The sequence below is a fragment of the Elgaria multicarinata genome, chromosome 5, assembly GCF_023053635.1.
Source record: "Elgaria multicarinata webbii isolate HBS135686 ecotype San Diego chromosome 5, rElgMul1.1.pri, whole genome shotgun sequence".
In the NCBI taxonomy this organism is placed as follows: domain Eukaryota; kingdom Metazoa; phylum Chordata; class Lepidosauria; order Squamata; family Anguidae; genus Elgaria; species Elgaria multicarinata.
Genome location: NC_086175.1, coordinates 137,353,436 through 137,424,583, shown reverse-complemented (window position 1 = coordinate 137,424,583; position 71,148 = coordinate 137,353,436). Strand labels below are relative to the sequence as shown.

The following is a 71,148-nucleotide window of genomic DNA, read 5'->3' as shown; positions in this document are numbered from 1 at the left end:
CTATGAATCATGGTGACTCCCCCTCCAATCTATGTTGGTGCTGCACTGTGTACCCAGGTGGGCAGAGCTGATTCAGATCAGCCCCACCCAGCTCACCCACCTTAGTTTCCGTAATGCACGCCAGGTTGGCCTTCTCATCCATGATTAAATCATGAATAAGTGTGGTCTTATTGTGGAATATAATTGCAATGGAGAGATTGATAAATACATTTGGCATGAGAGAGGAACAATGCTTTGTATTAGAATCATAGAATAGCAGTGTAAAGGAAGCCTGAGTTAATCAGTCTTCCCTAGGGGTTCGCTCCGGGGTTCCCCACTCCCTGGGCTCCCCATACCCCACGTTGTGGAACCGGTAGTTTCTGGAACAAAACACACAGACACACCAAACTGACCAAGGCAACAGTTTAATACAAAAACATTACTACTAAATAAGGCCTTAGACTACAGCAGCTACAGACACCGTACCAAGACGGTAAGGGATAGAAAGGGGGAAGGGGAAGGAAAGGATGAGGTAGGTTTGTATCAGGTAAGACTACCCACAAATCCATCTAAAAACATGCAACCACGCCACTGAGCCTCCCTCCTTCCCGGCCAAATCGTGGCGAGCTTTGTCCTAGAAAACCAGAGACTAAAACATAACAAAAGACTAACTTCCCTCAAGCACCCCGACCAGGTTACTTCAGACGTCCATCGCCCCAGGCCGAAGACCTACAGAAGCCTAATCCAATTAGCTCTTTTATCCCTCTTCCCCCCCCCGCCCCGGCTGTAACCGCCCCTCCTCCCTAATGAGGGTACTTGCTCTTCTTCACACACTGGGTCCAATTAGCTCAACTAGGAGATAGCATACAGGTGCGAGGCCTCTAACTGACCTCAGGACTTCGGAGAAACTCCGGCCCCGGGAAGCCTTACTCCCACTCTTTCCCACATACCAGGCTGGGTCCTGGCGCCAGCCCGGTTATAAACATCTCCACCAGATCCCAGCCATAAAACATATCAAACTAATCCTTATCTACCCATCACCACTATGGTTTACTACTTAACAGGAAAACTGGTACAATTCAAACATAATGCAAAACTCAGCAACACCTCCCAGCCCCCCTGGTCCTTCACAAGCAGAGTTGGAAGGGGCCTACAAGGCCATCGAGTCCAACCCCCTGCACAATGCAGGAATCCACCCTAAAGCATCCCTGACAGATGGTTGTCCAGCTGCCTCTTGAAGGCCTCTAGTGTGGGAGAGCCCACAACCTCCCTAAGTCACTGGTTCCATTGTTGTACTGCTCTAACAGTCAGGAAGTTTTTCCTGATGTCCAGCTGGAATCTGGCTTTCTTTAACTTGAGCCCGTTATGCCGTGTCCTGCACTCTGGGAGGATTGAGAAGAGATCCTGGCCCTCCTCTGAGTGACAACCTTTCAAGTATTTGAAGATTGCTATCATGTCTCCCCTCAATCTTCTCTTCTCCAGGCTAAACATGCCCAGTTCTTTCAGTCTCTCTTCATAGGGCTTTGTTTCCAGACCCTTGATCATCCTGGTTGCCCTCCTCTGAACAAGGGCATTGCTGTAGTCATGGCCCCAGACCAAGAGCCCTCAGGAACTCAGTTCTCCAGCAGTTCCAAGGAGGAGCCAGAACCAGTCCCTGGTCTCTGTCAAGTAGGTCCCTTCACCTGGGATCCTGCATTCCATACATGGACTGTACAGAGTGGACCTCATGCGCCTCCAGTAAGCCGGAAGGCCAACTAGATCCTCACTCCTCACACCCTCCAGTGGCAGCGGAAAAGGGTGCTAGTTCTTTAAAATCCAGATGCAGCAGTCAAGGAGGCGGAACTCTCAGAAGGACTCTCCTGGCTAGACTATAAAATCCTGCCAGTTGCTCCAGGCCAGCGCTGGGGATTGGCTGCTTGTCTCTTATGTGAGGGGCAGGATTGCTAGCCATGGTCCTGAAACCAAGTTAAGACTGTGTCCAGCCTGGTGCCTGCAGTACTGTCCAGGGTCCTGGCCCTGCTCTGCTCCATGCTCTGCGCTATGGCCTGAGTTAGCCTTGCTGGGATGATGGAATCTCTGCTGGAGCAGGAGAGCCTTCTGATGGATATAATCTTATCTGGGAGGTGTTCAGTTGTGATTACATGGAAGGGCAAGGTTGATAAGTGTCTTCTGTCCTGAACCACATGGTGGGGATGAGTCTCCCCCCTCCCCACCCACACACTTACCCCTCTTTGTACAAGAGGTTACCAATAGATGCCATTGCCTACTTAGTTAAAGGGCAGTAGGGGTCTTATGCATTGCGGGGTGGGAGGGAGATCTAACTGGGGTACCGCCCGTTCCCAATCTCCAACCACCCCTCTTCCCTGGAGCGTTTGTTGAGGAGACAATGGCATTAATAAGATTAGATAGAATTGTCCCAGATCAGCACACACAGGTTTACATAACCAACAAGTTATGTTTACTAGCAAACCCTTCAGATCTAGAATTGCAGCCAAGTAAATGAACAGAGCAAAGTGTGGGCTCTTTGCCTTTGCTGGCATCATAGGCAGGTGGGTTATAATCTTCCTGGGCTAGAGAAGGTCCAGAGCCAGAAGTGGTAGCTTTGAGCCAGAAATGGAAGTTGTCCTTGTGTCTCCGTGGAATCCAAGGAACACAGCTCCTGCGAATTCTGGACTTTAGAGCTTTAGTGAAAGACTTGGCACTGGATTTATAGGTCACATGGCTGCAAAACGGGTGCAGTGGCACGCTGCCTGCGTGCTAAAGGTCAACTGATGCTGTCTGGTTGCCCCCTGGCCTTGCCCTTTAGAAATGGAAGCAGGATGGGTCATCCCGATCAGCCCAAGAGAGGCCTGGCCTGCAAGTGACTCTTAGAGCTTCGGCTATTGGGCGGTATAAAAATGTAATAAATAAATAAATAAATAAAATATCACTGAACCTGTCAGCAGGCCTTCTCGGTGGTAGCCCCTCAGTGGTGTGGAACGCGCTCCCCAGGAGGTCTGCCTGGCACCCGCCCTCTGGTCCTTTTGGCACCAGGCAGGGACATTCTGTTGGCAATTGTAGTTCAACACATCTGGAAGGCAGCACCTGGGGAAGGCTGACGGAGACTGACTAACAAGTGGAATAAAGTCAATAAACCAACTCCTAACTCTCTGTGACAGATGTGAACAGCTGTTCAAAGCACCCAAATATTATGATTGATCCCCCCAATTCAGCATTAGAATCTTTGCTCCACGTGTTTTTGAAAATATTGACACACCAGTGTTGTTAATATTCACCTAGAAGCAAGAAGAGGACGTGGCAGCAGCTTGGCTGGCTTGGAACAAACGTCCACCTGACCCAGCTGTCTGCTCCCAACAGTGGCTAGCCAGCCATATCCCTCTGGGCATAAAGTGACGTCCTTCCTTCCTTGTTTGTATACAACATTTTGCATACTGCCTCTGAGTATTTGCCATGTGCTGTAGTATTTCCCCCCATTTGCTTTTGAAGAATGCAGAAAGGCATGATATCAATGAGCAAGCAAGAAAGTAAAGAAACATCTATCGGTTGTGCAGGACACAGAATAATGAGCTCAGGTTACAGGAAGCCAGAGTCCGGCTGGACATCAGGAAAAACCTCTTGACTGTTAGAGCAGTACGACAATGGAATCAGTTACCTAGGGAGGTCATGGGCTCTCCCACATTAGAGGCCTTCAAGAGGCAGCTGGACAACCCTCTGTCAGGGATGCTTTAGGGTGGATTCCTGCATTGAGCTCAATGGCCTTAGAGGCCCCTTCCAACTCTATGATTCTATGACACATACCATATACTGCTTTCATGCCACTATATCCTGCTTGGTGTGGCTCCTGCTGCTTTTATATACTGCTTTCATACTGCTTTCGTACTGCAATATCCAACTTAGTGTCGATTAGGCCCAGGTCTCTCGGTTTGCCCCATTGTTTCCCTGTTATTAGTTGCTAGAAAGCATTCCAGGACCATGGGGAATAAGCTAAACAATTACATTAAGAAAGAACACCTGAATGGGATAATGGTAGATGAAATGAAAATGCAAACTTCTAGATTGCACTGGACACCCACAAGGAGTTTTTCCAGTACTTGAGCTCACTGGGAGCCTCAGATCTTTTCTTTCACAGCCTGCAGCCCCTGCTTTCAATGCAGCTCCTGCCTCCAAGAGGCAGCTGGACAACCGTCTGTCAGGGATGCTTTAGGGTGGATTCCTGCATGGAGCAGGGGGTTGGACTCGATGGCCTTGTAGGACCCTTCCAGCTCTGCTATTCTATGATTCTATGGTCCAAGCTGATGACGGCCAGCTTCCTCCAGGCTCATGCTTTTATCCTTCTCAGCCCATCCATCATCCCATTCTTGTTTTCATACTGTGGCTTTTGGGTTGTCCTTGGAAAAACCCCACTGTCAAACCTTCAGTTAGCCCATTCATTCCAGGCACTCTTCTGGTGTGCCAAACTCAGTGACCTGGAGGCTACAGCATCTGTTTGCCTGGCTGACTGCATTTACAAGGAGTTGGCTTATCAGAAAGGAAAGGCAGATTCAGCCCAGCTATTGCTTGGATGGAGGCCACTTCCCAGCTTCTCAGTCCCTTGGGGGATCTGAGAATCCATGGGGTGTCACGGGAGGAGAAGAATCATCAATGCATGTAAACCATAGGTATGTCAATCTAGGCCAAATAATACACAACATGCTTCTAATGAGCAGTGCAGGACCGGAAAAAGTTATCTGGGGGAGGTTATGTCTTGGGAGTTTTTGAAAAGACATTGGAAACACAACCATCAAGGAAGATGTAGGGCAGATGCTGCATATCCTGTCTGACGGTTATCACAACCTGGCATGTTTAGCCTGGAAAAGAGAAGATTGAGGGGAGACATGATAGCACTCTTCAAATACTTAAAAGGTTGTCACACAGAGGAAGGCCAGGATCTCTTCTCGATCCTCCCAGAGTGCAGGACACGGAATAACGGGCTCAAGTTAAAGGAAGCCAGATTCCAGCTGGACATCAGAAAAAACTTCCTGACTGTTAGAGCAGTACGACAATGGAATCAGTTGCCTGGTGAGTTTGTGGGCTCTCCCACACTAGAGGCCTTCAAGAGGCAGCTGGACAACCACCTGTCAGGGATGCTTTAGGGTGGATTCCTGCATTGAGCAGGGGGTTGGACTTGATGGCCTTGTAGGCCCCTTCCAACTCTGCTATTCTATGATTCTATGATTCTATATGGGAGTAAGTCCCACTGATCTCAATAGGAGTTACTTCTGAGTAGACATTATACGCAAGTACTCAGGCATTGCGCTCTAAATTAGTGCCATTACATATTTTGGCAGTGAATGATAAAAGTTAACCCTGCAGGCCCCGCCAGTGACCTTCTCCTTCCTTTCCCAGGCCCTTCTTGGTGGTCTAGGGCTGCTGTGCTGCAATGGGCCAAGCATGAGGGTCCAAAGCAGACCAGATGTTTTTGTGGAATCTGCTGCTGCTGTTTGTGCAAAGAGGGAGACTTTTCGCACTCAACACCCATGCCAGAAAGATTGCTATTTATTTATTTGTAAGGAATATTCATCACCTTCTAGCTAATAACTCTCAGACTGTCTTACAATAAAAGACAAGAATAAAATCCATATAAATCAACCCCCACAAAAAGAATGAACAATGGCAATCAAGCAAAACCAACAGAGTCAAAAACAATCACCAGAAGAGAGTCTGAAGGGGTGGTGAGGATTTTATTGAGGCTGACTGTTTATGGTTGGGGTGTCCGAGCCAGTCTGAAGGCAAGTGTTGAATGGGAGCCAGGATTCTAGCCAAAGGCAGAAGCTGAGGGCTCAGGACCGGAGGATGAGCTGAGAACCAGTCAGTGAAAACTATAACTGCCCAGCCCAAGTCATGGGGCTTTCATTTATTTAGCAATATCAGTATCCAGCTAGCTAGCTAATCTACCTATGAAGCGGAAGGTATGTGTGTGGGATGTATGTCTGGAAATGTTTATTCACTTCCAGATGAGTTAGGAACTTGAAATTTGGCAAGTTGATAGAAATGGAAAACTTGGTGGGCGAGAAGCACGGGCCAAGGCAGCTCCAGCAGGACTTGGCTGGAGCTGGGCATGTCCACTGGAAGCCACTTACTTCTCCTCCTTGGCGCTGCTACTCTTGGACGCTCTGTTGAGGAGCAGCATCAGCAATGAGAGGAGGGAAGCGCCGCTCCCTCCCTCCCTCCTTCCTTAACACTCACCCTTTCTGTGGCACCATCCCTTAGTTCTCAGACCCCTGACTGAAACAAAATCTAAGTACATGTATCTGGGAAGAATACGGCCCCTTTTTCTTCTCTCTCCCCTGTGTTGCCCCTACCTGCTTCGAGTTATTGAGTGTAAGCTCCTCGGGACAGCCATCTATTTTCTTTTCAAAGCAACAACATCTCTTGTGGCACCTTAAAGTCTTACACATATTTTTATGGCATGTGTACACACACACACACACACACACACACACACACACACACACACACACACACGCACAGAGTTTGAAAACAGGCATTCCACATGGCCATAGCTCAATAGGGAGTGTGTGAAGATACATTCAAGGTGATCAAGCACGCATGACCCCCAGAGAAGTTGTGTGTATCCTTTCCAGGAGAGTCCTGGCAGCCATCACTCCAAAGTGCCAGGACAGAGGAAACGAACTGGTTTGGGCTGGCATGAGCTTTTGTGAGCATGAAATGGGCCCCTGAAGTGCCGCCACCTTCCCACACAGAAGAGTTGCAGGAGAGGAGAAACTGGGTTAACAAGGTGAGATGAGAAGTACAGAGTTAATAGGCAGGTCCTGAGCACTGAGCGATGCCATAGCAACAATTAGCAACCCTTTTGGGGAAGAGTTTCTTTCCATAGTGCAAGATGGAATATTGCTCAAGTCCCACTGAGAACATGACCATCCATCAATGTATTCCAGTTCTGCAGTTGCTTCCTGTGTTACAACTATCCTCTTCCCCATTTCTCAATAAATTTTATCCAATGCCATTTTCCCAGTCCTCTCCTTATTTTTTATTTATTAATAATATATGCTTTTGTTTTAGAAAGCAACAACAGCAAAGAGGTTTACGAGTTCAACTTCAAGCAATATTGAAATGTAACTATTTAATAAAACATGAAACCAATAAATCGCAGAGAGCAGCAGTTAAAAATCTGAGCGACAGTCTGCGTAAGCACAGAAGTATTATAAAATCAAACAAAGATGAAAATTAGCCTCAAGGGCAGCTTTGCCAAATGCCTAACAGCCATCACAACTGCATCGTGGGGGTTTGCGTTTGATGAATTAGCCGGGAGCCTCCATAAGCTCACGCTGCAGTAAAGCCAGAATGAGCAGCACTAACAGACAGGAAGGCAAGAGTATAAAACAAAAGGCCCTTTGCAACGTAAGCCAGTGCAGATTTATCCCCATGGGGAGCAAAAGCCACGTGATTCTACCGCGTACACCTTTTGTTTCACTTTGATCTTGGGACAGCTTTGACTTTGGGTCAAGACTCAATTTGGGCGCCTTTGTGGTAGAAGGGCTTGAGTACTTGCTCCCGGATTTGCTTGGTTTTCATGCCGTAGATGATGGGGTTGAGCATGGGGGGCACCAGAAGGTAGAGGTCAGCCAACAGGATGTGGACGTGCGCAGGAATATTGTGCCCCCAGCGCTGGGTGTAAAAGGAGAAAAGCGCAGGAGTGTAGAAGATCAGGATGACACAGATGTGGGAGCCGCAAGTGCCGAAGGATTTCTGCCGCGCCTCCTTAGACGAGAGGCCCAGGACCGCCCGCAGAATGAGCACGTAGGAGACGGCGATGAAGATCGAATCTGAGCCCACCACAAAAGTGGCGGCGGTGATCCCGTAGATGTTGTTAGGTGTGGTGTCTCCACAGGCCAACTTGACCACGGCCATGTGCTCGCAGTAGGAATGGGCGATGACGTTGGGTCCGCAATACGGCAGGCGGCTCACCATGCAGGTCAAAGGAGTCATGAAGCCGATGCCCCTCACAAAGGCTGCACAAGCGATCTTGGCAATGACGGAGCTGGTGAGGATGGTGGTGTAGCGCAGAGGGGCGCAGATGGCCACGTAGCGATCGAAGGCCATGGCGAGCAGCACCCCCGACTCCACGGCAGAGAAGCCGTGAATGAAGAACATCTGGATGACGCAGGCTTCAAAGCCAATTGTGTTGGAGTGGAACCAGAAGAGGCCAAGGATCTTGGGCACGGTGGAGGTGGTCAGCACCAAGTCAAGGGTGGCCAACATGCAAAGGAAGTAGTACATGGGCAAGTGAAGGCTCGGCTCTTTCCTGACCACAAAGAGGATGGTGAAGTTCCCCAGCAAGGCTACTAAGTACATGGAGCAGAAAGGGAAGGCGATCCAGAAGTGAGCGGCTTCCAATCCCGGAATCCCCATTAGGACAAAAACGGAGGGGCCGTGGGAGCGATTGTAACATGACATGGTTTCTTCCAGGCTCTGGGAACCATTTCATAGCCTATGGTTAAGAAAAGCCAGACAATCAGACAATGCGATGTGTGCCGGTTAAGGTCAGGTGTGGCTCAAGGGGCTCAGAACAACTAGTAGCATTTGACACGATCTCGACTTTATTTCCAGCAGCCTGTGGAGCAGCAGCACAGGGGAGCTTGCTCAGGCATCACCACACCAGAAGGCTTGCTCTCTGGCCCATCGTTAGTGACGATCACTGGGCCTTCTCAGTGGTGGCTCTGCAGAAGTGGGATCCCTTCCTGGGGAGATCAACTAAACCTCTTCTCCTCCCATCTTTAGATATAGCAGATGGCTGCTATACATTTTATGCTGATGTGTTCCTAATATTTAATATTGTTTTAGTTGTGTCACAGAAGGCCAAAAATGGGGTTGTTTGGGGGCACTTTAAATCCACCCAAGGCCTGAATGGCTTGTGCTTTTATTTTGCCCCAAGGAACATGAACAGGTGTCTTCAATGACGTGAGTTGTACACATCAGAAACAGAGTTCCAGAGCAAGAAACTATGAGGAGCCCTTTTCTCTCTGCTCTTCCCCTTCTCCCATGAGGCAGAACCGCCTTTTCTAGGCCACCTCCAGCTCCACGCCCCCCCCCCACTCCCAGGCAGGCAGGAAAACACCCCACAAAATCAACCTGAAGCACCATGGCAGCAGGAGCCCACGACCCAGGACTCTGTGCACCCCCCCAGGCGGGCTCCCTCCCTCCCTCCTTTTAGTGGCGGCGGGGGCAGCCGTGGAAAAGGCGGCAAGAGGCAGGTCTTTGTGCCCAGCACGGCAGAAGCCAAGGAGCTCTGCCTGGTCCCCAAACGGAGCCCCCCTTCTTCCAAGCATCTCTGTGCGGTGGGAAGTAAGTGACACCCCCAGGTTGAACTCTCAACTCATGGTCGGCTGCCAGCGCAAAGGGCACCCTGAAAATGAGCATCCTGCATGTCTGAGTTGCCCAGGAGAGGTGAGAACGTGAAGGAAAACTGGGCTGCTGGTGTCCCCCCACCACTTCAGAAATACCACCGTAAGCATCAGCTTTGGACAGCTCCAGCCTCGCGCTGAGAAAGCTGGGAGTCCTGTTCATGCTTCCCTCCCTCCAGGCCCTGCACCAGGATAGTCATGCTGGCTTCATCCCTTTGCGCGTTGGCTTCTGCTTCCCTCAGGCGTCACCCTCTGATGACCTTCTCAGTGTCAGTGAGCCTCTAGCTGCCCTTTGCTCTAAGACAGAGAACTGGGGAGATAACAGTTATTGCCATAAAAGGTTTTGTTGGAGGTGCTGCCTCTCCATGCTCACCTGGAGCTCGCTGCCGTGACGCTGGCTGTGCTGCCTTGGGTCTCTCTGCAGCCACACGCACACATGCAGAATAGTCCACAAGCTGGCTGGAAGCAGAGTGCTTTATACTTGGTACCACGACTCCTACGAGGTGGCAGCTGCAGTGCACAGCTCATGGGATTCCGGCCATGATCAGGGGAGCAGCAATGCAGCAGGGACGCTATACATCCCCACAGACTGGTCCATTAGTCCCAAGCGTCCTGGCCATGGTAGGAGTCTGTTCTTCTGCAAACATTAGGAATGCCTGTATGCTTGCTAGCGGTATTGCTAGTGATGCTAGAGAGGGAGCATGGCTCAGTGGGTGGAGCCCCCGCTTGGCACCCAGAAGGTCCCAGCTTCAATCCCCTGGCAGCGTCTCCAGACAGAGCTGGGAAAGGTCCGTGCCTGAAGCTGCCAGTCAGTGTTGACCATACTGGGCTAGAGGGACTGGGGTGATGGTGGCCTGGCTCAGGAGAAGGCCGCCTCCAATGTTCCTATGATAGGGGCACCTTCTTGGAAAATTTCGGCAGGAGCTTCTCCAAACCATTAGCTGTCACATAGTTGGATGGTTTGGACAAATTGGGTTTATTAGTAAATTTATTACTAAAATGATCCTGAACTGAAGCTTGTTTTAAAAGCATACGGATGGCTGACCCAAATCCCTCCCCAGTGGAAAGAAAGCCCTGCTAGTCTGCAGTGGTTGTGTACAGGACAGAGGGTGCTTGGTGGGGGGGGGGGAAGAGAAGGCCACCCTCAGCACCCGGAGCGGACGGATATATCTGCAGTTCTTCTTTCCAGCCCACCCACCCCCACTGGTATTTGCTCAGCGGAAACATCAGGAATGGAGATTGCGAGGCCCTGTCTTGAGGAGGGGGAAGCCCTGGGGCGGATCTGCAGCGGCGCAAGGCCATTTACATGGCCTTACAGGGCTTGGGACCACAATACCTGATGGAACGCCTCTCCTGACATGAATACACCCGGTCACTACGTTCAACATCTAAGGTCCTCCTCTGGGTGCCTATTCCGAGAGAGGCTCAGAGTGTGGCAACGAGGGACAGGGCCTTTTCAGTGGTGGCCCCCAGACTATGGAACGATCTCCCTAACGAGGCTCGCCTGGCGCCAACGCTGCTATTTTTCTGGCGCCAGGTTAAGACTTTCCTCTTTGCCCAGGCATATGGCGGCACATCTTAATTACCCACATGTTTTAGTTTTTAAAATGGTTTTTAATGCTTTATGTGTGTATGTTCTGTGTTTTAGAATTTTAAATTCTGTATACTTGTTTTAATCTTAATTTTAGGATTTCTGTAAACCGCCCAGAGAGCCCTAGCTATGGGAGCGGTATATAAGTGCAATAAACAAATACATACATGCATACATGATGCAGCAGCCATTGCGGGGCTGTCCCAGGGCTTTCCCCTGAAGCTCCGAATTAAAGAAGTCAGGGACGTACCCAGACTTTTTTCTCTTGGAGTGAGGCCACGATGGCACCTGCTGTCTGCTGCCTCGCTCCAGAGCTACTTTGGAGGTGTGTCTGGGCAGATAGTGAACGCTGATTGGTCACCATTGGCCCAGACAGGGGGAGGGGGTGGGACAGTGAGCTGAATGGCTGCTGGGCTGCCTCTGTGGTTCTCTGGCGTGGGGACTTGAGGAGGCGCCCCAGTGCATGGGCCGAATGTCCTCCTGTGTGCTCCCTCTGAAGAAAAGGTTTTTTAAAAAACCCACTGGGATGTGAGGAGGTGCAGGTGCCCCAGTGCCTCCTCCTTGCATGCACATGCTGTTGGAAAATCACACTCTGAACCAGAGTTGAGCAGAAGTAGCAGCAGCTCTCAGTTTAGGATGCAGCAAAGACTCAATGAGGCAAAGGATTCTTTGTAAGTTAAAAGCAAATCCTTTACTGACAGTTGAAATAATTTAGTTATGGCAGCACATATACAAATACTCACAGACGATCAATACACAGCAGCATACATCAAGATGGGGTAAGATGAAGAATAAAGAGCATGAAAAACACAGCTACTTATATAGGCAGTCCTGTACAATGATGCAATCACTAATTGATTAATTGCAGGAAAATGCTTCCATACAATAATTCAATAAGTGTCCAGCTGAGACCTTGACATTTAAGGGAATTGCACGTTCTGCTGACTCCTCATTTTCTTCAGGTCTCCTGGTAATTGTAAAACAGTGGAAAAAGAAAAACCAGATCCAATCCGGGATCCAACACATGCCCTCCACCCCCCGGCACTCACTCCTTCATGTGGGGACAACCCCAGAGGAGAGCAAACGGTATTGACAACTGTTGGGGCTCAGGACACACTCCATATACCATTTTCAAACCGCTTTCAAAGTGTTATATCCTGATTGGTGTGGATCTGGCCTAAGCTTTATTTCAGCCCAGCCTTTTCCACAAAGCTCTCTCAGGCTGTGGCCTGTCTTGCTACGGAAGGGAGTCTTTTTGTCTTGGCCTTTTAAAATGGTTGTTGTAGTTATTAAGGCCAATTTACATGGCTCGGGACAGCAATACGTGAAAGAATGCGTCGCCTGACATGAACCTACCCGGACACTACAATCAGTTTCTGGGGTCTTCCTCTGAGTGACTCCTCTGAGCAAGGCTTGGAAGGTTGCAACAAGCGAGAGGGGTCTTCTCGGTGCTGCCCCCCAGCTATGAGCTCCCCACGGAGGCCCACTCTCGTTTCAGAAACAGGTTAGGACTGCCTTCTAAAAGTAACAGACCATGCTCCAATAGGGGCAGAGGTAGAATTAGAATAAAAAATTCAAAGTGGTTACATATGGAGACTAAACCACATTCTATTAACTAGGGAAACATTAAAGGAAAAAAATAAAAAAAAGTATTGGAAGATATTTTGAAGAAAATAGAACAGGACAAACAACACAAAGAGTAAGATGGGAAGCAGGGAATGTATAGGTCCCCTTCAATTATTCTATGATTCTATAATTCTAAGTAGTGGGCAGTGATTATGATGATTTATGGGAGGGTTTTGGTAAATTTCCACAAATATATTGAATAATCGAATGAAGGATTTTAGGGTCCCCCCCTTGTCACATCATGCAGCAGGATGATCAGGGGTCTGGAAACAAAGCCCTATGAAGAGAGACTGAAAGAACTGGGCATGTTTAGCCTGGAGAAGAGAAGACTGAGGGGAGACATGAGAGCACTCTTCAAATACTTCAAAGGTTGTCCCACAGAGGAGGGCCAGGATCTCTTCTCGATCCTCCCAGAGTGCAGGACACGGAATAATGGGCTCAAGTTAAAGGAAGCCAGATTCCGGCTGGACATCAGGAAAAACGTCCTGACTGTTAGAGTAGTACCACAATGGGACCAGTTCCCTAGGGAGGTTGTGGGCTCTCCCACACTAGAGGCCTTCAAGAGGTAGCTGGACAACCCTCTGTCAGGGATGCTGTAGGGTGGATTCCTGCATTGAGCAGGGGGTTGGACTCGATAGCCTTGTAGGCCCCTTCCAACTCTACTGTTCTATGATTCTATGATCTGTCCACTCAGCCAAAAAGAGGTTTACAAACATCCTCTGGTTAATCTCCCCTCCCAGCCATGAAGAACGAATTTCAGGGACTAAAGGGAATCCCCCTGGTCCAGGTTCAAGTCTCTGGGCATCACACAGAGAATCTCAAGCAGCAGAGCCCCATCAATCCCCAAAGGGCTTCCATACACAGAAGCTTCATAAACCAGCTCCCATTTTATAGTGAGAGGCATAAGTTGATGGTCAGGCATACAGTTGATCATGAGCAGAGACCTTGGGATCGCCGGGTCATCAGGAAGCGAGCAATTCTCTCTGTGCTGCGTCAAAGCCGTTTGCTCTTCTCAGAGCTGCCCTGGCCACAAAGATGAAAGATGTTGCAAGGAGACGAGGTTGCAAAAGGTGAGTGCAATGAAAGGTGCAGCGAAATTTATCACACGACCAGCGCGTCTTAGAATCATAGAATCATAGAATAGCAGAGTTGGAAGGGGCCTACAAGGCCATCGAGTCCAACCCCCTGCTCAATGCAGGAATCCACCCTAAAGCATCCCTGACAGAGGGTTGTCCAGCTGCCTCTTGAGGTCCTGAGGCTGCTGCTTTGGTGAAAAAGGACTTTCAAAAGGTGAAGGCTCTTTCTTAGCCATACAAGGCCAGCCAAAGGTTCCATCAACACCCACTTCTTCTCCAGCAACAATCCACGGGGCTTGTCTAGACAAATAAACAAAGTATTTGTCTAGACAAATACTGTTATACTGTTAGTTTTACCCTACCCTGTGCCTGTTTGCATTCTCTTCCCCTCCTTATTGTTTCATTATGATTTTATTAGATTGTAAGCCTATGCGGCAGGGTCTTGCTATTTACTGTTTTACTCTGTACAGCACCGTGTACATTGATGGTGCTATATAAATAATAATAATAATAATAATAATAATAATAATAATAATAATAATAATAAAGGAAATATTGTAGCTGGAAAAGCAATGTTTTATTACAATGGTTTTCCAACTTTCTGTCTTCAAGGGGTACTTTGCACATGGATGGCTGTCAAGGAATCTCAGCATATTGGCCAAATTGCAGCCGATTCTGGGACACGTTCTCAGGTGCATTCTGGGTTCACAGGGGGTGGTGTCGGGCTTTGTTGTTACCCGCTGTGATGCGAGAGGGTTCCCTGAACTAACACCCTCTTGTCTCTAAGCATTGCCATTGAAAATCTAGACGTAATGGGGAAGATGCCTTTTAGCTGCTCATCTCATAGAGGACTCCCTGATAAGCTTCTGAAGGACTGAAGGTTTCCCTGCGAGATGGTTTCAAACCATATTTGACAGCATTTGGTGGCTGGTTTGCAGTAGTTTGTAATACTACATAATATTCCATAGTTGACAAGGATATGTTTGATCTTATAGCATCTGATAGATAATGTGCAATAGTATCGTATCTGACATGATTGGATAGAGAACATGCTTCCGCAATTGCTGAGAGTTTATATTTGTTTGCTTTTTCATTGCATTGAATATAGGTCATAAAAGAAAATACACAAATACAAAAAACCAGGGAATCATAGAATACTAGAGTTGGAAGGGGCCTATAAGGCCATCGAGTCTAACCCCCTGCTCAATAGTCCATACCCATAAATATACTGTCATAAAAAATGGGGAAGGACTGTATTTCAGTGGGAGAAGCCTCTGCTTTGCATACAGAAAGGTGAACGTTCAGTCGCTGATGCCATTTCCAGTTAAACGGATCTGGTAGCAGGTGATGGGGAAACTTCTCTGCCTGAGACCGTCCTGGAGAGCCAGTGGTAGACAGAAATGCAATAGCAGGCATTGATGAAGGAGTCATCTGACCTGGTATAAGGCATTTACCCATGAAGCCATGTTGCTTTCACAATGGCCCTGTTCAGAAGACACCTTAAACCACGGCTTTAACCACGATGAATAAGGCAAAAACCTTATTCACCATGGTTAAAGCCATGGTTTAAGGTGTCTTCTGAACGGGGCCAATGTCTGAGTTCACAAGGGCTGTGAGCACAACACAATGGAAGACATTTCTTGACATCCTGGACGGGTTACTGTTCTTTGAAGTGACACAAAGAACTGAAAGATACCTTTCAAAATTGCAATTAATCTTCTGATAAATGGCAGGTGGATGGCTGGTGTGGAAAAGACAAATTCCAAGTTAGGCACGATTAGGAAAGGAACCGGAAATACTGCCCTTATACAAGTCTATGGTGTGCCCACACTTAGAATACTGCATGCAGTTCTGGTCAACACACCTAAAAAAGGATATTGTAGGGTTGGAAAAGGTGCAGAAAATGGAAACTAAAACGACAGAGGGGCTGGAGCATCATCACTACAAGGGAAGGTTACGACATCTATTTATCTTAAAGGAAAGGTGAGGGAGGCAAGAAATGATGGAGGCATACAAAATTATGCCCGGTGTGGAGAAAGCAGAGAGGGAAACATTCCCCCCGCCCCTCTCTCATAATACTAGAATCTGGAGTCATCCTGTGAAGCTGATTCAGGACAGCCTATTCAGGACAGATAAAAGGAAGTCCTCCTTCACACAGCTCAGAGTTAAACTGTGGAATTCACTATCAGAAGATGTAGTGAATCCAGCAATGCAGGATGATTTAAATGAGGATTAAAACGAAGGATAAAGGAGCTTTGGCTGTTTGGCAGCATGAAAATGAAATAAAGAAATGGCTCTCAGTGGTGACTAGTCCTGATGGAGATGTTCAGAGGAGGGCAACAAGGATGATCAGGGTTCTGGAAACAAAGCCCTATGAGAAGAGACTGAAAGAACTGGGCATGTTGAGCCTGGAGAAGAGAAGATTGAGGGGAGACATGATAGCACTCTTCAAATACTTCAAAGGTTGTCCCACAGAGGAGGGCCAGTACCTCTTCTCAATCCTTCCAGAGTGCAGGACACGGAATAACGGGCTCAAGTTAAAGGAAGCCAGATTCCGGCTGGACATCAGGAAAAACTTCCTGACTGTTAGAGCAGTAGGGAGGTTGTGGGCTCTCCCACACTAGAATCATAGAATCATAGAATCATAGAATAGTAGAGTTGGAAGGGGCCTACAAGGCCATCGAGTCCAACGCCCTGCTCAATGCAGACATCCACCCTAAAGCATTCCTGACAGAGGCCTTCAAGAGGCAGCTGGACAACCACCTGTCAGGGATGCTTTAGGGTGGATTCCTGCATTGAGCAGGGGGTTGGACTCGATGGCTTTTTAGTCCCCTTCCAACTCTACTATTCTATGATTCTATGATTCTACCTCCCATATTGGGGCCAGTACGCCTATGTACACCAGTGGCTGGGGAGCATGGGTGGGAGGGTCTTGTTGTACCCAAGTCCTGCTTGTGGGTTTCCCATGGGCAGCTGTTTGACCACTGGGTGAACACAATGCTGGACCAGACGGAGCTTTAGTGTGACCCAACATGGCTCTTCTTGTGTTCTTTTGACTGTTGTTACATCGGTCACCCGAGACGCAGCCCACTGCCAGGAGACACCTGAAAGGCCATTTCTGAATTTGGCTACAGCAATTGCTGTTTTTGATTCTATGATTCTATGATTCTCTGATAACGGGCTCAAGTTAAAGGAAGCCAGATTCCAGCTGGACATGAGGACCCCAGTCAAAACGTCCTGACTGTTAGAGCAGTACGACAATGGAATCAGTTACCTAGGGAGGTGGTGGGCTCTCCCACACTAGAGGCCTTCAAGAGGCAGCTGGACAACCATCTGTCAGGGATGTTTTAGGGTGGATTCCTGCATTGAGCAGGGGGTTGGACTCGATGGCCTTGTAGGCCCCTTCCAACTCTGCTATTCTATGATTCTATGATTTGGTCATGTTGTGGTGTGGCCAACTTCTACCTCCTGTTGGTCAACTTCTACCTCCTCTTTCCTCCCATGATGAATCCTATCATCTATGGGGTGAAAACAAAGCAGATTCATAAGAGTATAAGAAGTGCCCTGAGGCTGGATCAGACCATGGGTCCACTCTGTTCACACAGTGGCCAACCAGCTGTTGACCAGAGTTCCACAAGGAGGATACGGTGCAACAGCGCCCTCCTACCCATCTTCCCCAGCAATTTAAGGAAAGAGCCTTCCATCTATTCCATGAGAAGAGCTTCTGAAAGGCAACCATGCATGCAAGGTGATTCCAAGGTGCTCCTCCATAATCATCATCAGATGCATGGGTGATTGTTTTATATGCATGCGTGGCTGTAGTAGTCACGACATCCTATGTCAGTGAATGGGATAAAAATGGGCATTTTTTCACTCATGCATCAGAAAGGATAAAATGTAAGGATGGACAGAAAGAAATTGTAACAGGCATTAGTGGAGGTTTCGCACAAATTATAATGTATTTCCTATGTTTTTGAAAATGGTAAATTAATCAAATGTTATCAAGGAAGATTTCATTGACCCTAAGTGCTATTATAGGAAGTAGGTACTGCTCAAAACATTTCATCAATTTCTTCTTGTTGTTGTTTTTTTTTTATCATCTTCAACTCTTCAGGTTGTAGAGTGGAACATGCTCTTCATGTCCTCAACATGGCAACAGCCAACCAAACAAGCAACACGCTGATGCAGTTTCTCTTGAATGGGATCCCAGGCCTGGAGCATGCTCATGTCTGGATCTCCTTTCCATTTTTTTCCATGTATCTTATCGGCATGGTGGGGAACTGTGGGCTTCTCTACATCGTCTGGACAGAAGAGGCTCTTCACAGGCCCATGTACTACTTCCTCTGCATGCTCTCTGTCACGGACATTGTCATGGGCACGTCTACAATGCCGAAAGCATTCTGCATCTTCTGGCTGAACCTTAAAGAAATTGACTTCAACTCCTGCCTGGTCCAGATGTACTTTGTCCACACCTTCACCGGGATGGAGTCTGGGGTCCTCATGCTCATGGCCCTAGATAGATTTGTTGCCATCTGTTACCCACTGAGATATGCCACCATCTTGACCAATCCCATCATTCTCAAGGTAGGGTTGGTTACCTTCCTCAGGGGAGCATTCCTCATCCTACCTTTCCCTTTCCTGGTCAGGAAAATGCAATATTGCAGCACCCATGTCATTGCTCACACCTACTGTGACCACATGGCGGTGGTGAAGTTGGCCTGTAGCAGTATCCGTGTGGATGCTATCTATGGCCTGACCGTAGCCCTGCTGATAGGAGGCTTTGACATCTTCTGCATCACCGTGTCTTACTTCATGATCCTGAAGGCCGTTGTGGGCCTTTCCTCCAAGGAAGCCAGGAGCAAGGCCTTTGGCACCTGCACTGCACATATTTGCGCCATCACCATCTCTTACACACCTGCATTCTTCACCTTCTTTGCACACCGCTTTGGGGGGCACCATATTGCTCCTCACGTCCACATCATTATGGCCAATCTTTATCTGCTTCTTCCCCCCATGATGAACCCCATTGTTTATGGAGTGAAGACCAAAGAGATCCGTGAAAGTGTCCTACGGTTGTTCCATAAGGGAAAGACCATGACATCTCAGCACCACTGAGGACTACCGATGGAAAAAGGTCACACGAGCCAGGCCATCAAGAAAGATGCTCATCTTATATCCTAGGAGAAGTACCCATCTTTTCAGAACATTCAATAGCTTTCAAGCCACCATCCAGCCACCATGACAGTAGTACAGAGGCTTCCTGTCTTTCCATCTCATCTTTTGAAACATTTCAATTCACCGTTAAAAGGACTCTTCTTAAATGGCATTAACACATGTGTGGATTCTTCCCCTAATGGCTTGGGACCAAACTACCTTCTCCCATAAAAATGTCCTTAGGTTTTAAGACCTTCTGGAGAGGCGCTTCTCGGAAAAGACCACCTCGAGTGCCCCTCTGCTGCCCCTTTGCCTCTTAGCTCCCCCTGCCGCCTCCTTGCCTCTTAATGCCCCCCTATGCAATCCCACCGCCCCCCAGGGAGCGGTACCGCCCACTTTGGGAACCACTGCCTTAGGTCTAGCTGCAGCCACAGTAGCTTATGTTTGGAATAGTCCATGATGCCCGGCCACACAAACTACTGTTCAAAGCTTATTAAACTGCCGTGTGTAATTTGACACATCCCCCCACCCCACCCCACCCCACCTGTCCAGCTGAAGTCCTCCCACCCGAAGGAGAGGAAGCTGCTGCACCATTGTGAATGGGAGAACCAGGGCTCCTGTATGATTGGAAACAGAGAACGCCCATGAGGAGCGGGGGGGGGGATCTGAACTGTTCTTGCCACCTCATCTTGTAGGTAAGCGAAATAACCCATTGATGGTGCTATATAAATAAATAAATAAATAAATAAATAAATAAATAAATATAATAATGGACAGATGACACAATAACCCACAATGGGTGAAACAAACCATTGTGAGTTATTTAACCCATTGTGGGTTATCGTGACATCCGAACCCAGTCCGTCTGTATTTAATGAGGCTATGAACCATTAAATTTGCTGCCATTTCAAACTAATAGGAGTTAAAGAATAGTGTGTGTGCGAGAGCAGCTTAACTAATAATTAGTAGGCCCAAATTGCAGGTAATTGTATTGCTACATGCAGTCTGAAGATCCACAGTTTGATAAGCTCAGGCACTTGTTTATTTATTTATTTATTTATTGCACTTATATACCGCTCCCATAGCCAGGGCTCTCTGGGAGGTTTACAGAAATTCTACAATTGAGATAAAAACGAGAAAACAAAATTTAAAATTCTAAAACACAGAACATACATACATAAAGCATTAAAAACCATTAAAAAACTAAACATGTGGGTGATTAAGATGTGCCGCCATATGCCTGGGCAAAGAGGAATGTCTTAACCTGGTGCCGGAAAGATAGCAGCGTTGGCGCCAGGTGAGCCTCACCAAGGAAATCATTCTAAAGTCTGGGGGCCACCACTGAAAAGGCCCTGTCCCTCATTGTTGCCACACTCCGAGCCTCTCTCGGAGTAGGCACCCGGAGGAGGACCTTAGATGTTGAACGTAGTGACCGGGTATATTCACGTTGGGAGAGGCGTTCCATCAGGTATTGTGGTCCCAAGCTGTGTAAGGCAGCCTTCCTCAACCTGGGGCGCTCCAGATGTGTTGGACTACAACTCCCAGAATGCCCCAGCCAGCTGGCTGGGGCATTCTGGGAGATGCAGTCCAACACATCTGGAGTGCCCCAGGTTGAGGAAGGCTGGTGTAAGGCTTTATAGGTCAAAACCAGCACCTTGAATTGGGCTCGGAAACATACAGGCAGCCAGTGCAAGCGGACCAGAGCAGGTGTTATATGGTCGAACCTTCTGGTTCCCGAAATCAATCTGGCCGCTGCATTTTGCACGAGCTGCAGCTTCTGAACCGTCTTCAAAGGCAGCCCTACGTAGAGCGCATTGCAGTAATCTAACTTGGAGGTTACCAGAGCATGGACGACTGAAGCCAGGTCATCCCTGTCCAGATACTCAGATACTGAACACTTGGCTCAGTCCTTTGTGTCTTACTCATTGATCCTAATAAAGGTCTTGTGCTTAATGTTTCTTTTGGATCGAGGCGACTGGTGGAAGGGTGGGGACTTGCACATCGCTGAAAAAGGTGCACATTTTTATGAATAGGTGCAAATTTAGGAATAATAACTATAATTTATATAGAAATGCAATAGGCGTCTGCTCAGTCTGCTGGGCAACGTCAAGGCCTCTGCCGGTCTTCCTCTTTATGTTTTTTTGGTTTTCACCCAGACTTGAACCGGCCAACCCTTCAACTAGAGACCCCATGACTAAGAGGACTGCACTTTGACAGCTCCCCAGAATAGAAGGCTGTTCTCCGGCTACCCTAAGTGGGGTTATTATGAGGGCTTGAACAAACTCTGCAAGGGATCTGACAGATGTCAATCAGGGATTCAGGCTACGATGCTTTCACTTTTCTGGCCATGTGAGGGAAATGGCCAGAGAAGCTCCTTCAGAGCAAGTGGAGCAACACTTCCCAGGGTGTACAAATACTTCCGACCTCATACTTGCTGGCTGGGATGAAGAGCAAGAGGTCTCTGAAGCTGCTTCCCTGCCACAGAGCTCCTGGGCTGTGGCTTTGCTCTTTTCCTCAGAGGTGGCCTGACAGTCACCCGCGTCTTGGCACCCTCCAGGCATTGTTCATCAGAAACATCTCCTGTGCATATCCACTCCCTTCCATTGGGTGCACACATGACTGGATTGCGCGCTTTGAGGGGGAGGCTGCCGTCCAGTGGTACGGCATGCGCTTTGCATGCTGCAGGGTCAGTCCCTGGCGGCAGCAGCAGTTAGGGCAAGGGAAATATATTAACTGGAGTCTCGGAGAACTGCTGCCAGTCAGAGTTGGCAATACTGGGCTGAATGGACCAAGGGCCAATATGAAGCAGCTTCCTATGTTCTTAGGTAATTTTGTTACTTTTGATTTCTGCTGCTTGGTGTAGAGTTTACATAGAATGGGTCTTTTGATAACTACTAATCATCATAGCTGAAGGCCATCAAATACTTAAAAGGTTGTCACACAGAGGAGGGCCAGGATCTCTTCTCGATCCTCCCAGAGTGCAGGACATGGAATAACGGGCTCAAGTTAAAGGAAGCCAGATTCCAGCTGGACATCAGGAAAAACTTCCTGACTGTTAGAGCAGTACGACAATGGAATCAGTTCCCTAGGGAGGATGTGGGCTCTCCCACACTAGAGGCCTTCAAGAGGCAGCTGGACAAGCATCTGTCAAGGATGCTTTAGGGTGGATTCCTGCATTGAGCAGGGGGTTGGACTAGATGGTCTTGTAGGCCCCTTCCAACTCTGCTATTCTATGATTCTATGATCATGTCCTGTTCATGAGCTCCCAGAGACATTTGGCTGGCCACTGTTACAGACAGATTAGACCAAATGTTCTAATGTTCTATTTCTTGAATCCACCCTAAAGCATCCCCGACAGAGGCTTGTCCAGCTGCCTCTTGAAGGCCTCTAGTGTGGGAGAGCCCACAACCTCCCTAGGTCACTGATTCCATTGTCGCACTGCTCTAACAGTCAGGAAGTTTTTCCTGATGTCTAGCTGGAATCTGGCTTCCTTTAACTTGAGCCCGTTATTCACCTATGGGGTGAAAACCAAACAGATTCGAGATAGAGTAGTTTATCTCTTCCACCGGAAGACCTTCTGAAGGCCAATCCTACTCAAGGTTTTCATTCATAATAGTAGACAGTTCTGGGGTGGAGTCAGTTGTCGTGGTCCTTGTCGGTACTGACGGTGTGGGGAAATGTCGTTGTGAGGTCCTGGAAGCCAAATTCAGGTTGCTAGGCAGGATGTTGAAATACAAGACCTCCAAGGTGGCGTTCTCTGAAATGGTACCTGTTCCAGGTGCAACATGGGAAGCCCATAAGCAGGCTGTGAGTGCAAAAGAAGCCTCGTGCTCATCTTCCCCAGAAACTGAGATATAAAGCCACGCCGTCTCTAACACTAGAGGTAGTATAATGGCCATCATAAGTAGAAGTCATTGTCTTGCTTCCTCACTGTGTCAGATCCAGACTTCCCAGAGATGAGGCTGGACATCAGGAAAAACTTCCTGACTGTTAGAGCAGTACAACAATGGAACCCATGACCTAGGGAGGTTGTGGACTGTCCCACACTAGAAGCCTTCAAGAGGCAAGTGGACAACCCTCTGTCAGGTATGCTTTAAGATGGATTCCTGCACTGAGCAGGGGGTTGGACTTGATGGCTTTATAGGCCCCTTCCAACTCTACTATTCTATGATTCTATGAGGCACAAGTCACAATAAAGGCCTTTATTGCAGCAATTCCAGTAATTAGCTGTCAGCTTTTACAGTCACAATAAAGACCCACAGTTCACAATGTAAAGCTTTGAGCAGAAGCAGTCCTTGAGAATCTCCACCAAACAGCCACACGGCCCTGGGCAGAGCTCAGGAAAGAAAACCGCACAAATCCGGAGTTCCAGTGAAAGTGGGAAGCCTTTCAGGTGATCAAAGCGTTCCCTCCAACAAAGGGCATGTCTACACCAGGGGAGGGGAGGGGAGGGGAGGGGAGAGGGAGGATCTCACGATATGCTGATCGTGAGATCCTCCCCCTCAGTCCACACGTGGCGCGCAACGTCCAGGGAGGAAGGAGGACATTGCGCCTGCCATTTCTTTTAAAAAAAGACAGGACCTGGAGCGCACCTGTGCTCCAGCACAAAAGTAAGATAGGCACAGAGCACTTGAAGAGCTCAGTGCCCTGTGCCTGGTTCCCGGCTCCTTGCATTTACTCACAAGGAGCTGGGACGAATCCCGGACATCCGTCCACACCTCCCACAGTCTCAGGACGATCCCGAGACCACAGGAAAAACTGAGAAAAAAGGGTATTGCAATATCCCAGGGAAATGGAGGGATCATCCCTCCCTGCTCCCGGGATCCCCTGTGCCTCATGTGGATGCACAGGGACGGTCCCTGGGATATCGCCTGGTGTAGACATGCCCATGGACTACTTCTGGTTGTTCTGGTTTAAATACAGGAGTGAAAGATTGGTGCCAGACATTCGATCCAGGCAATGGAACCTGGCTCTGAGGTGGTTGCTTTGCCTCATGGGATGCCTCTGCTCTGCCCACTTTAGTGGATGCTGGGCCAAGGGAAATACCCCCAAAAACTCTTTCCCCCACGGAGACGCCTCCTGCTGCTTCCCTGTTCCCAGGGAAGATGTATCTGGTTGAGAAGCAGGGGCCTCCATCCAGGCCATGTCTCCTGGCTGTGGAAGATAGGCCATATCAGGGCCCTGCATCTCGCCCTCACCCTGCTCGTAAGCCAGTGGGAAGCCTGGCAGAACAGAGGTCTCAGGCGCCTGCCTGGCTTCCCACAGCTGACTCTACAGCACCCCCTTCGGACTCGGAATTGTCACAAGAGGCTAGAGCTCCCCCGAATTGGGGCCAGGTCTTTCACACTGGGGTGCCTTTAAGTGTTCCAAGATGCCCAGGTTGCCAGATTACAATGTTCTGCTTCCTCTCATTTCATTGCCAAAACAAATGATCTCTGATAATTCTATAAACTAGACAACTTCATCCCACCTTCCTTAACCGACATTGGGAAATCACAGTCAGCTGTGCTTGTTGTTCCTGAATATTACTGGATTAAAATATGTGATATTTGACATTAATATTAACTTGATTCTGAATATATGCTTTAAGCGCTTTATTCTGGGTATATGCCTAAGGGGATGCCCCAATCCAATCCAAAATGAGTGCAGGGCAAATTAGGCCCTCCATGCAAGAATAGCGTGTGCAGGGGCCAGACTGGAGCAACTGGGGAGCAACTGGGAGCCCATTCCACTTATTTGGGGGCGGGCAAGTTGCTACATCAATGAATCTTTGATCTCTCCCTTCAGAATATCTATTTCTCTGCAACTCAGAAAGAGCATTTTCATCTTCTCATGCCATTAGCGTGGCCTTTTTCGGTACCCTGCAGTGTCTTACTGGTCCTCAGAGACTACAGTTCTCAGATGAAGAACTGTGTTTGTCTCTTTTGGGAAGCCAGTGCCCCGGTAAGATGAGATACTGCTGGGCCATCCCAATGGGCAATGAGGGGCATTACGTTTTAGTCTGATATGCACAGAGGAAACAGAACAGGCATAGAAAGATAGGTGGAGCTGCAGGGTATGGAAAACTCCAGGTTGCTCTTCTTGACAACAATTTGGGAAAGAACTGAGAAAGCAGAATCAGGAGGCCGGTTTTCACGCTCAAAATTATATCAGACTCCCCTTTCCCTCGTGCTTCTAGTAGTGAGGACAAGAGTATCCGTGAGAAAAGGAGGGAGCGGCAAATAATGCAGGCATATAAAGTGGTGCAACAAACCAAGCACTGAATTTTATTGAGTCAATGATGCCCTTGAACAGAAGGTAGCACTTAGCAGGACTTCATCCTACAGAAGGCCCGCAGCATTCTGTGACGGATCTGTTTGGTCTTCACCCCATACACAAGGGGGTTCAGCACTGGAGGCACCAGAAGGTGTACATTGGCCATCACAGTGTGGATGTTGGAGCCGTGGGTCTTGCCAAACCTGTGCACCATGGACAAGCCAATGAAGGGCACGTAGAATAGGAAGACAGCACAGATGTGGGAGATGCATGTTCCTAAAGCCTTGACACGTGCTTCTTGGGTCAAGCCGAGTGCAGCCTTAAGGATGAAGAAGTATGACAAGGAGATGAGCAGCGAATCCAGCCCAATGGCAAAAATGATGACTACCAGTCCATAGATGACATTAACTTTAATGCTGGCACAGGCTAGCTTCATGACGTCCTGGTGCAAGCAGTAAGAATGGGATAGAATGTTAGACCGGCAAAATGGCAACCTCTTAATAAAAATCGGTAAAGGGCCCATCAGGGCTGCCCCGCGGATTATGGCCAGCAGTCCTATTTTCGCTATCCTGGGGGTGGTGAGGATTGACGAGTGACTCAACGGGTAGCATATGGCAATGTAGCGGTCAAAAGCCATAGCCAACAAGATGGTTGATTCCATTCCTGATAGGCTGTGGATGCAGAACATCTGGACCAAGCAAGCATCAAAGGCAATGTTGGTGGATTTGAACCAGAATATGGCCATCATCTTGGGCATGGTGGACAGGGCTATCATGATGTCAATGGCTGCCAGCATGCAGAGGAAAAGGTACATGGGTTCGTGGAGGCTACGTTCAACTTTGATGATGTAAATAACGGTGCAGTTGCCAAGAACGGCCACCATGAAAAGGAAGCACAGAGGGAAAGCCAGCCGGAAGTGAGAGTCTTCCATACCTGGGAAGCCAACCAAAATGAACATGGTAGCAGTGATGTTGTTTTGATGGGAAGGTGGCCTGTTCAGGTTGTGCATCTTTGCTCCTTCCGGATGCAGAAAAGCCTGAAACCAAAATGATCGTGGTCATTTTTCATTTGTATAGTATTTTACATTCCACTCATGTTTAGTCTATCTTTTTCTTGTAAGATAAATCACATTTATTCCCAGTGCATAAATGAAGGACCTGAGGCTGAAAAACAGCGATTTCCCAAAGCTACCGAGGGCTAATTCTCACCTAATTTATGTTTGCTCTGCAGAGGACCTGTCTTTGCTGCTGTGAGCAAGTTATGGTGTGAGGGCAAGGTGAGTCCGGACACCGTGGTCAACGGCAACTTCCTGTCACGTGTCCATATCATTCCCAAATGTGTTCGCCAGGGAAAGCAGGGTCGCCACCTTAACTTAAAGAAGGAGCTTCAGCTGGTGGCCCAGCTACGCCCCTGTCTGGCATCAGTAGTCTATGCTCTGGTGACCTCCAAATTAGATTACTTCAAAGTGCTCAATGTGGGGCTGCCCTCAAAGACTGTTTGGAAGGTGCAGCTTGTGGAAAATGTGGTGGCCAGATTGATAGCTAAAACCAGAAGGCTTTTTTCCAAGCTAAACAATCTCAGCTATTGTAACCTTCCCTCACAGGGGAGATGCTATAGCCCCTTAATCATTTTAGTTGCTCATTTCTGCATTTTTCCATCTATACAATATCTTTTGTAAGTGTATTGACCAGAATTGTATACAATAGTCTAAGTATGGTTGCACCATAGATTTGTATAAAGGCAGTATGATACCGGCAGTTTGATTCTTAATTCCATTTCTAATAATGCCTAACAGGGAGTTTGCCTTCTTGACAGCAACTGCACACTGGATGGACATTTTCATCACGCTGTCCATCACAACTCTAAGATCTCTTTCTTGTTCAGTACCATCACCTCAAATCCCATTAGGATATGCTTGAAGTTGGGGTTTTTGCCCCAACGTACATCACCTTACACTTGCTTACATTGAACCGCACCTGCCATATGGATGCCCACTCTCCCAGTTTGGAGGGGTCCTTTTGGAGCTCCTCAGAATCCCTATTTGTTTTAACCACCTTAAATAATTTGGTGTCATTTGCAAACTTGGCCACTTCAATATTCACTCCTAATTCCAGATCATTTATGAACAAGTTGAAAAGAATTGCTCCGAATACAGATCCCTGTGAGGCCCCACTATTTACTTCCCTCCATTGAGAGAATTCTGTTGTTTAACCAGTTACTGATCCCTCAGAGGACCTCTCCTCTTATTCCATGACTGCTAAGTTTGCTCAGGAGTCTTTGGTGAGGGAGTTTGTCAAAAGCCTTTGTATGGCCTTGATGTCTGGGCCATTTTAGATTAATGCAGTGATAAGGGGGCTGGTTTTTGTTTGCATTTTTATTCACTTTTATTTCCTTATCATCCTTGAATTGTTGTGGTTACCAGTCCAAGTTTGACTCTCCAAAAAGATTGAAAGTAAACAGGGAACATTGTCTTTTGTTGGGTAAATGCAGTTTGATTGAAGACTATGCCCAGTCTTTCAGCATGCACAGCATGATTATGGTGTGACTATTGGCAACGTTTGCTGAATGTTGGATGCCTCCGCCCGCTCACATCAACCCAAGTTGGCCCAATAAAAGATATACCATTTGCCTTCTCTGTATTGTCTTAAAATTCTTGGGTTTGTTTTTTGTGTGGCTGTTCTGTTCTGTGCTGTAATCGAACTGGAGAACTATCTTGACCGGTGGAACCCAACTTCACCTCTGGCATTGTGGAGATAATGTCATTTGCATTGTCTGGTGTTCACTATTTTGTTGCCTGTGCTATAAAATAGGGTAACCATATTTTGGAAATAAAAAAAGAGGACAATATGGTCAGCCCCCAAGGGGGCGTGTCCAGCATCAAGGAGGCGTGCCCCCCGAACATAGCCTTCATCACATATCTGATTTTATAGCACCCATCTAAGACAAATCTGTTCTACATAACATATTAATGTTAAAATCACTGAAATAAAGAACAAGTGAGGCATTCAATGTATCTGAAATTAACTTCACTCACTCCTACTTTTGTAACTTTTGCTGTACTTTGAAGCTTTTGTTATACTCTGTGTGATACATTCTCCTCTTCCCTCAAATATCTTTCTGACTGTATCCTCAGTTGTTGAAAGCTGCTGCTGTTGTTAACGGGGTTTGCTACTGGATGTCTGGCTTTTTTATTTTTAAATTTCAATTTTTAAAAAAAACTTGTGTATGATAGTCACAAGTTTCTCTACTCTAACATGAGGGTGGGTGTTGTGGCAGTGAACACTACTTTGCCCATTCACACTTCTCACTTATATACATTACCTTCTCAAGGCTTGTGTGTTGGCATCACTTGGCACATCCAGACTTTGAACTCCTGTCTACTTCCTGCACAAACACGCGACTCTGAGACCCTCTTCCTAATGCCCTGCATTGCATGCTAGCACCATGGGGCTAAGTTACAATAGATATTTCTCTGGGTTGTCTGCTTTGACTGACCTCTCCTTTCCCACATTTTGATTTGTGGACACCTTGCCTCTGCTGAGCTCCAGGTACCCAACTGCCCACCAAATCTGCAACAGGAAAGGTGCCCTGCTTGCCCAGCACTTCTTACCTAAAGACTGGAGATCCCCTTGATGCCAAGGGCTGAAACTGCTCAATGTGCAAGACCCCAAAGAAGAGGTTTGACAATCTGAGTTTGGAGGATATGGCTCCAGCACTTTTTAAAAACAATAATTTTTAAAAATTGAACTTTAAAAAAAATCCTTAAAAAATCAATGGATGAACAGATCTGATTCAAACTTGGCATGGCTAAATCTCTCTTTAAGAGTTATCATGGTGCCAACTTTTAGCTCTTTACCTTTAAAAATGTCATTTTTTTTTAAAAAAAATAATTTTAAAACCTCAAACTTTAAAAAAAATGCTAAATGGATGAAAATTTGGTATGGCTAAAGCTCTACCTAAAAGCTACCATGGTGCCAAGTTTCATCTCTTTATCTCTAAAAATGGCAGTTTTAAAAATAATTTTAAAACCTCAAATTTTTTAAAAATCCTACAATTCAATGGATGAACGGAACTGTTTCAAAATTGGTATGACTAAAGCCCTACCTCAGAGCTACCATTGTGCAAAGTTTCATGTCTTTATCTTTAAAAATGACGGAGTTATAAGCATTTTTGTTAATTCCCATTAAAGTAGAGCTGCCCTTTGGCTGGAGAAGATGGGAAAAAATGGATTTCTCTTCAAATTTTGTAATTCCCCGATTCCTGGATTTGTTACCAGGAAGCGGGGAATTACAAAAAACTGGACAGGTGTTTCCTGTCATATGGTCGCCCTAGATTCAATACAAGCATTACAAGATCACAAATTCTGCTTAGACATATTAGCCAGTTTATTACAAACTCACCAACGCTTCCAGATTCTGCAAACATTGATCCCGCTTCACTCAGGCTCATATGCTGGCCGGAGCCTTTGTCTGCGTGTGGATTGGTCTATTTATCCAGCTTTCAGAAATCCCTCTGGGGCAGGGGAAGCACAGTCCACTGGGCACTCAGAGGTAGCTGAACACAACTGGTACAAACCTGAACTGATTTGTTGATTGATTTGTTACATTTCGGTACCACCCAACAGCCGAAGCTCTCTAGTAGGGGTGTGCACGGACCCCCCGCTCCGCTTCACTTGCAGATCCGCCATTTTCTGGATTGGGCCGCTCCGCCCCGCCCCCGCTCCGCCCACTTCCGCTCCGCTCGGAGCTCCGGATCCGGATCCGGAGCTCCGTTTCCCCCCCATAGGCTTGCATTGAAAGCTAAAAAATTATACAACTTTTTTTCTGTGAAAGTTAGAAACCTCACGTTTGGCACCATGACACCTCATGGGGGTATACACATGCACGCCAAGTTTCAAAGCAATCCCATCATCCCCTGATTTTTGGGGAATTTTTGAAAATCGGGCACCCCATTCACACCCCTTTCCATAGCTCCGTCAATTTGCACGTTAGAAACCTCAAACTCGCCACCATGAAAGCTTATCCAGGGATACATACACACACCGAGACTCAAGGCAGTCCCATCATCCCCTGATTTTGGGGGAATTTATGAAAATTCAACACCCCTTTCCATAGCTCCGTCAATTTTGCACGTTAAAAAAACCCCTCAAACTCACCACCATGAAAGCTTATCCAGGGATACATACACACGCCGAGACTCAAGGCAGTACCATCATCCCCTGTTTTTTGGCGGGGCTTAAACCTGCAAAATTTGGAACTTCCAAAACTCCAAGTGAGCGCAGGAAGGACTTCTCTCCTGAGTCAAAGCCACACACACACAACATCCCTGCGAGGTGGGCAGGGGAGGAGGGAGGGAAGGCAGGCAGGCAGGCATGCAGCTGGCATTTCTGGGGGCATAAGGAAGTGAGCCAAGGATAAGCCAGTAATGCATATAAAATGGAATAAATCAATAAATAAACAAAGGAGGGGTGGAATTAAAAGCAGCAGTGTTGCTCAATAAACAGCAAGAAGAATTTTTTAAAAAAGGCTATATCTGTCTTTTACCAGCAATAGGGGGACGTGCCCGGGGGAGGGGGAAGCAGCTGCCAGTTCAACTCAAGACAGCCACCAACAGCTCTGAGATTAAGAAGTAAACGCTCACTTCAACTCATAACAGGCATCGCTCCACCACTAAGAAGTAAACACTCACTTCGACTCATAATAGGCATTGCTCCACCGTTTTACTCTCTTTGGAAGGCTCTAATGGCCTTCCAGTGCAGGAGAGAGTGGGGGCACGTCCACGATGAGATGCCCTAGGGGAGCTCATCCCCTTGCACCACATCTATTCACTTGTTCCCCAAAGTTAGGGTGGGGAGCAGTGCTGTGTTTCTATCTCTTATTCTTGGCTTAGTATATGATTTCACGTTGTGTTTGTGCATTTGGTGGGGCTACTGTTTTAAAAAACACTGGGAAAAGCCCGTTCAGATGAAGAAAGAGAAGTTTCCCAGAATCCCAAGTTACCCGTTTTGCCTATGCCCTCCTCTAACTTTGGGATCATGTGATCATGACCGGGAGCTGACTCTGCCCCTCAGCCCTTTGAAAAAGGTATTTTTCCCGCCAATTTTTTAAAAACTTCTAGCGCGCGACCCGCACGACGCAGAAAGTTGAGAGTAGTCTCAAAATGACCCCCATCCACGACTCTCTGTGCACAAGAATTTTCAGAACGATAGCTTAAAAACCAAACCAGTTATGCCCGAGTCTTTCCCTCAATGCAATCCTATGGGCGAAAAGCCGAAAACGCCGTTTGAGCCGCGCGGTTGACCCGATTTTCAAAAAAACATAGCACGCGACCTGCACGACGCAGAGAGGTGAGAGTGGTCTCAAAATGACCCCCATCCACGACTCTCTGAGCACAAGAATTTCCAGAACGATAGCTTCAAAAAGAACGTAGTTATCCGCGATTATTTCCCGCAATGCAATCCTATGGTGAAATGTTTTCAAGATGGCGACCGGAGCGCTCCGCCTGAACTAGGAGCTCCGAAAAATGGTCGCTTCTCTTCGCCTTGCTTCTAGGGGTCCGTGGTCCGCTCCTACGCCTCTGGGTAAGGCGGAGCAGGCCAATCCACTACTGCTTCTACGCTCCTAATCGGAGCGGATCACACCCCTACTCTCTAGGTGGTTCACAACAATTAAAACAATAAAATGCAGCACAATAAACCATACATAAAACCTTTAGAAGTTTAAAATTACAGTATAAAACCAAAGTACAAACCACCAGCAGTGTAAAGGTTTCAAAAGTCAACAGCGGATTTAAAACAACAACAGAAACTGGAAAATTAAATTGCTTTTTGCTAGTTGGATCATTATACCATGTCCCATAGTGGAAGTTTGGGGCACATCGCAATACTGGTTGTCCCCTGTGTGAGCAGAGTGCTGGACTAGATGGAGCCTTGGCCTGGTCCAGCCTCAGGGCATTTCTTAGGTTCTTAACAGGAAAATGCAAGCCATTTAAACAATGTATTTATGCTTATACTCTTAGCTAGTTCACTTGATCATTGGATCAATAGAAGTACAAGGTGGCACCACTAGGGCCATACCATCCCCATGTTGGCGTGAGGCCTTTAAGGAAAGCTTGGCCTGAAGGTGGCAAAGGAGGTAAAATAGTAGCTCAGGTCACATACAGGTGAGGCCTAATAATAGTATCATGCCAACCGAAGTTGTTAGAAACACGATTTGAAATGAAGATTTCTTGGACAAAAATGGTGAAAGTTAACACTCTCTTTTTTATTATACAAACTTGCAAGTTCGGGCGCCCAATCAAGGTAGGCACACCCACCAGCTAGAGCAAAACCATTTTATCCCTTAGCCCGGCCAAAGCGGTCCCTCCCCTGTGTACCCATTGGTCAGATACTCCAGGGGTTACAGCCTATCCCGGTACGCCTGCTGGCTCCTCCTCTGTTTACTCCTCTGCCCCTCTCATTTGATAATCCACCCATTTCTATTTACTTGTGTCCATATTGGGCTTTTATTTCCCATTAGCCCGTCTCTTAATTACTCTAATTTTGCCCCCCTCCCATCATCCTGACCACAAAGTTATACGTTTCAAAAACAACAGATGTGTGTTTCAGTTTTGTTCTATTTATCACCTCTTCTCACCACAAGTCCAACCACAAGTTCCGTGTTGTTCTTTTTACTTCAACTGAAAAAGTCCTTTCACCTGCTGCATATAACGTTGCTTTGAGCTGACCTTTAATAATGTATCAGCCATTAATTATAATCCTTTATAGCATTGTAATAAGCTATTAATCATTATATTCTTCCTTACGCTAAGCATTGCAATATTGAAAACGTAACATATTCATCAATTTCTCACAAAGTTACATAAAACCCCTGGCCTTGAATCAGCCTCTAAACCTGATTATATGCTGTTTTAAAGTGTTTGCCCTCACTCGTTGCCTCTCCCCAGTTTGAGAAGGTTCCATTGATAAGTACTCTTTGAGTCCGATTCTGTTGCCAACTGTGAATCCACCTAAATAGTTGTTCCATCTAGCCCACTTTTAGCTACTTCGTTAATCAGAATATCATGGCTCACCTTGTCGAAAGCTTTGCTGAAGTTAAGATATATGACGTCCACAGCATTCCCACAGTCCACAAGAGAGGTTACCCGATCAAAAAATGAGATCAGATTAGTCTGGCAGAATTTGTTCTTGACAAATCCATGCCGGCCTCTAGTGATCACTGCATTGTTTTCAAGGTGCTTACAGTTTGACTTCTTTATAATCTGCTCCAAAATTTTCCCAGGGATGGATGTCAGACTGGTCTGTAGTTCCCAGGTTCCTCCTTTTTGCCCTTTTTCGAAGATGTAGTTCCCATGTTATCATTGTGCAGTATTTGTGGCATTTATTTTGTAGTGATACTGAAATGTATGGCAACAGTTTCCCACCGACTTTGTCTAAAGATTTCACTGATGTGGTTTGCAAGGACCAATGTGCAAAGCCCTCGCTCATTTGTCTGCTGTACTGGCAGAAGGCAAATATTAAACCCAAGCCCCTTAGGTCTTAGGAGACTAAGGGGAGACATGATAAAGGTGTACAAAATGATGTATGGTATGGAGAATGTGGACAGGGAGACATTTTTCTCCCTCTCTCAAAATACTAGAACCTGGGGTCATCCCATGAAACTGATTGGTGAGAGATCCAGGACAGATAAAAGAAAGGCAGCACTACAAGATGTAGTGATGGCCACCCAATCGGATGGCTTGAAAAGTGGGGTGGATAAATTCCTGGAGTCAAAGGCTATCAGTGGCTACTAGCCCTGATGGTTGTGTGCTACCTCCTGTATTCGAGGCTATAAGCCTGTATGCACCAGTTGCTGGGGAACATGGGCTGGAGGGTGCTGTTGCACCATGTCCTGCTTGTTCATCCCTGGCCAATGGCTGGTTGGCCCCTGTGTGAACAGAGTGCTGGCCTAGATGGACCCTTGGTCTGATCCTGCATCAGGGCACTTCTGATGTTCTTATGCAAAAAAACCAAAACCAAAAAAACACCTTGAGATTTTCTTGGGAGAAAGACACACTGAACATAATAGGACTTACTTTTGACTAGACATATTTATTTATTTATTTATTATAAAGGATTGTATGTGAGCAGTATTTATTCCTCCCAATCCAATTAACTCCTGATTATTATTATTGCTTGTCATTCCATTTATAGATAATGGCCCCTGACAAACAAAATAACCCCAGATTCCTTTCTTTTTCAACCATGTAAACAGACTTTCCCCAGAGTTGATGAGGAGAAGGAGAAAAATAAATCCTCTTGTCTGTTTGTATAAAGTTGAATGCAGTCTCTTACGCACTCTCTTCCCTTCTTGGGAATCCCCCAACACTTGCTCTGGATGGAAGAAAGATGTGGAAGAAAGGCCGGGATGGGTTAAGGGAAGGAAGAAGAGGAAAAGAGGAATGGCAATTTGGCAACGGAGGTGGGGGCGGGAGATAATTCCCCGTAGCTCTTTTCAGAGGCACTTTCAAGGAATTGGGGTGGAGCGAGTGTGAAGGTGAGAATCAGAGAATCGTAGAGCTGGAAGGGGCCTCTTAAGGCCATCGAGTCCAACCCCCTGCTGAATGCAGGAATCTAGCTTCAAGCATCCCTGACAGAGGGTTGTCCAGCTGCCTCTTGAAGGCCTCTACCTTAATTAATTTATGAGGTGAGTTGGCTGAGGCTTTTGTGTTGTTTTTTTTGAAATTGTAACATTTATTTTACAGTCCCATCGGGGAGGGCCCATAGCTCAGTGGTAGAATCATAGAATCATAGAATAGCAGAGTTGGAGGGGCCTACAAGGCCATCGAATCCAACCCCCTGCTCAATGCAGGAATCCACCCTAAAGCATCCCCGATAAACGATGCAATACATCGTTTGCATGCAGAAGATTCCAGTTTTGATCCCTGGCATTTCCAGGTAGGGCAGGTAAAACTCCTGCCTGAAACGCTGGAGAGCTACTGTCAACAACACAGGGCTAGACAGACCCATGATCTGACTCAGTATAAGCAGCGTCCTATACTCAGCGTCCTATACTCAGTATAAGGCAGCGTGTGGCGCAGAGTAGTAAAGCAGTAGTTACTGCAGCCGAAACTCTCCCCATGGCCTGAGTTCGATCCCAGCGGAAGCTGGTTCTCAGGCAGCCAGCTCAGGTTGACTCAGCCTTCCGTCCTTCTGAGGTCGGTAAAATGAGTACCCAGCCAGCTGGGGGAAAGGGAACTGCGACTGGGGAAGGCAATGGCAAATCACCCTGCTACAAAGTCTGCCAAGAAAACATCAGCGAAAGCAGGCGTCCCTCTAGGAGTCAGCAATAACTCAAGTGCTTTGCACAAGAGGTTCCTTTCCTTTCCTTCCTATATTGCTATGGCAGCGCCATGAGGCACTGTCTGCATGCAGCCTCCCCAGCCCTTCCTGGAACAGGATGTCATATAGTCCTTGTTAAGTATAAGAAAGTAAAAGGCTTGCGTAGTCATTAAAACTGTGTGTGTGGTTATCTCAAGGCTAAACAGAGGAAGACTATCTGTGAGCAATTACCTTGAGATAGAAGCTGTACTGGGAACCTTGCCAGGATTCTCTAAGATATCATGGTGTTAATGATATGAATATACCAAAGATCCTTGAGGCTGGGTTAGCCTAACCACAGCTGTATGTAATATAGATAAAAAAACTGTGTATATATGTATATGTGTATAGCTTTTGTCACTCTGCACAAAGACACGGAACTGTAAAGAAGTCTGAAGCTAATAAACTTACTCTGCTAAGTAAGACCTGCATTGTCAGCTGTGTTTCTGAGCACAAACAGAATTCCCAAGGAAAAGTTCTGGCCCCAACAAAGGTTATGGGCCCAGCAGTCATGGGTCAAGACTCTTCTTTCGGTATAATCTGATGCCTGTAGTGGTGTGGGAGACGTTAAAGTTAGAGGAGGGAGAAGAAGTTTGTGGGGCTACCCTATTTCTTCGATTCTACGATGCACTTTTTCCCATATAAACATCTTTAAAAATGGGGTGCGTCTTAGAATCGCAGGTGTGTCTTAGTGTTTTTTTTCTGTGGGTGGTACTGAAATTAGTGTGCGTCTTATCATTGATGGCGTCTTACAATCGAAGAAGTAATTAAACCCTTCTGTAGAACTCACTGAGCTTCTGTAGAACCCTGAAGTTCTAATTGAGGGCAATAAAATCCGATGTTGTGTGAAATCCTGGTCTTCAGCAGGGAATCCTTCCTGCCCAACACCTCCCTCTTCAAACTTTCATTGCAAGCAAAGCTCCCGGTGGCAGAAAGCGTTTAAGAGTAGAAAGCAAGGCGGAGAGAGAGAGAAACAAAGCAAAACAATGAGTAGGGTGTGGAAGGAAAGACGGCAGTGTGTCTCCTACAGTCTAAAAACGCTTCTGCTTTTATACTACACCCCCTTTGGTCTGCCAAGGGAGTGAGTCCTAATGTCTCCTCGTTACTTCAAGGTTGCTCAGCTCAGAGGGAGGCTTGAATTAGGCAGATGATGTCATTGGGACATTTCAAAAGATCTGGGGCACAGTCCAAAAAAGATCCAGGGCGCATGCCCAGGTGTGCCTTTTATCACAATGCCCATGATTCTATGATTTCAGCAGGTCTTCCAAATGTAACTCAGGTTCTGGCTTCAGGAAGACTCCGGGGAAGAAGAGTTTTGCAAATGAGCTTGCAAGGCACAAGCCATTAGGAGCTTTAAAAAGGATGCCTCCAGTCTTCAGAGGCGCTCCTTCTAGCCACTCCGAAATGAACAGAATGTCGCCAGTGAAGAACCTCAACGGCGGGCCCTCCTTGTAGGGGCTCCTACCCTGTGGGAAACCCTCCCTCCTCAAGTTCAGGAGGTGGAAAATGTAACATTCTTTAAACACCTGCAGAAAACATGTCTTTTAACACAGGCCAGGATTGTAACTTATTTTCTTTTGCATTTTTAAACTTTTAACATTTTAAATTTATTGGATACTTATTGTAGTTTATGTTTATAGTTGTGCACTGCCCAGAGAGCCTCTGCTATTGGGCAGTACAAAATGTGATCATAGAATCATAGAGTAGTAGAGTTGGAAGGGGCCTACAAGGCCATCGAGTCCAACCCCCTGCTCAATGCAGGAATCCACCCTAAAGCATATTTGACAGATGGTTGTCCAGCTGCCACTTGAAGGCCTCTAGTGTGGGAGAGCCCACAACCTCACCAGGCAACTGGTTCCATTGTTGTACTGCTCTAACAGTCAGGAAGTTTTTCCTGATGTCCAGCTGGAATCTGGCTTCCTGTAACTTGAGCCCGTTATTCCGTGTCCTGCACTCTGGAAGGATCGAGAAGAGATCCTGGCCCTCCTCTGTGTGACAACCTTTTAAGTATTTGAAGAGTGCTCTCATGTCTCCCCTCCATCTTCTCTTCTCCAGGCTAAACATGCCCAGTTCTTTCAGTCTCTCCTCATAGGACTTTGTTTCCAGACCCCTGATCATCCTGGTTGCCCTCCTCTGGACATGCACCAGCTTGTCTGCGTCCTTCTTGAATTGTGGATCCCAGAACTGGACGCAATACTCTAGATGAGGCCTAACCAGGGCCGAATAGAGAGGAACCAGTACCTCACACGATTTGGAAGCTATACTTCTATTAATGCAGCCCAAAATAGCATTGGCCTTTAATAGAATCATAGAATAGCAGAGTTGGAAGGGTCCTACAAGGCCATCCAGTCCAACCCCCCGCTCAATGCAGGAATCCACCTTCAAGCATCCCTGACAGAGGGTGGTCCAGCTGCCTCTTGAAGGCCTCTAGTTTGGGAGAGCCCACGGCCTCCCTAGGTCATTGGTTCCATTGTTGTACTGCTCTAACAGCCAGGAAGTTTTTCCTGACGTCCAGACGGAATCTGTCTTCCTGCACCTTTTACCATTCACATATCTGAAGAAAGCCTTTTTATCGCTTTTAGTGATAATAAATAAACAAAGCTACCCAGAAGGAAAGCGGTGCAGTTTCAGACACGCGGTGCTCCAGCAGGGCTCACAAGTAGTTCACCACATTCAGCCTAGGCTGCATCTTCTGGAGAGCCCATAACTAGTGGGCACAATTGAAGAGGAAGAGGGGTGCTGCTGTTGAATGAATTATCTGTCACTTCTGCTCTGCCCAACCTACCTCAGAGGGCTGTTGTAGCGGGAAAAACATGTGCAGAATCTTGAGCTAGTCAGAAGAGTGTAGGATGCAAATGTAATCAGCACATAACCATACTACATTCCAGTTACAGGTCTGCATCCCCTGGAGCTGCTGTCAGCTGACTCTATTGCATCCCACCCCAGAGAGTATATTCTGAACAACCCACTAGAAACTGAGGTGGATCTTCTGCTGGTTGGAGACTGCCGGCGCTTACCAACCTGTTCTCCTGTCTGGGTATTTCCTTCCATGCTTTTGCTGGGCCCTGTCTAGGAAGGAGACATGATCACCTTGAGGTCATGAGAGATGGGTGGCTTGGCTTGGCCTTTGCTTTTCAGACACACGGTGCTCATGGACATCATCCAGGGCTATGAGAAGCTCTGTCTCATAAATGGTGGCTTAGTACAGCCATCACCAACCTCATGCCCCCAGGGGGATTCTGGGAGTTGTAGTCCAGCACTGGAGAGTATCAAGCTGGGGGAACCTGAGGTTGTGGGCTCTCCCACACTAGAGGCCTTCAAGAGGCAGCTGGACAACCCTCTGTCAGGGATGCTTTAGGGTGGATTCCTGCATGGAGCAGGGGGTTGGACTCGATGGCCTTGTAGGCCCCTTCCAACTCTGCTATTCTATGATTCTATGATAATAGGACCAACACATCTCAGCTGGAAGCCCAGGATGCTGCTGCCATTTCCATTTCCACCTAAAATAGGAAGACTGCCCATCTGCCATCTTATTTATTATTATTATTATTATTATTATTATTATTATTATTATTGCATCAACATCATCTCATTCTTCAGGGAGTGGCTGAAAGGTGGTTAGAAGCTCATTGGGGAAATGACGCTAGGAGAGATTCTAGCCATTGGGGAAACAACACAAGTCGGTTTCCAATGTCTTAGTTGAGCAGAAACGGAAGAAATAGGGTTGGACTGGGAAGTGGAATATCCGGGATGATGACAGAATAAGGTTTGGAGGCTTTTGCACTGGAGGGGAAGAGGTGAAATGAGTGCAGGGCAGGGATGACGTCGTGTGAGTACCGGGGCTGAAAAACCGCATACCAGGCATGGCGAGTGTGCGATCAACCGCTGGTGTGATGATGGAGCTCATGGGCCCCTTCCAACTCTACTATTCTACGACTCTATGATTTCTCTTCCTCCTCCATGATTGTGCTGAATTTTTCTCTTAAAACCCACCTATGATAGTTGCCATCGTGACAATCTCTTGCATTTTTTGTTGCAGAACTCTTTAAGGCAACGTCCCCCCTCCCGCCTTTTCTGAGGGATGCCGGGGCTCCACGTTGCTTGCAACCCACCCGCCTCACAATCTCTTTCCCTCAACCCCGACGATAAAGGGAAGGGTTGGGCTTACTCAGCAGAGCCAGGGGGAAGCCGTGTGCAGGTGGTCAAAAGCAACCTCATCTTTCCTATCAGGCAGCATGACAGCCCGGCTAGTGCCAGGCCAAGGGACATCCTCCAAAGTCCTGAAAACTTTCTTCCTGGCAAAAGCAGCTTCTATTTTTCTGCCTCATTCTCTGTGCACATTAAAATTCATGTGGCAGTGTGGACTTTTTATATTTTTATTTATTTCATTTCATTTCTATGCCGCCCCATAGCTGAAGTTCTCTGGGCAGTTGTTTCTGAGGTGGCCAAAGGAGCTGCGTTCCGTCCTCCAGTATCAACCAGGCATCTCTCCAGCACACTGCTTTGCTGACACACACACAGCCCCGACCTGTGCTTCCTGATCTGAAAAAGGCCCCATGAAAGGAGTTATCTCATGAAGCCAGGGAGGCTGCCTACCAAACATCTGGCAGCTGGATTTTTATTTTATTTTTATTTTTTATTTTATTTTTATTTTTAAGTCAGTCTTTCTACTTGGAAAGCAATCTCTAGGCCCTACCAGGAAGCCCCGTAGTTTCTCTGGAAGCTTGCAACAGACATCTGGAGCGTTTTTTTTTTATGTGCTCCTGGTAGCCTCATTGCCTCACCTTCTCCTCCTTCGCCATCCCGCATGGCGCACCACGTCCAGCAGTTATCAGATGCACGGCAGGCACCCCCTTCCCACGTTGGCAGGAAAACCTTGCCAAAGGCATCACGGGGCTTTGAGAGTGCACGGGCTCTCTCCAAAGGTTGTTGACCACAAGAGAGGTGGTTATGCTATCATTCGCCTCCACTCACCCACATCCACACACCCCTCAGCCACGTCACAATGAAGGCAAGAGCCATATCCTTGCATCCTAACCCACCCACCCCATAATTTCTTCAAAATCTTCTTTCTCCTTTGAAATATTCTTGAAATGAGTTTCTTTTCCATCAAATTGGATAAGAATGGTTAAAAAAGACCTGTGTCAGGTATTTGATTTGAAAGTGTTCATATCCAAGTGGAGGTTTTTCTGGAACTGAAGAACAAAAGTAACAACCTCTGAGATAGCCATCTCAAGGTCTTTGAGAGCGGCCAGGATGTGCAGCTGGAGGGCTCTCTGACCAAGGCCATTTGCCCATGTTTTTCTCTTGAGGCATAGCAACACAATCCTGGTGATGCAATCTGGTGTTCACATTGCATGTGGACACTATGATTGGCTCACAAGGCTATTAATATGTGACATGTGATTGAAGAGTGTGGAGAGTTTGTGTGAAGAGTTTTTGTGTAAAGTTCCTCAACTATGTTATGCTCTATGTAAATACTTGTAAAGTAAACTTAGATTATTAGTCCAAAATGCTGTGTCTGAGTATTCCTTCACTTCATGAACATCTTCCTGCTGCCAGTGACCTCTGTCTCTGCTGACGTGTGCTTGCACTCTGTGCATGCTCTAAGAGAGTGCAATACATCAGACTCCTAACAGGTTCACTCCTAACAGGTTCATCTCATCCGTGGTGCAGCAGGTGGGACAGAGGAGGCTGGGGGACGCCAGAGCCTAGGGCAGACCCTTTCCCAGGCCCATCGCCCTCATCACCCGGCTGCGGATCTCCTTAGTCTTGGCCCCATAGATGAGGGGGTTGAGCATGGCTGGAACCACCAAATAGAAGTTAGCCAAGAAGATGTGAACGTGGTGAGGGACATTGTGCCCGAAGCGGTGGGTGAGGAAGGAGAAGAGGCCTGGTGTGTACAGGATGACTATGACGCCCACGTGGGCCCCACAGGTGCCCAGGGCTTTGTGCCGTGCCTCCAGAGAGGGCAGCTGGAACACGGCGTGCAGGATCAGCCCGTAGGAGATGAAGATGAAGGCCAGGTCCCCGCTGATTATGACAAGGGACAGGGTCAGCCCGTAGAGGTTGTTGGGTGTGGTATCCCCACATGCTAGTTTCACGACCGCCATATGTTCGCAGTACGAGTGGTAAATAAGTCGGGAGCGACAAAATGGCAGCCTCTTCACCAGGAAAGGGAAAGGCAGGACACATACGAAGGCCCGGGCGGCGATGGCAGCGCCAATCTTGGCCACGCGGTCCGCAGTCAGCAGAGTTGTGTAGCTGAGCGGAGAGCGGATGGCCACATACCGGTCATAAGCCATGGCGGTGAGCGTCCCTGACTCTACCGCACAGAGCGCATGGATCATGAACATCTGCACCAGGCAGCCAGCAAAGGTGATCTCCTGGGCACCCATCCAAAAGATGCTGAGCATCTTGGGAAGGATGCAAGTGGGCAAGGCCATGTCGGTCAATGCCAGCATGGAGAGAAAGAGATACATGGGCTTGTGCAGGCTGGAATCCGTCCCAATGATCCAGAGCAGCGTGGCATTGCCCAGGAGAGCCACAGCGTAGACCAGGCAGAAGGGGATGGAGAGCCACACCTGTACGCTCTCCAGACCTGGAAGACCCAGAAGAAGGAAGGAGGAGGGGGAGGCGTGGTGGCTGCTCTTGTTGGAGGCGGCTGGCATGACAGGACTTCATAAACACAGTGGGGCTCATGCCACATACACACAGGAAAGACCTGTGGACCACGGCGCCACCTTTCCAAGGAGAGGCTGCTCACCTGAACTTCCGCAGAGGCTTCTTCCCCCTGCTTCTCTCTCATACATTTCCCCTTAGTCACAGATGCTCCCTCCCTCCCTGTTTTCAAGCTGCCTCTTGCAAAGTCCTAATAGCTTTGTGCTCTTCTTTCTCCTGGATTCACTTGCAGTGACATACGTGGCCTTGGAGTTACGCCTGGGGTGGCTGCCAAGCGAGGCCACTCGGCTTCTTCCGTGACGCTGCAAATTGTCCCGGTGCTTTTAAAGGCGTTCCCCGCCTTGCACAGTGGCCCTCTGTTCCCCATAAAGAAAACCCAGCTTCATGTTCCTAGAAAATAAATTTGACGCCCCTCATTGAGAGAGATTGAGTTGAAGGCTCTTTGCTCCTGGTGGAATCAAGCAAACAGTGCAGAAGACATATTCTACACGTTCTCAGGGCATCCCAGAATCAACTCCGCAGTCAGAAAAACAGGGATTCTCTTGCTGCCCCCAACATGGGATCCACGCCACCTCTCTGGAATGTTTTGCTTTTTCTTACCCCCCCTTCCCCTGCCCACATTCTATCATGGTGAGTTTTTTTTTAAAAAAACTGATTTTTTAAAAAACGTGATTGTTTTCTTAGAAGGGAAAAATTGAGCAGGACGTGGGAGAGGGGAATCAGTGCTAGGCCAGCAACCTCAGCAATCCCATTCTGGAGTGGGATACCACCTGCAGGGGAAAAAAAGAGAAGACATGGATGGAACTGTGCTGTGCTGAAATGACAGCCAAGCATATGGAAATAGAAATAATTACGGCCAAGCATAAAGAAATAGAAGTGGAAGCAGCAAGGAAAACGCTGAGTGCTCCTGCTCAGAGTTCGAGCTGGCCAGCCATGCCCTCTTCTAGGATGCTCCATTCCCTGCCCTCCCCCCATTCCCTCCCCCTCCCCCTGTGTCCACTAACCATGGTCAGTTCTCATCAAACAGCCCCTGGTTTTCTTTTCTAAAGATTTGCTATATTCCACGGAGTTCCCCCAAGCTGGCTGATGCCTCCCTCTGGTATGGGTCTGGCACTGTTTTGGCAGTCCTAGAGCAGATCTGCACCAACCAAGATAAAACACTTTGAAAATGTTTTGAAAACCGTATATGGCGTGTGTCTCCTGGGCCCCAGCAGTTGTCAAAACCGTTTTAAAGCAGTGATGCAGATCCTGCCCTAAGGTCTGGCACTCAGAGAACTGAGACTGAGATTAGTACGGAGGGTTTCACATGGCCAAAAAGTCACCCTTGGAGGCCTTCATAGAAAGCTTGGGCAGGCACATAATATCTGCAGCCATGAACACAAGAACCTCCCCTTTCCACAGCTGGCCGGCCAGGACCAGCTGGCAGATCTGATGACACAAGGTGTGTGTGTGTGTGTGTGTGTGTGTGTAGGTCTCTGTGCTCTGTCTCCAGAATCTCACATTCAGAGCCACCATGTTCGCCCATCTCTTGAAGGTTCCTCTTGCAGCCTCTCAGCCCAGCCCAGCCCAGCAGCACCCCGGTGGCCCATCAGTGCAAGCAATTCTACACTCTTGCAGAGGAGAAATCACGGCAGGACTTCCCCACACCTTTGCCCCCAACACACCCCGTCCTTTCCCGCCTTATACTGCAGAGCAGCTGCCCATCTTCCTGCGACGGGTGCGGGATAAAGATGCAGCTGGGCATGCTAAAAGCAGGACGCAGACGGACCTGTTTTGCGGCTCAGTTTGTGCGCCTGTCTCTGCTGGCGAGGCAGCCGTGCGTCCTCCGAAGGGAATAGCAATGCCCAGTCCAGAAACACCTCGGCTTCATGGCTCACAGGCACCCAGGCGTGTGATCTGACAGGGGAGAAATTCAGTGCTTCCATTTTATAGGCTCAGGGAAGGGAAAGGAAGGAACAGCCAAGACCATAGCAAGGGATTTCTAATGACCCCCGAGGTTCTCCTGTGAGCACCAGCAGGGACTGAAGAACAGGCAGCAGGAGGGTGGGTGTGTGCGTGTGAGGGGGCTGGAACTGGAAATGGACAAGGGGTACAACAAAGCCCTGCTGGTTACTATGGCAGCCATAAAGGGCCATTCTTCTTTATGGCTACTGTAGTTCGCAGCCATAGATATAACGGGCTCAAGTTAAAGGAATAACAGGTTTAAAGAATAACGGGCTCAAGTTAAAGGAAGCCAGATTCCAGCTGGACATCAGGAAAAACTTCCTGACTGTTAGAGCAGTACGACAATGGAACCAGTTACCTAGGGAGGTTGTGGGCTCTCCCACACTAGAGGCCTTCAAGAGGCAGCTGGACAACCCTCTGTCAGGGATGCTTTAGGGTGGATTCCTGCATTGAGCAGGGGGTTGGACTCGATGGCCTTGTAGGCCCCTTCCAACTCTGCTATTCTATGATTCTATGATATAGGAAAAATTGAGAGCTGCCATGACCATAACTTCATAGGCCCTTTGGTTGGAAAAGGTGGGAAAAAATCAGATTTTCCTTCAAATTTCAAAATCCCACCCCCACCCCATCGCAGATTTGTTAGCAAAAATTCTAACAAATCCTGTTTTTTTCCTGTCATTTGGTCACTCTGCTAGGGGCAGTGAAAGGAGCACCGCTGGGCCTCGCCATGGCCACATACCCAGAATCATAGAAATATAGAAGAGCAGAGTTGGAAGGGGCCTATAAGGCCATCGAATCCAACCCTCCCAGCTCCACGCAAGGAATCCACCTTCAAGCATCCCTGACAGGTGGCTGTCCAGCTGCCTCTTGAAGGCCTCTAGGGTGGGAGAGGCCACACTTTTTGCAGCCACATCACACTGTTGGCGCATATTCAGCTTGTGATCTAGATTCTACAACAATTCCAAGATCCTTGGTCTTGGGGCTCCCTCGGCATCTCAAGGTGTAGCCAAATGGGGCTGAAGCAAGAAGGACAACTTTTCTAGCTCAGGTGAACCCGTATCTCCTTAAATAGGCACCCTCGGAGTGGGTTGCATGGCGGCTGCTTCCATCTTGCCACAATGGCCTGCCAGGTGTCCAACAGGGAGCCCACAAGCTGGACAGGAGCACAGTTATATCACACTCCTGCTTGTGTTGCACAGAAGCTGGTAATTCTGGATATTATCATCAGGACTAGAATCATAGAATAGCAGAGTTGGAAGGGGCCTACAAGGCCATCGAGTCCAACCCCCTGTTCAATGCAGGAATCCACCCTAAAGCATCCCCGACAGATGGTTGTCCAGCTGCCTCTTGAATGCCTCTAGTGTGGGAGAGCCCACCACCTCCCTAGGGAACTGGTTCCATTGTCGTACTGGCCCTCCTCTGTGTGACAACCTTTCAAGTATTTGAAGAGTGCTATCATGTCTACCCTCAATCTTCTCTTCTCCAGTTCTTTCAGTCTCTCTTCATAGGGCTTTGTTTCCAGACCCCTGATCATCCTGTTTGCCCTCCTCTGAACCCCCTCCAGCTTGCCTGTGTCCTTCTTGAAGTGTGGTGCCCAGAACTGGATGCAATACTCTAGATGAGGCCTGACCAGGGCCAAATAGAGAGGAACCAGTACCTCACAAAGCCCTATGAAGAGAGACTGAAAGAACTGGGCATGTTTAGCCTGGAGAAGAGAAGATGGAGGGGAGACATGAGAGCACTCTTCAAATACTTCAAAGGTTGTCACACAGAGGAGGGCCAGGATCTCTTCTCGATCCTCCCAGAGTGCAGGACACGGAATAACGGGCTCAAATTAAAGGAAGCCAGATTCCGGCTGGACATCAGGAAAAGCTTCCTGACTGTTAGAGCAGTACGACAATGGAACCAGTGACCATGGGAGGTTGTGGGCTCTCCCACACTAGAGGCCTTCAAGAGGCAGCTGGACAACCACCTGTCAGGGATGCTTTAGGGTAGGGTGACCATATTTTGGAAACCAAAAAGGAGGACAACATGGTCGCCCCCAAGGAGGCATGTCCAGCACCAAGGGGGCGTGCCCACCTGAACATAGCCTTGGTCACATGTCTGATTTTACAGCACACATTTAAGACAAATCTGTTCTACATAACATCTTAATGTTAAAATCACTGAAATAAAGAACAAGTGAGAGATTCAATGTATCTGAAATTAACTTCACTCACTCCTACTTTTGTAGGTTTTGCTGTACTTTGAAGCTTTTGCTATACTTTGTGTGTTACATTCTCCCCTTCCCTCAAATATCTTTCTGACTGTATCATCATTCATTGCAAGCTGCTGTTGATGTTAACAGGGTTTGTTACTGGCTGGCCGGATGGCTGGCTTTTTTTAATTTCAATTTTTTAAAAAAGCTTGTGTATAATTGTCACAAGTTTCTCTACTCTAACATTAGGGTGGGTGTTGTGGCAGTGAACACTACTTTGCCCATTCACACTTCTCACTTAATATACATTAGCTTCTCTAGGCTTGTGTGTTGGTACCACTTGGCACATCCAGAGTTAGAGCTCAATGGATGAACGGATCTGTTTCAAATTTGGTGTGGCTAAAGCTCTACTTAAAAGCTATCATGGTGCCAAGTTTCATCTCTTTATCTTTAAAAATGACGATTTTAAAAATATAATTTTAAATCCTCAATTTTTTAAAAATCTCTAAAAAAAATCAATGGATTAACGGATCTGTTTCAAATTTGGTATGACTAAAGCCCTACCTAAGAGCTACCATTGTGCCATGTTTCATGTCTTTATCTTTAAAAATGATGGAGTTATAAGCATTTTTGTTAATTCCCATTAGAGCTGCTCTTTGTCTGGGGAAGACTGGAAAAAAATGGATTTCCCCTCCCCCTCCTGGATTTGTCATCAAAAACCCGGACAAATCCGGGCAAATCCGGTCATATGGTCACCCTAGTTTAGGGTGGGTTCCTGCATTGAGCAGGTGGTTGGACTGGATGGCCTTGTAGGCCCCTTCCAACTCTGCTATTCTATGATTCTATGATTTTGTCTCTCCTGAACCTCCCATCAATCAGCACCATGGGGTGACCCCATTTGATTCTACTCTTAGGAGAGAGAGAGACTGGTCTTGGTTGTGTGAAAATGGAATTACAGTTAAGAATTGTTTCCCATTGTGAGGAATGTTTTTTTTTTGTTGTTGTTGTTGTTCTTACTTTCCCTAGTAAATATTGCATGATAGCACCAACCTAAAAGCTGTAACCTCTGGAGAGGGTGGAGCAGGGGGCTGGAGGGAGCAAAGGGCAGGGCTGGAGGGAGCAGCTGGTGATGTTATAAATACCGGACTCACACGGTAGCTACAAGTGAGCAGATGGCGTGGTGAGCAGGAGACAGAGAGAGAGGGGGACACTGAGAGGACACAACCTTTGTGCTCATCACCCTCTGCAGGATCCTGGTGAGTCCTTTTGGATACACAAGCAGGCAAGGACCTGCCTTGTGGAGCAATGGTCCTTCTGGCCAGGGCCTGTCATGGCCTCCGGAGCGTCTTCCCTGGCAGAGCTATTTGCTGGCTCCGCTACCTTTAAAAAGAGAATGAAGCTGGGACCTTGTCTATGCAAACGTGAGCTCCGAAACCAGTTAAGCGGCTGGGAAAATATGCAGGGGTGAGATTGCTCTGTATGCCTACAAGCATAGTACAGTTTCTTGAGTTTCGGAAAAGCTGCCTTTGATCAAAGACGGTTGGTGGGCACAGGATATCCTCAGTCGCAGGAGTCCTTCTTTCAGGCAGCCGTTCAGATTTCCGGGTTTCAAAAAGCTTTCTGTGGAAGGCCCAGTGGTTGAGAGTGAGCAGCTCCATTTCTTAGAACCATAAAATCATAGAATAGCAGAGCTGGAAGGGGCCCACAAGGCCATCGAGTCCAACCCCCAGCTCAATGCAGGAATCCACCCTAAATCATCCCTGACAGGTGGTTGTCCAGTTGGATCTCCAGTGTGGGAGAGCCCACAACTTCCCTCGGTAACTGGTTCCATTGTTGTACTACTCGAACAGTCAGGAAGTTTTTCCTGATGTCCAGCCGGAATCTGGCTTCCTTTAACTTGAGCCCGTTATTCCGTGTCTTGCATTCTGGGAGGATTGGGAAAAGATCCTGGCCCTCCTCTGTGTGACAACCTTTCAAGTATTTGAAGAGTGCCCTCATGTCTCCCCTCCAACTTCTCTTCTCCAGGCTAAACATGCCCAGTTCTTTCAGTCTCTCCTCATAGGGCTTTGTTTCCAGACCCCTGATCACTGTTGTTTTTATACTGTTTTTTTTTTTTAATGTTTTTGATGGTTTATAAATTTTGTACACTTTTAATGTTTACCATTTTTAATTGTTGTAAACTGCCCAGAGAGCTTCGGCTGTGGGGCGGTATATAAATGTAAATAAATAAATAAATAAATAAATAAATCATCCTGGTTGCCCTCCTCTGAACATGCTCCTTTCCAGGGTAATACCCACAGAAAGGAGCGTAAATGCGAGTTTTGGAGGCTTACGGGGCTGTTGCCGCCTCTAGTGTCCCCAATTCCTGCAGCCCCCTGTTGTTTTCCTCCTCCTCCTCCTCCTCCTCCTCCTCTTCCTCTTCCTCTTCCTCCTCGCAGCATCCAAAAACAAAGGAGTCATGCAGGAGGAAGTCAGCTCCTTACTCCATTTTTTTTACCGTTTTTTTTTTAACGTTTGTTTGTAATTGTGCAATTGTGCAATTCTAGAGATGAACGGTGATGAACTGCCACCTCCCCACTGTCTTGGTGCACCCACGTCCATTAGTATTTCTTTTTTTTGGGGGGGTGTATTATTTATTTATTTATTTATTTATTTATTTATTTATTGAAGGGAAGCTCCCCAAGGTCCCTGGAGGTGTGGAGGCGGTCCAGAGGCCATTCCGCTCACGGAAGGCACCCAATCAGGGGGCGCCCTTGCCCTGGCTACGCCTCCGCTGTAACACTGGAGCAAGGTGACAGACAGCAAATGCGGGTCCATGCCTCGCTTGGTGGAAAAAGTCAGGGCAAGGGCCCGGCTTTTTAAAGCGGAGCTTCAGGGAAATGCCCTGGGATGGCTCCGCAATAGCGGCTGCGTCCTATAAATGACCTGCCGCCCCTGCGGATGCACCCTAGGTCTTTCCCCTCGATAAGATGTACCCAGGGGTGGACAAATGCTTTGGGCAAGGGCAGCTGCCTTGCATGGATCACGGTCCATCGTACGGGAGGTACGAACAGCCCAAGCCCTGGAAATATATTTTCAAAATTCATTCTTCTTTTCAAAGGCAGGTTTTAAAGGGACAAGAATTGAGAGGATGGAAGTGGATGGAGGTTGGGAGGAGTCCTGAGGTCCTCAGAAACTGCCCTCCCTCCCGTTTCAGTGGTTTTGGGGAGGCAACTCACAACACGTGAAAATGTTCACAGGGCAATTTCTGGATTTTTTAAAAAAAGATTTATATGCATCAGTATGGAGTAAGGGAGCTTGAAAGAAGAAGGATGTTTTAATGTGCAGCAACATGTAGAGCAGCTCACAGGAGTGAAGCTGAAAAGAAGAGTGTGGACAATCAATGTCCTTTCGATTAAAACCCATCATGAAGCCAAGGCTGGCAACAGCAGCAGCAGCAGCAGCACATCAGAGGCTTCATGGCTGAAAGAAAGTGCACTGTGGGTTGGATCCAGTTTTAGTCATTTGTAGAGTAGACCCATTGAAACCAATGGGACTTAAACAAGTTGTGACTGGCGGAAGTCCCGTTGGTTTCAATGGCTAAATCTGGATCCAACCTTTGTGTATAGAATGAGGTTATGAACTAAAGATCAGAACGTTTAATGGGGAACATTATAGTTACAGAATCAATACAGCCACTTAATTGGCAGGGGTGACGGTCAGGGCTTGAACTCACAGGGGGTCCCCCTGAAGCTGGGCCCTGTTACGTCGGGCATGAATTCTGCCAGCCAGAGGGGAGACGTAAAAGGAAACCAGTTAAAGAAATGGGTCACATGTATAGCAGCGCCCTGCTATGGCAGCCCAACCAGATCTCATGGCCCAAGCGAACCCATGACCGTCTCATGGCGCCTCCGTACCTGTTGCCGGAAGAGGCACACCAGCACCGTGGGTGGAAAGCGAGAGTGCAGCAGGGAAGACAACGGCCAGCCGGGAAGCTCCTCAAGCCGTGGGGAGAGGGAGCCTAGCCCCGGACCCAGCTAGAAACAGTTGTGTAGATCACTGTATGAAGGACGGTTCTGTTAGTCAGGATGGTGGAATGGAATGGATCTACAACGTGGCCCTGAATGGGGTAGATGCAAAGTGCAATTTGTAATGTTCTCCTCACACTTTTTGCTCACAGAAATTATGCCTTTGATGCCCCAAGGACAAGTTGGAGATAATGCATCACCTCCCAATCACACCCTCTCTGCCCACTCTGTGTTCTTCCTGGCTGGTATCCCTGGACTGGAACATGTCCACACCTGGATCTCCATCCCTTTCTGCTCTGTGTTCACCATCTCTCTTTTGGGCAATGGCAGCCTTCTCTATGTGATCAAGACAGATGTCAGCCTCCATAAACCCATGTTCTTCTTCCTCTCCATGCTGGCCTCCATTGACCTGGTCTTATCTCTCACTACCATGCCCAAAACACTGAGCATCTTCTGGTTCAGCGCCGGGGAGATCAGCTTGACCTTCTGCCTTGTCCAGATGTTTTTCCTCCACTCCTTTTCCATCATGGAGTCTGCTGTGCTCTTGGCCATGGCCTTTGACCGCTACGTGGCAATCTGTCACCCTCTGAGGTACAACGCCATCCTAACCAATTCACTGGTAGCCAAGGCTGGACTGGTTGGCTTGGCACGGGCTGTTGTCCTGATGCTCCCGTTGCCTTTCCTGCTTAGGAGGTTGCCCTTTTGCAGCTCCCACATCATTGCCCACTGCTTCTGTGAGCACATGGCAGTGGTGAGATTGGCCTGTGCTAACACACAGTTCAACAATATCTATGGGATTATTGTTGCTTTCCTTGTGGTGGTGCTTGACTTGAGCTTTATTGGCTTGTCCTATGCCAAGATCCTCAGAACGGTCCTCAGTCTGGCTTCTAAAGAGGAGCAGCTCAAAGCCTTTGGCACTTGCGTCTCGCATTTATGCGCCATATTAGTTTTCTACACTCCTGTAGTTCTCTCATCCATAATACATAGATTTGGCCACCGTGTTGCTCCTTACATACATATCCTGTTGGCCAATGCCTACCTCCTCTTTCCTCCCATGATGAATCCTATCATCTATGGGGTGAAAACAAAGCAGATTCGAGAAAGAGCCCTCCACCTATTCTACCGGAAGAGCTTCTGAAAGGCAACCATGCCTGAAAAGTAATCCCAAGGTTCTCCTTCATAGTGGTCATCAGTTGCATGGGTGGCTGTTTCATATGCATGGGTGGTGGCAATAGCTATCACTACATCCTGTGCTAGTGAATCTTATAGAATCATAGAACAGTAGAGTTGGAAGGGGCCTACAAGGCCATCGAGTCCAACCCCCTGCTCAATGCAGGAATCCACCCTAAAGCATCCCTGACAGATGGTTGTCCAGCTGCCTCTTGAAGGCCTCCAGTGTGGGAGAGCCCATCACCTCCCTAGGTAACTGATTCCATTTATAGTTTAAATATGTTCTGTGTGAAGGAGCACCTCCTTTTATTTGAAACCACTTAGTTTCAAGTGAAACCACTAAGTGAAACCACTTAGTTTCACTGGATTCTAGTATTATGATGGAGAAAAACCTCTCTCTATCAACTTATGTTACACCCTGCATAATTGTATAGACCACTATCATGTCCCAAGCTTATGTTCTCCAGATCTACAATATCGTTTCTCAGGTGCAGTCACCAGAACTGTACATAGTATTCTAAGCATGATATTCACAATTATGTTTTTGATTCCTTTCCTCGTGATCCCTAACATAGAATGTGTCTTTTTCACATCACCCGCACATTGGGTTGACATGTTCATCGAGCTGTCCACCACAACCCCAAGATCTCTTTCTTGATCAGTCACATCTAGCTAAGATCACATCAGCACATACATGAAGTAAGCAATGTTTGCCCCAACATGCATCACCTTACACTTGCTTACATTGAACCGCATCTGCCATTTAGATGCCCATTCTCCCAGTTTGGAGTGATCCCTCTGGAGCTCTTCACAATCCTTTTTCAATCTGACTTCCCTAAAAAACAGGGTCACCTCACTGCTCACAGCAATCCTAGAATCATAGAATGGTAGAGTTGGAAGGGGCCTATAAGGCCATCGAATCCAACCCCTTGCTCCATGCAGGAATCCACCAGTTCACTGCTCACTCCGAATTCCAGATCATTTATGAACAAGTTAAAAAGCATTGGTCCCAATATCAATCCCTGAGGGACCCAACTATTTACTTCCCTCCATTGGGAGAATTTACCATTTATTCCTACTCGCTTTAACCAACTACTGATCCATAAGAGGTCCTTTGCCCTTATTCCATGACTTCTAAGTTTGCTCAGGAGTCTTTGGTGAGGGACTCCATCAAAAGCCTTTTGGAAGTCTCAGTCCAAATAAACAATTGGCTCAATGCTGCTTGGGCACTTTTGTCTTGTTCATCAGGGGCTCATCAACACCAAGCAGGACATTCCACTATGAAAGCAGAATGAAAGTGGTATATAAAAGGCAGGATCCACACTACTGCTTTATAGCGGTATTGAAGTGCACTGCAGGATCTACACGACTGCTTTATAGTAGTACTGAAGTGCACTGACAACGGTTGGGGCCCATGACCCAGCTACACCAAGCTGGATATTGCACTATGAAAGTGGTATGAAAGCAGTATATGGTATGTGTCAATGGGCCCCAACAGTTGTCAGGGCACTTCAATACCACTATAAAGGAGTACTGTGGCTCCTGCCTTTTATATACTGCTTTCATACCACTTTCACAGTGGAATATCCTGCTTGGTGTAGATGAGCCCCAGGTCTCCCCTTGCCTCAACAAACCAGCTGGATATGAGGGGTGCTTTGACACAATTTTGGGCCTGGGTATAGTGAGGCCTGTTGAGGAGACTGTATTGGAGGCCGGCCTTAACGCCAGCATTCTACAACCATGCCAAAACGTATTTGGATCTTGTGGGTGGGTCTGCTAGATTCCTAGATGGGCTTAAAACATTTGCAAGGGAGTTAGATACTTCATGACTGGGTGGGGAGTCTTATTTGAACTCATTGTATTTTATTCTTGCCTAAGAAGAAGAAGAAAATATTTAAGTTGGCTAAATTCCATATGCTCTCAGGTTTGGAGGCAATCCTTTCTGATTAAAGGTTAAACTTGTTCGCTGGCTGTCTCATGAATAGGCTTGCAGTGATGAAATATCCTAACAGAAATATTTCTGGCAATGGGCTCCAGTGACCCAATTCTGCATTGTGTCTTTTAATAAATCCAACTTGGTTGCACTGGTCACGATGTGCCTCCCACATTGTGGCTTTTTCTGTGGCAGCCCCGAACAGTATTTGACCTATGGTTGTGCCAAATTGCTAAGGACCTGGTTGCAACCATTACGCTCACCTCAAAATCAGGTGTTTTGATTTGTTAATGTTGTAGGGCAGTGGTTCACAATTAGCTAAGTATTGCAGACCCCCTGTTTTGTCAAATGCCAAACCATGGATCTGTTGGGAGAAACAAGTATTGTTGTACAAATTCCTCCGCAGCTCACAAATAAACGCAAGTGTGAGTTTTGAATCTTCAACGCAGTTTATTTAGAGAAGTTCTTCAAAACAAAACAACCAGGCTTGTAGCAGCAAATTATAACAAAGCAATTGTCTCACCATAAATCAAAGTAAGCATAACAGCTTTATGGTTCTCCTTGGCAAAAGTTGGCTTTGCATCAAAACAGCATACTCCTTTCTCTGTCAGCGGCAGCAGCTTACGCCATACCCTCAAACCTCCACTGGCTGACTGCATATTGCTGTGAAAGAGCGAGCCTTTTACTCCCTTCACTCAAACACCAACAGGTGTGCTGAGCTTGCAAGTCTTTGCCAATAATCTGCCTTAATTACTGTTAAGGTTAACATGAACACCTGACATCCCCCTGCTTTTTGTGTACACCGATACAGTAATTACTTCATTTAATACAATTGCAAGTATTTTGTCAACTTCTGATGTTGTTCCTTACTTATCGGTTTAGACAACAAATCCGCAGGAATGTCTTTTCCAGCTAAATATTGAACTTGCAATAAACCATTTCTTATTCTTTTGCATGACACAATTTGATTTGCAAATATTTGGTTCTTTGCTTACAACTATCAGTTTTTAAGATAGAAATACTTGATTGATTGTCTTGATAAACAATAACAGGTTTTGGTACATCAATCTCGGCATCCTTTAACAATTGTAATAACCATTCAATGTTTACAATTGCATAGTTAAAAGCGTTCAGTTCTGCTTCACATGAACTTAATGAGACTGTAGACTGTTTTTACAGGACCAATCAAATAAACTGTTAGTTAATATGTAACAAACTCCAGATGTACTTTTTCTGTCATTTATATCATCTCCAAAACTAGCATCAGCATGAATTTCTAAACCTCCAATGCATTCCTTTGTAAACTTCAGTTTGTAGTTCAAAGTACCTTTTAAATAACGTGCTATTCGCTTCATAGCTTTCCAAGTATGTTCTGTGGGTTTAGCAGTTTGCCTACTCAATAAATTTACACTCACAGAAATATCTGGTCGGATAGCATTGGCAATAAAACTTAGTTGCCCTAGTATACTTCTGTACAATGTAGCATTTTCAAAATGTTTACTTTGACCATCTGCTTGGAAATTCTGCACCATTGGAGTATCGACAGAATTAGCATTCTGCAAATTAAGTTTGTCAATTACATTCCTTATTTTCTTTGCTTGACGCAAATAAATATTGCCCTCTTGATCTTCTTCTACTTCTAAAGAAAGATAACTAGTTACATTACCTAAGTCTTTTAACTCAAATTGTTCTTTTAAATTCTGTACAAACCTGCTGTCAAGAAGTTCCATGAAAGGTTGTTTTTTAACCAACCTCCAGGTTTTATTCTTATCTAGTGAATTTAATTCAGTTTGTATGGCTTGAAGCCAAGGTTTAGCATTTTCTTCAGACAGTTTCTATACATCTTTATAACTTTGAGGTTCATAAATGGCTCTACCAGCAAATTCATCAGAGTATCTCACAGGAGGTATACCTTTGGTAGACCGTTCTGACTTACGCACTACAACATGCTCATCCTTAGAACTATCAGCATCACTATCCTTTTCCACTGTGTCCATAGTATGCAATGGTTTTTTATCTTCTGCATCACTCCCTGATTCTTCTGATTGTTTTAAACTGTCCCTTTCATTACTGCTATCCTCACTTTCATCACTATCATTACTTTCTGTTTCACTTTCGTCAACAGGAGTGGATTGGAAAATTCCAACTCGTTCCCAATTAACATTATACTCAACACTTCTTGTTAATCTTACATTTTGAGTACTTGACATGAGCACTCTATATGACCCTTTTTCGTATCCAAGAAATATTCCATGTTGACCTTTTTCTTGTAACTTCTGACTTTGTGGTGTATGCACCCACATGTCAGATCCAAAAATCTTAAAATGATTCACAGAAGGTTTTTTTGTTGTACAATTTTTGATAAGGAGTGCACTCTATTACTGAACTTATGTTTCTGTTACTCACATAGTTAAAACAGTTCAGTGGCTCCGCCCAGAACTCATCTCCTAAGTTGACATTGTGCAGAAGTGTTTTTAACCCCTGCAACAGGGTTTGGTTCATTCTCTCACACAAACCATTTTGCCATGGAGAACGTGGGGTGGCAATCATGTGCTCTATCCCCTGCTGTGAAAGAAAACTTTCAAATTCTGCAGAGCAGAATTCTCCACCTTTGTCAGTGAAAAAACAGGTGACCTGGGTATTATGCTTATTATTAACCCAAGCACAAAATAATTTAAACTTTTCAAAGGCCTCATTTTTCTTCTGAAGCATATATACAAAAGAATATCTCGTATATTGATCTATGAGGACCATAAAGTAATTTGCTCCACCTCTGGAAACCTTAAGGGGTCCAACAAGATCTCCATGAACAATCTGAAATGGTTTTTCAGCTTTTCTATTTGTCATTTTTCCCTTAGGGGCTTGCTTAACCTTATGCTTTGCACAGGATACACATTTCATGTGGTACTTACAACTTTTCAGTTTCATCCCTTCTACTATAGGCTGCATTTTGGATACCGCTTTAAAATTTAAATGACCAAACAGCCTATGATAAGAGTGAATATAATTATCATGTAATTGAGCATTTGACTTTGATTTCAAAGTTTTAACCTCACAACACTGACTATCATCCTCCTCTTTTTCTTTCCAGTATGATAATAGAAACAGCTCATTTCTCTTTTTAGCATACAAAATCACTTTGTTGTTTTTTATCAATTCACATTTGAACTTCGAGAATTTAACAACAACATTTTGCTCAGTTAATTGTGATACGCTCAATAAATTTTCAGATAACTCAGGAGCATATAGTACGTTCTTAATTGAGGCATTTAGGCTTTTAAGGAACACAGTTCCAAGCCCTTTACTCTCAATTACTTCCCCATTGGCAAGAAGGATATTCCCCTTTTGTTTCGTTAAACCTCTTTGCACATATTGCAGGTAGCACCACTGTCCCACCTTTTCTTTGAAGTGGACACAGCAACAAGCGCTTTAACTTGTCGCTTAAACACCCCTTGCTGTTTTCCTTGTCCTTGTTTCTTCTTTTTACAATCTCTACGTAGATGCCCCATCTCTCCACAAGAAAAACAACGACATACTTTTAGTGCCGCTATCTTCTCACTCTCAGCAGTTAAATTACCCCTGCTGTTTGATATGTGCTTTTGTGAAGTTGCAACTGCATCATTACACCTGGAAGCCACACGCCTATCTACTTCAGCCATGAGCCTCGCTTGAATAAGTTCAAGAGTCAGCTGTGCTGGGGGCAAAGCAGCTAATTGAGCAGCGATACTTTCATAACTTTCATTTAAACTGCTCAATACAACGTAGCAGAATTGCAAGTCAGGAATTTCTACTTCACGTCGTAATAACTCATCTCGGAGCGACCTTAAATTCCTCAGATGTTTAGCTAGGTCACCATCTGGAGCAAGTTCAGCCCGATACATTTGTTTGAAATACACAATGGTCAACCCAGTTCCACGACGAAGATGAATTGTCTCTAATGCTGTCCACATTAGTTTTGCAGTTTGTTTTCCACAGATATTAACCAATTGTTGGTCTGAAACAGCCAAAATAATTAGAGCCTTTGCTTTGGCGTCATCATTACTCCATGCCTGCATAACGGGTATGGGAGGATCTTCTGCTATGACTCTCCAAACTTTTTCTTTCACCAGATATGCCTCCATCCGGTAACACCAAATAGAAAAATTGGAGTCATCAAGCTGAGGGAAATAAAAGCCGCTGTCTTTACGTTCCGCCATTGAGCGTTGCGTGAACAGCCAGCAATTAAGCAATTAAACAGTAGCCAGAAGAGCAGCCAAATGTCCAGCACTCACGTTGTTTAAACAAACTCACTCTGCCGTCCCAAAGCCTCTCTGGTGCAGCATCCAAGTTTCCAGAAATCTTCTCCTGGGACTGCATTAAAGTTCAAAATTCTTCTCCTGGGCCCATAACCAGATGTTGGGAGAAACAAGTATTGTTGTACAAATTCCTCCACAGCTCACAAATAAACGCAAGCGTGAGTTTTGAATCTTCAACGCAGTTTATTTAGAGAAGTTCTTCAAAACAAAACAACCAGGCTTGTAGCAGCAAATTATAACAAAGCAATTGTCTCACCATAAATCAACGTAAGCATAACAGCTTTATGGTTCTCCTTGGCAAAAGTTGGCTTTGCATCAAAACAGCATACTCCTTACTCTGGCAGCGGCAGCAGCTTACGCCATACCCTCAAACCTCCACTGGCTGACTGCATATTGCTGTGAAAGAGCGAGCCTTTTACTCCCTTCACTCAAACACCAACAGGTGTGCTGAGCTTATTTATTTATTTATTTAAGGATTTTTATGCCGCCATTCAGCCAAAAAAGGCTCTCACGGCGGCTTACAAAAGTATTTGACAGTCCCTGCCCACAGGCTTACAATCTAAAAGACATGACACAAAAGGAAAGGGGATTGGGAGGGAGGAGGAGGAAGGGGGAAGGAAAGCAAACTCAGGCACTACAATCTTAGTTGGAAAGTTCAGCAGTTTGCAAGTCTTTGCCAATAATCTGCCTTAATTACTGTTAAGGTTAACACGAAAACCTGACATCCCCCTGCTTTTTGTGTACACCGATACAGTAATTACTTCATTTAATACAATTGCAAGTATTTTGTCAACTTCTGATGTTGTTCCTTACTTATCGGTTTAGACAACAAATCCGCAGGAATGTCTTTTTCAGCTAAATATTGAACTTGCAATAAACCATTTCTTATACATTCTTTTGCATGACACAATTTGATTTGCAAATATTTGGTTCTTTGCTTGGTTCTTTGCTTTTTTCGTCCTTTTGAAAAAAATGTTATCTCTATGGTAGTTACCTGTGCGAAGCAATTTTTTGGAGAAAATAAGGGGTAGCCCCTAATAAGCAAAGGATTTTAGGTATACTAAAAAACAGACCATAAAATTTGTGATATTACCACGCAAAAATGACAATGATTTAGTTAGGAATATAAAGACGAATTTAATTTTACTAACATCTAGTTTACAATTTAACAAATTGTGACATGTCTAGCAGCTACTAATCCTAAATGTGATGGGAGAAATCATGCCTCTTTTTGTCCCAAACAATCCCTTCCACATCTGATTCAATATTTCCTACTTTTAATCTCAAATCTGAATCAACATCGAGCTGATTTCTATGCTTGTTCTTCGTAGAACAAAATGTCGAAAATGTTTGTTCACAAAGATCTGGTTGAGCTTTTATATTGTATTTTATATTATGGTTTTATACTGTTGTTTTATACTTTGAATGTTTTTAATTTTTGTGAACTGCCCAAAGAGCTCCGGCTATTGGGCGGTATAGAAATGTAATAAATAAATAAATAAATAAATAAATGGAACAAAAGGGAACTAGTTGTTTCAAAGCTTTTTCACCTAACTTCTTATAATCAGGAAAAACCGTCACCCAGGATTGGTCCAGTCTATATTTTTTGAAAAATGATTTCAATGAACCATCACAAGTCACGTCAACAAGTGCATCTTGCTTGAGTTGTTAGTTGTACATCACCACATTCAAAAGGATTTCTTCTCCATGAATTTTCAGGATTAGGTGCAGGGAAGTAATCTCTGAAGCTAGTCGCTAAATCACACAGGTGCTCAGTGATGTTATATTTTACTTCTGGTAGGAATTCGTTGTCAATGGACTCCAGAAATGAATGGTGAATTCGCAAGCTGAATATGAGCCAACAGTGCGATATGGCTGCAAGAAAGGCAAATGCTATTTTGGGCTGCATTAATAGAAGTATAGCTTCCAAATCATGTGAGGTACTGGTTCCTCTCTATTCGGCCTTAGTTAGGCCTCATCTGGAATATTGAGTCCAGTTCTGGACATCAAACTTCAAGAAGGACGCAGAGAAGCTGGAGCGTGTTCAGAGGAGGGCAACCAGGATGATCAGGGATGTGGAAACAAAGCCCCATGAAGAGAGATTGAAAGAACTGGGCATGTTTAGCCTGGAGAAGAGAAGATTGAGGGGAGACATGATAGCACTCTTCAAATACTCGAATGGTTATCACACAGAGGAGGGCCAGGATCTCTTCTCCATCCTCCCAGAGTGCAGGACACGGAATAACGGGCTCAAGTTAAAGGAAGCCAGATTCCAGCTGGACATCAGGAAAAACTTCCTGATTGTTAGAGCAGTATGACAATGGAACCAGTGACCTAGGGAGGTGGTGGGCTCTCCCACACTAGAGGCATTAAAGAGGCAGCTGGACAACCATCTGTCAGGGATGCTTTAGGGCAGATTCCTGCTTTGAGCAGGGGGTTGGACTGGATGGCCTTGTGGGCCCCTTCCAACTCTGCTATTCTATGATTCTATGATTCCAGCAGCTCCTTTTATTCAAGAAGTGCAGCACCATCACATACATCTCCAAAGAAATAGCCATGATTGAAACAGCGCTGTTAAAAATATAACATAAAACCAATATAAAAGAAACAACAGACTTGTGTTTCTTTTATGTAATATAGGAATAGAATATAGAAATATTGTAAATAAATATTTAAATATGTATAGTCAAAATATAAATGGAATTACACGGAATGATGTGCTGTTCCGTGTAACCCTATATTTAAACCTGAAGCATGAGGGAAATTTTTTGTTCTTAATGTCTGGATTTCTCTCTCCCATTAAGACTAAGCATGACTTGCAAAAACCCAGATGCTTTATTCAAATGGTTGTGTGTGGAACTGGAGGAAATGAGAGATTCACAGGGCAAATCCTTGGCATATGTCATCAGAACGAAGTCACACAGAGTTCAGTGGGAAGGACTCCTCTGTAAACATGCTGATGAATCACCAAAGTGATTTGGTGAAACAACATTTAAACACAGGATCATAGAATCATAGACTCGGAGAGTTGGAAGGGGCCTACAAGGCCATCCAGTCCAACCCCCTGCTCAATGCAGGAATCCACCTTCAAGCATCCCTGACAGTTGGTTCTCCAGCTGCCTCTTGAATAGTTAGGGATGGGTTTCATTAACCTTTTTCTCTTTGGGCTACTGTAGGGTGACCATATGAAAAGGAGGACAGGGCTCCTGTATCTTTAACAGTTGCATAGAAAAGGGAATTTCAGCAGGTATCATTTGTGTATATGGAGAACCTAGTGAAATTTCCTTTTCATCACAGCAATTAAAGGTGCAGGAGCTATGCTAGAGTGACCAGATTTAAAAGAGGGCAGGGCACCTGCAACTTTAACTGTTGTGATGAAGAAGAAATTTCACCAGGTTCTCCATGACACCTGCTGAAATTCCCTTTTCAATACAACTGTTAAAAATACAGGAGCCCTGTCCTCCTTTTCATATGGTCACCCTAGGCTACTGGGTAAATTTCAGAAGCTTTTGGCAGAATCACTGTTTCTCTACAGCCCTAGTGTAGGGCAGGGTGCCTTAAGGCCCAGGATTGGGCAAATGGCAGGATAACAACAACAACAACAACAACAACAACAACAACAATAATAATGCTGTTGTTGTTGTTCAAGCAACCAGCCCCCTTCCTGGCAGTTACACACGCACGCACGCACACACACACACACACACTGGATATATGCTTTTAAATTAATTTTTTATTTAAAGTATTTCTAGGCTGCCTAGAAGTATTTTCTAGGTAGATTACAACCATAAAAAATATAATGAAAGATGGATACAGTAATAAAACAGCCAACTTTCATTTAAACAACAAACGCCACACTATGCCTGTAGCCACCAAAAAGGGATATTCAGGCAGGGAGTGTCTCTGCATTAAGGTAAAAAAAAAGGGTCCTTACCAGGCTTTTTTTCCCTCTGGGGTTTTTCCATGTTTACGGGATCCTTCAGACACCATGATTTGTAATTGAAACTTTCCCCTCTGCCAATATTTCATAAAGCTCAATGAAACAGTGCCCTCTAGTGGCAGAATTAATTCCACAATTATTTTAGATACTGGATTAACTCTGTTGTTGTTTTTTAAGTGAGATGGGAAACTTGAACTCTTAATATATGAAAGCAAGTACAACTTGATAACTGAAACTTGGTGGGATGACTCCCATGACTGGAATATAGCAATTGAAGGATATAACTTGTTCAAAAAGAACAGAAGAAATAGAAAGGGAGGCGGAGTTGCACTATACGTTAAAAATACCTATCCCTGCACAGAAATACAGGCGGATCAGACCGGGAGCCCCATCGAGAGCATCTGGATTAAAATAAATGGGGGAAGGACTAAAAAGAACATGATAATCGGAGTCTACTACCGACCACCCAATCAAGGAGAAGACATGGATGAAACTTTTGGGAAACAGATTGCCAGTGTTTCAAGGAAGTGTGATGTAGTAGTGATGGGGGACTTCAATTACCTTGATATCTGTTGGGAGACAAATACTGCCAAACGCGGTCCCCTCCAAGAAATTCCAGACATGTATGGGTGATAACTTCCTCCTACAGAAAGTGGAGGAAGGAACTAGAGGATCGGTTATCCTTGACTTGACACTGACCAACAGAGATGATTTAGTGGATAAAGTGGCAGTTACAGGAACTCTGGGGGAAAGTGACAACATTATACTTGAGTTCTTGATTTTAAAGGAAGCAAAAGCCATAATAATAATAATAATAATAATAATAATAATAATAATAATAATAATAATATGCTACCCACCTCTCCCTCTGGATACATGTACTCTGGATTTTACGAAAGCTGATTTTAATAAATTCAGAACTATGATAAGGAAGGTTCCATGGCAAGTGGCCCTAATGAGAAAAGGAGTCTAAGATGGGTGGGAGATTTTAAAAAGGAAATTTTAAAGGCACAGTTACAAACAATTCCAAAAAGGAAAAAAAATAGAAGACCACAGAGGAAACCAATGTGGCTCCACAGAAAGCTTAGAGATGACCTGAAAACAAAAAGGGATACATATAGGAAGTGGAAGGAAGGCCAGGCTACAAAAGAAGAGTACAGACAGGTAGCACAGAAGTGCCAAAATGATGTCAGGAAGACTAAAGCTGAGAATGAGTTGAGGCTAGCGAGTGATGCTAAAAGCAATAAAAAGGCTTTCTTCAGATACATGAATAGTAAAAGACAGAGGAAAGAAATGGTGGTTCAACTGCTTAACGAGGATGGCAAAATTAAAACAGTTGACAAAGAAAAGGCCAAAGTGCTCGATTCCTACTTTGGCTCAGTCTTCTCCCAAAAGTGGGTCCATAACCCCCTGGAAAAAGTGAAGTACAAGCTGAATTGCAGTTTGAGATTGATAAACAAATGGTCAAGGAACACCTATTGTCTTTGAATGAGGTCAGATCTCCAGGGCCCGATGAACTGCTCCTACAGTAATAAAGAAGCTGGCAGAAAAACTCTCAGAACCACTGTGTATTATTTTTGCAAAATTATGGAAGATGGGTGAAGTGCTGGAAGACTGAAGGAGGGCTAATGTTGACCCTATCTTAAAAAAGGGCAAAAAGGAGGAAGCTGGGAACTACAGACCAGTTATTTTGACATCCATCCCTGGGAAAATTTTGGAGCAGCTTCTAAAGAAGTCACTCTGTAAGCACTTTGAAAACAATGCAGAGATTACTAGAAGCCAGCATGGATTTATCAAGAACAAATCCTGCCAGACTAATCTGATCTCATTTTTTTTTGATAGGGTAACCTCCTTTGTGGACTGTGGGAATGCTGTAGACATAATATATCTGGACTTCATAGAATCATAGAATAGCAGAGTTGGAAGGGGCCTACAAGGCCATCGAGTCTAACCCCCTGCTCAATGCATTAATCCACCCTAAAGCATCCCTGACAGGTGGTTGTCCAGCTGCCTCTTGAAGGCCTCTAGTGTGGGAGAGCCCACAACCTCCCTCGGTAACTAATCCCATTGTCTTCATGCTCTAACAATCAGGAAGTTTTTCCTGATGTCCAGCCGGAATCTGGCTTCCTTTAACTTGAGCCCGTTCTTCCGTGTCCTGCACTCTGGGAGGATCGAGAAGAGATCCTGGCCCTCCTCTGTGTGACAACCTTTCAAGTATGTGAAGAGTGCTATCATGTCTCCCCTCCATCTTCTCTTCTCCAGGCTAAACATGCCCAGTTCTTTCAGTCTCTCTTCATAGGGCTTTGTTTCCAGACCCCTGATCATCCTGGTTGCCCTCCTCTGAACACCCTCCAGCTTGTCTGCGTCCTTCTTGAATTGTGGAGCCCAGAACTGGACACAATACTCAGCAAAGCTTTTGACAAAGTGCCCCATGACATTCTGATCAGCAAACTAGCTAAAAGTGGGCTAGATGCAACAACTATGGAGGATGGATGAGAAAACTACCTGGGCCCCAACGTTCTTGAATTTCTTCCCAGAGCTTTAAAGTCTGACATGATTTCTTCGTAGCTCCAATTAACAATATCATTTGTTCCCACATGGATGAGAAGAAAAGGGTATGTGTCAGTGGGCTTTATGAGCTTCGGCAACCCTACACTCACTTCTCTAATCTGTGCTCCAGGGAGACAGCACACCTGGCGAGTCCATGGGTCTTCACGACATACTTGAGTTTCAATCGCACGCAGCAGAGAGTCTCCCACAACGACTACTCTTCTCTTCTTCTTGGTCGACTGACCTTCTGCCTCTTGTTCACTGTTGCAGGTTGTCAGGGTGTAGTTGTGCAATTCCACCTGAGCACCTGTACAGCAGGCAAAAAAAAGAGGGAAGCTGAAAGAGAGTGGGGGTTGGAGCACTGAAAGTATGGTTGACTGTTTGTTTGTTCCACTGACTCAGCACGGGTCCCCAACCAGAATGAGGAAAGGAATTCAAATGGTGCTCTTGAGAACTGCCCCACCCTCCTCTTTTGTCAGCGAGACTGTCCTTCCACACACATGCCCCCAACAAAAAATTGGGATGTATCGATAGTATGAGAACAGCTTTACACGGGGACAGAGGAGCAGTTTTATTGTGCATGGAGGAAAAAAACAGACTTTCCCCGCTCTAAAATAAAATGGAAAAAAAGGGGTGAAGAGGCGAGATGAGTGCAGGACAGGGACGATGTCATGTGAGTAGTGTGCTGCAAAACCACATACCAGGCATGGCAAGAGTGTGATAAATCGCTGGTGTGATGGAGCTCATAGAGTGCATTGCAGTAATCCAGCCTTGAACTTACTTTTGCCTGTATCACCATGGCCAAGCTGTCCCTGTCCAGGAGAGGCTTTAGCTGGCAAACCAGATGAAGCTGGTAAAAGGTACTCCAAGCTGCCATGGCCATTGGGCCTCCAGCGACAGTGATGGATCTTTCAAACTACGGACCTGTTCTTTCAGAGGGAGTGCAACCCCATCCGGAACAGACAATGAGCCTATCTCCTGGACCAGGGAACCACTCACCCACAGGGCTTCCATCTTGCCAGGATCCAGCTTCAGTTTATTGGCCCTCATCCAGCCCATTACTGGGTTTAGGCACTGGTCCAGGACTTGCACAGCCTCACCTGATTCAGATGTCACAAGGTGACAGAGCTACATGTCATCAGCATATTGATGGCATTTAGCTCCAAATCCCCTAATGACCGCCCCCATTGGCTTCATATAGATGTTATACAACATTGGGGACATGATGGTACCCTGCAGAACCCCATAGCTCAATTGCGAAGACGCTGAGGAATAATCACCCAATATTACTCTCTGAAATTGGCCCGATAGGTAGGACTGTAATGACTGTAACACAGTGACTCCAATGTCCATCCCATGGAGAGCTCCTGCTATTGGGCGGTATAGAAATGCAATCAATCAATCAATCAATCAATCGTAGTTGACGGTATCAAAAGCCAATGAGAGATTGAGGAGAATTCACAGGATTTCACACCGGCTGTCCCTCTCTTGATAAAGGTCATCCATCAGGGCGACCAAGTCTGATTCAGTCCTGTAAACATGTGGAAACCCGGACTAGAATGGGTCCAGATAATCAGTATCCTTCAAGAGTGCCAGCAGCTGTTCAGCCACGACCCTATCCAGTACCTTCTCTAAAAAGGGGGTATTTGCAACTGGGCAGTAGGTGTCTAATACCATTGGGTCCAGAGCGGGTGCGTAGTCACACTACGGCCTCCTTAAGGACAGTAGGATCCACCCCTTCCCAAAGAGAAGCATTTATCGCCCCCTAGACCCACCCAGTCATACCCCCTTGGCTAGTTTTCATTAGACAGGAGGGCCAGGGATCGAGACAGCACATTGCTGCAAGCACCTCGTCCACATCACCAGGCTGCAGGAACTAAAACTGAACCCACAGAATCGGGCAGATGGTGGTGTCAAACACCTCAATGGAAGCTCTGCTAACAACAGCATAAGGTTTATTTATTTAGTTTTATTCATTTATTTATTGCATTTTTATACCGCCCAATAGCTGAAGCTGCGGAGACAAGCGATTTAGTTCTTAAAGTGCTATGCAGAAAAGATCACAGTGGCTCTTCAATGGGGCCAGGGTCCCATTAGCAGGGGAGGGTGTTAACAGCCCACGGACCACCTGGAAGAGCTCTGCTGGACGGCTATTTGAGCCTCGGGTGATGTGTTCCAGACTTGGGCAGCATGGATGCGGCGAAGCTGTTTGGGAGGGAAGGCTGCTCTCTGAAGCCGCTCCTGGCGATGATCAGGATGTTCAGGGGTCTGGAAACAAAGCCCTATGAAGAGAGACTCAAAGAACAACCACCTGTCAGGGATGCTTTAGGGTGGATTCCTGCATTGCGCAGGGGGTTGGACTTGATGGCCTTGTGGGCCCCTTCCAACTCTACTATTCTATGATTCTATGATTCTATGAAATGGGCATGTTTAGCCTGGAGAAGAGAAGATTGAGGGGAGACATGAGAGCACTCTTCAAATACTTAAAAGGTTGTCACACAGAGGAGGGCCAGGATCTCTTCTCGATCCTCCGAGAGTGCAGGACACAGAATAACGGGCTCAAGTTACAGGAAGCCAGGTTCCAGCTGGACATCAGGAAAAACTTCCTGACTGTTAGAGCAGTACGACAATGGCATCAGTTACCTAGGGAGGTGGTGGGCTCTCCCACACTAGAGGCATTCAAGAGACAGCTGGACAACCCTCTGTCAGGGATGCTGTAGGGTGGATTCCTGCATTCAGTAGAGGGTTGGACTGGATGGCCTTGTAGACCCCTTCCAACTCTGCTATTCTATGATTCTATGATGCCCCCACCCCAGGGCTTTCCTAGGAGAAACTATAAATGCTGCCTCTTGCTCATCCAGGCAGCCCCAGGTGCGAGGGACTCTCCATGGAGGATGCAGCTGCCGGAAGGGCTCTCGCATCGACGCTGTGGCTGAGTGCTCAGTCCCGGGACTCTGATCTCCAGGTGAGCTGGCAAGACAGGGCTGGCGAGGTGGCGGGGAGAGAGGTGGGGGGCGGGAGAGGCAGCTGCTGCTGCGGGCAGCATTTGTGGGGAGCAGCAGGCGTCTTTCCCTGTCAGCAACAGCTCCCAGATGCGATTTTAACAGACACCTGCAGGGCGAATTCATGCAGTGATGGTTGAACTTCTGGGCAGGGCAGGCGTCACTCCGGGGCAGGTCATTGGGCCAGTTGCCCATCTGTGTTTGGGATCATTACAGTACCGTGCGTGACACAAGCCAGCTGTGTGTGTGTGGCGGCCAGAAGAGACGTGTGCCACCCAGTCCACATCCACAAAGCCCCCCCCCCCCCCGTGGACCTGCTAGGAAGCAGCGATGATGCCCCTCTTTATACCTGCAAGGGCTTCTCTTCCGTCAGAACGGATCCACCAGCGCCACGGTCAAAGGTAGAGCAGATTCAGCAAGGGCACAGCGCAAACAATGCCCAGGGCACATCTGCATCGGGGCATCTGCTGCCCACTCCTGACACCCCCTCCAGGCAGCCCCCGCAGCAACGGAATAGGGAAAGCGCCAGCCGGGAAGCTTCCGTGTTGCTCCTGAGGTGCAGGCAATGCCCCCGGCCCCCGGTGCCCTTTCCAGGCCAAGGTGTTCAGTGAGGGTTGCAGGAACGGGCAGCGGCAGCAGCAGCAGCAGCACGTTCTGGACTTTGCTGCACTGCCTCAGGGACCAGGGGACTTGATTCAGGCTTTCAATGGGGCCATCTCAGCAATTCACCTCAGCTCCAAAATGGCTCGCAGAGGGGCATCTCTTCATCAGAAAATGACACACAATGAATTGTGTGTGTGTGTGTGTGTGTGTGTGTGTGTGTGAGAGAGAGAGAGAGAGAGAGAGAGAGAGAGAGAGAGAGAGAAGTTTCTCCCTCTGTCATAATACTATTATTTGAATTCAGGAGAGAGGAATCATAGAATCATAGAACCATAGAATAGCAGTGTTGGAAGGGGCCTACAAGGCCATCGAGTCCAACCCCCTGCTCAATGCAGGAATCCACCCTAAAGCATCCCTGACAGATGGTTGTCCGGCTGCCACTTGAAGGCCTCTAGTGTGGGAGAGCCCACAACCTCCCTAGGTCATGGGTTCCATTGTCGTACTGCTCTAACAGTCAGGAAGTTTTTCCTGATGTCCAGCTGGAATCTGGCTTCCTTTAACTTGAGCCCGTTATTCCGTGTCCTGCACACTGGGAGGATCGAGAAGAGATCCTGGCCCTCCTCTGTGTGACAACCTTTGAAGGATTTGAAGAGTGCTCTCATGTCTCCCCTCAATCTTCTCTTCTCCAGGCTAAACCTGCCCAGTTCTTTCAGTCCCTCTTCATAGGGCTTTGTTTCCAGACCCCTGATCATCCTGGTTGCCCTCCTCTGAACACGCTCCAGCTTGTCTGCATCCTTCTTGAATTGTGGAGCCCAGAACTGGATGCAATACTCTAGAAAACAAGTCCTTCTTCATCTAGCGCATAGTTACCTCTTCAGAATTTGCTCCCACCAAACGTACTGATGGCCACCAATTTGTACGGCTTTCAAAGGGCGCTAGACATTCCATCCCTGGTGGAGAAGGCTGCGAATGACCACTAGTCCTGATGGCTATGTGCTGCCTCCGGTATCAGAAGCAGTATGCCCTTGTATACTAGTTGCTGGGGAACATGGGTGGAAGAGTGCTGTTGCACTCATGCTTTGCTGCTGTGTTTCCTGTGGGCACCTGGTTGGCTGCTCTGTGAACAAAAGGCTGGACAAGATGGACCCTTGCGCTCTGCTGACATTCTTCTGAGTGGTGAAGCCAAAGTTCACCAATGCAGGCGGGGAATGAGTGGCCCTTTGTGCTCCTCTCTGGGGAACCGCTGCAGAGGGAAGGGCTAAGATGTTTGGCATCCCAGCTGTGCTTCCCCCAGTCATAGCCACAACCTCGATCTTTGCCTGTAGCTGGGGAGTGGATGGGTCTCACTGGCCGCACAGGGCTGTGTGCTTCCCCTTACTGAGAAAGATACGAGGATGATCAGGGGTCTGGAAACAAAGCCCTATGAGGAGACACTGAAAGAACTGGGCATGTTTAGCCTGGAGAAGAGGAGATTGAGGGAAGACATGATAGCACTCTTTAAGGACTTAAAAGGTTGTCACACAGAGGAGGGCCAGGATCTCTTCTCGGTCCTCCCAGAGTGCAGGACACAGAATAATGGGCTCAAGTTACAGGAAGCCAGATTCCGGCTGGACAACAGCAAAAACTTCCTGACTGTTCGAGCAGTACGACAATGGAATCAGTTACCTAGGGAGGTTGTGGGCTCTCCCACACTAGAGGCCTTCAAGAGGCAGCTGGACAACCCTATGTTAGGGATGCTTGAAGGTGGATTCCTGCATGGAGCATAGGGTTGGACTCGATGGCCTTAGAGGCCCCTTCCAACTCTTACTATTCTATGATTCTATGATATGGTTTTGTCTTGGGAATAACAACCAGAAGCACAACTCTGACAACTCTAAATTCAACCTGCGCACTGTGCCTTGGCCCTCTTTGCCATCCTGCACTCCAGCGAAAAGGTGCATTTCTGCTCTGTGGAACTGCAAGAGCCCTTCCTGCTCTCTCTCCTGGTACTGCTCGGCCATCTCTAAGCCGACCTCTTTCCCCTTGCTCTCGCGCTTCCTGTTTGCTTCCCAGCTGCCACATAGTCCTCTTGTGGCTATCATGGGACAGTGTGCGTTTGTCAGGAACCATGCAGAAAAATGCTACCTTCTTTTTCTTCTTGGCAGGGACAAAGTGACCCACACTTGGGGCCAGTTACAGGAGAATGGCACGATCCAATGTCACCCATTTTCATTCCCCAACCTGCATCCTGCTGGGTATTCCTGGCCTGGAAACTCTGCATGCCTGGATCTCCATCCCTTTCTGTGCTGGGTACCTCATTGCTCTCCTGGGGAATTTCACCATCCTCGTCATTGTGAAGACGGAAGCCAGCCTCCACCAGCCCATGTTCTAGCGTCGCACTGGTCTAACTGTCAGGACGTTTTTTCCTGCTGTCCAGCCGGAATGTGGCTTCCTTTAACTTGAGCCCGTTATTCCGTGTCCTGCACTCTGGGAAGATCGAGAAGAGATCCTGGCCCTCCTCTGTGTGACAACCTTTGAAGTATTTGAAGAGTGCTATCATGTCTCCCCTCCATCTTCTCTTCTCCAGGCTAAACATGCCCAGTTCTTTCAGTCTCTCTTCATAGGGCTTTGTTTCTAGACCTCTGATCATCCTGGTTGCCCTCTTCTGAACACACTCCAGCTTGTCTGCGTCCTTCTTGAATTGTGGAGCCCAGAACTGGACGCAATACTCTAGATGAGGCCTAACCAGGGCCGAATAGAGAGGAACCAGTATCTCACGTGATTTGGAAGCTATACTTCTATTAATGCAGCCCAAAATAGCATTTGCCTTTCTTGCAGCCATTTCGCACTGTTGGCTCATATTCAGCTTGTGATCTACAACAATTCCAAGATCCTTCTCGTTTGTAGTATTGCTGAGCCAAGTGTCCCCCATCTTGTAACTGTGCATTTGGTTTCTATTCCCTAAATGTAGAACTTGGCATTTATCCCTATTAAATTTCATTCTGTTGTTTTCAGCCCAGTTTTATTGTACTAGATTTTTCTGCTTCATTTGTTAATATGAATTTTCTGCTTCATTTGTTAATAATGCTCCTTCTCTTGCTGGTGATGATTACTGGTTGTAGTTGTTTATTATGTTATAAAAATAAAGAAATGGTTTTATATAAGTGTTAATTCTTTTTTTAGTGTTTAGCATATTATTATAGTAGTTGTGTGCCTTTGGCACTCATTGGTTGGTATCATTTACTTTTTGTGAACCACCCAGAGAGCTTTGGTTTTGGGCAGTATAAAAATGTAATAAATAAATAAACGTGACCGAGGCCACGCCCCCTTGGGGGCTGGACATGTTGAGTTGGCTCCGCCTTGGGGTGGGCATGTTGGGGTGGCCACGCCTCCTGAGGGCGGCCATTT

General features: G+C 46.6%; 5 protein-coding genes across 5 annotated transcripts; 2 read left to right on the top strand and 3 right to left on the bottom strand.

Moving 5' to 3' along the window:
* Nucleotides 1-7,482: 7,482 nt before the first annotated feature.
* On the bottom strand, nucleotides 7,483-8,436 carry LOC134399712 (olfactory receptor 52P1-like). Its single transcript, XM_063127799.1, has one exon. It carries the CDS (start codon nucleotides 8,434-8,436, stop codon nucleotides 7,483-7,485), a length of 954 nt encoding a protein of 317 aa, XP_062983869.1.
* A 9,380-nt stretch (nucleotides 8,437-17,816) lies between these two features.
* On the top strand, nucleotides 17,817-18,791 carry LOC134399711 (olfactory receptor 52N4-like). The gene has a single exon (XM_063127798.1). The coding sequence runs from the start codon at nucleotides 17,826-17,828 to the stop codon at nucleotides 18,789-18,791; it is 966 nt and encodes a 321-aa protein (XP_062983868.1). The 5' UTR covers nucleotides 17,817-17,825.
* A 6,343-nt stretch (nucleotides 18,792-25,134) lies between these two features.
* LOC134399710 (olfactory receptor 51E1-like) lies at nucleotides 25,135-30,890 on the bottom strand. The gene is made up of 2 exons (XM_063127797.1): nucleotides 30,860-30,890; nucleotides 25,135-26,051 (listed from the first exon to the last, which is right to left on the bottom strand). Exons 1-2 carry the CDS (start codon nucleotides 30,888-30,890, stop codon nucleotides 25,135-25,137), a joined length of 948 nt encoding a protein of 315 aa, XP_062983867.1.
* A 10,263-nt stretch (nucleotides 30,891-41,153) lies between these two features.
* On the bottom strand, nucleotides 41,154-42,113 carry LOC134399709 (olfactory receptor 52D1-like). The gene has a single exon (XM_063127796.1). The coding sequence runs from the start codon at nucleotides 42,111-42,113 to the stop codon at nucleotides 41,154-41,156; it is 960 nt and encodes a 319-aa protein (XP_062983866.1).
* Nucleotides 42,114-48,687: 6,574 nt separating this feature from the next.
* Nucleotides 48,688-51,409, top strand: LOC134399708 (olfactory receptor 52K1-like; the record flags this gene model as incomplete). The annotated part of the gene is made up of 2 exons (XM_063127794.1): nucleotides 48,688-48,707; nucleotides 50,503-51,409. Coding segments are annotated over 2 exons (927 nt in total), but the record flags the coding sequence as incomplete, so codon positions are not given.
* Nucleotides 51,410-71,148: the final 19,739 nt, after the last annotated feature.

Excerpts from the sequence above, each read along its gene's own strand:
- LOC134399712 (XM_063127799.1), bottom strand. The coding sequence starts at position 8,436 with ATGTCATGTTACAATCGCTCCCACGGCCCCTCCGTTTTTGTCCTAATG.
- LOC134399711 (XM_063127798.1), top strand. The coding sequence starts at position 17,826 with ATGGCAACAGCCAACCAAACAAGCAACACGCTGATGCAGTTTCTCTTG.
- LOC134399710 (XM_063127797.1), bottom strand. The coding sequence starts at position 30,890 with ATGAGCTCCCCTAGGGCATCTCATCGTGGAC. Across the intron at positions 26,052-30,859 it reads TAGGGCATCTCATCGTGGAC|CTGCTACCATGTTCATTTTG; the intron begins GTGCCCCCACTC and ends AAAACAACATCA.
- LOC134399709 (XM_063127796.1), bottom strand. The coding sequence starts at position 42,113 with ATGCCAGCCGCCTCCAACAAGAGCAGCCACCACGCCTCCCCCTCCTCC.